The sequence below is a fragment of the Marmota monax genome, unplaced genomic scaffold (assembly GCF_021218885.2).
Source record: "Marmota monax isolate L192 unplaced genomic scaffold, Marmota_monax_Labrador192_F-V1.1 WCK01_AAM20220418_F8-fsc00122, whole genome shotgun sequence".
NCBI classification, from domain to species: Eukaryota; Metazoa; Chordata; class Mammalia; order Rodentia; family Sciuridae; genus Marmota; species Marmota monax.
The window spans coordinates 6,486,950-6,558,566 of record NW_026695223.1 but is presented as its reverse complement, the minus strand read 5'-3'; the positions used below and the strand labels follow the sequence as shown (position 1 = coordinate 6,558,566).

The 71,617-nt window shown below is 44.5% G+C and overlaps 1 protein-coding gene and 3 gene segments (V, D, J or C); all 4 read right to left on the bottom strand.

The window, feature by feature from the left end:
- Positions 1–22,922: 22,922 nt before the first annotated feature.
- On the bottom strand, positions 22,923–28,015 carry LOC124086118 (T-cell receptor beta-1 chain C region-like). The segment is given in 6 exon segments: positions 22,923–23,156; positions 23,439–23,545; positions 23,688–23,705; positions 24,117–24,494; positions 27,540–27,660; positions 27,932–28,015. Coding segments are annotated over 6 exon segments (729 nt in total).
- Positions 28,016–31,113: 3,098 nt separating this feature from the next.
- Positions 31,114–60,262, bottom strand: LOC131423805 (T cell receptor beta constant 1-like). The segment is given in 8 exon segments: positions 31,114–31,356; positions 31,633–31,739; positions 31,882–31,899; positions 32,311–32,688; positions 36,611–36,654; positions 38,008–38,023; positions 59,702–59,989; positions 60,123–60,262. Coding segments are annotated over 8 exon segments (999 nt in total).
- On the bottom strand, positions 42,397–46,055 carry LOC124086119 (trypsin-4). The gene is made up of 5 exons (XM_046434141.1): positions 45,922–46,055; positions 44,857–45,016; positions 43,372–43,625; positions 42,860–42,996; positions 42,397–42,602 (listed from the first exon to the last, which is right to left on the bottom strand). Exons 1-5 carry the CDS (start codon positions 45,959–45,961, stop codon positions 42,453–42,455), a joined length of 741 nt encoding a protein of 246 aa, XP_046290097.1. The 5' UTR covers positions 45,962–46,055; the 3' UTR covers positions 42,397–42,452.
- A 3,356-nt stretch (positions 60,263–63,618) lies between the features above and the next one.
- LOC131423811 (T cell receptor beta variable 27-like) lies at positions 63,619–64,426 on the bottom strand. The segment is given in 2 exon segments: positions 63,619–64,031; positions 64,156–64,426. Coding segments are annotated over 2 exon segments (489 nt in total).
- Between the last annotated feature and the right edge of the window lie 7,191 nt (positions 64,427–71,617).

Genomic DNA, 71,617 nt, shown 5'->3' with positions numbered 1-71,617 from the left:
ACTAAAATAAGCTTCATGGAAATGTACAGCGGACACCCAATTACTATTGATTGAATGAAAGTGTATGTGTGTGTGTGTGTGTATACGTACCTACACACACATATATACATATATGTATATATATATATATATATATATATATATATATATATATATATATATATATATGCTGTTTTGTGTATGTATTTGGGAATGTCATTTAATAGAAATCATATTGCTTTACACAAATTATTTGACAATTTGCCTTTTTCATGTGAACATATTTTGGGAATTTTTTCATGTTACCACATATGGCTCTATTCCATTCACTTTAATTGCTTCATAGTATTGTGTATATCATGGATATTTATTTTTATATTTATTTACTGATAGACATTTACATATTTCATGTCTTTTGTCATTTGTAAACAATGCTATGCCATAAATACAGGCATAATTAATTGCTCAGGTATACATGGATTTTCATGGAATTGTTTCCTTGAATCATGGAGTAGAATGTTATGTGCATTTTTGGTCAACATTACTGAGCTGCCCTCCACAAGGGCTGTTGTAGTTGACTTTCCTGCTGTGTATGAGAATATCCTCCTACGGGCTCACCAACATCAGATATTATTGATTCTTTTAATTGTGCCGACTTTGGTATCTGTTGTTTTAAATTTCACATTTTGTTGGTCTTTAGATTTCTGTGTGCTTCTTGGTTTCTTCACTGTGGGTCTATCCTTCACACTTTTTTCTTCTTTACCTATTTCAGAGGGGGAAATTCCCCTGGGAACTAAAGAATGTCCTCATGCTTCTTTTGTTTCCCAATTACCTTTTTCCATTAGCATCTTCTTTTACACTTACCAGTTTCTTTCTCTTGACTTTCAACTATAACCAGTTGGCAATTATCTTAGCATAAACGGCAGCATTCAGCTCTACCTTTGCTTCCTTGCTCTCTGCATCCCTAGCTTGTCAAGAGTGCTCCCCAACTACTGAGCCCACCTCTTCAGATCAATGAGATTGGTGATTAGACTCAGTCCAAATTTGGCTGATCTTGGCCTATCCCTTTAAAACTTGCTGCCAATTCTTTTTCCTCTTAACTTCCAGGGCAACAGCTGTTTCTCTTCTTGCCTCTAGGAGTACCTTCTTCATTTCTCAAACTTTTTCCCCATCTTTTGACTACAAGCATGGATATTCAGCAACTCCTGTTTTGGATCTTTGTTCTTTTGCCTTCACTTATTCCTTTGGAGATCTCATCCACTGCAAATATTATCTCTATGTAAATGACTACAAAATATTTGTCACTAGTCCTGAAGTTGCATTAAAAACCTATTTTTTTTTTTTTTAATAGAACCACCATTTGTACCAGTCATCCCACTCCTAGGTTTATACACAAAGGACTTAAAATCATCATACCACAGTGACACAGCCACATCAATGTTTATAGCAGCTCAATTCACAATAGCTAAACTATGGAACCAATCTAGGTTTCCTTCAACAGATGAATGGATTAAGAGAATATTGTACATATACACATGAAATAGCCTCAGCCTTAAAGAAGAATAAAATTATGGCATTTGCTGGTAAGTTGATGGATGTGGAGAATATTATGCTAAGTGGGATAAGCCAATGCCAAAAAACCAAAGGCTGAATGTTTTCTCTGATTTGCAGATGCTAATTCACAATAGGAGGTGGGGGTGCTAAGGAAGAATAGAGGTACTTTGGACTAGGCAGAGAGGAATGGAGGGAGGGGAAGGGATATGGGGGAAGGAATAATAGTAGAATGAATTGGACATTATTACCATATTTGCATATATGACTACACGACCAGTGTAATTCTACATCATGTACAACCAGATAAATGAGAAGTTGTATTCCATTTATGTCTGATGTATCAAAATGCATTCTACTGTCATGTATAACTAATTAGAACAAAAAAAGAAAAAAAATCTAGTTTTTAACTGTTTTTTCCCATTAGAAAAAACTTATAACTTCAAATTCAGAACACTGAATGACACTTACTATTCTCTTCTCTTCCAAACCAACACTATGATTTTATCAACTGTGTGTGTGTGTGTGTGTGTATGTGGAGAGAGAGAGAGAGAGAGAGAGAGAGAGAGAGAGAGAGAGAGAGAGAGAGAGAGAGAAACAGATTGTGTTGCCTAAGTCATAATTTTTTTCCCCTGGATAGAGACTAACTTTGTCTACTAAATTCTTGGAGGATTCACTTATGGTAAATGGGGATGGGGGAGAGGTCACATCAGTAAGGATGAAACTTGCATTAAAAGAAAAAAAAAGCTGGTCATGCAGCTGTTTCCCATGTGTGACTGATACACTATCAACTCTTGTTGGATATACATTTAAGAGCTGAAATTTGAGTGAGTATAATGAGAATGGGAACATTCAAGGAAAAAGAGAGGAAGAAAAAGGTATATGGCATCCAGAGTGGAAATTTGCAAAAGATAGGCGTGTTTCGGAGGGAATCTATGAAGCCCCTCCAAGCGATATGTGCTACAAATGCTCTTACTTGACATTCTAGAAAATGAAGACTTTTTCTTGCTAATTGATTGTGATTGACTGTGATTAATTAATTAAATGCTTTATTAATTATGGCACTCTCCTGCCAAATGTTCCCAGTGATTTTCTATTGTTCAGACCCTGAATTAAAAACCATTATTTCCATTATGGCTTTATTAAAGGTGTGTTTGACAAACAGCAAACATATTTAAAATGTAAAATTGGATAAGTTTTGACCATTAAATATCTGGGAAGTCATCAACAAAATTAAGAGAATTAACTTATATATCACTTCCAAAGTCTCCTGTGTTCCTTGATAATGTCATCCACTCCTCTGCACTGTCCTCAAGCAAAACTGATATGTTGTTTTCTGTTGCTATAGATTCCTGTGTACTTGCTAGGATTTTATGTAATGAAATCATAAAATATGAACTCTTTTTTGTCTATTTTTATTAATCATAATTGTTTTTATCTATTTTTATTAATCATAATTGTTTTTATCTATTTTTATTAATCATGATTGTTTGGGGATGCATTCATGTTGTTACAAATATTAATGATCCATTCTTTTTTGTTGAATAACATTCTGAAATATGGATATACTGAAATTATTTCATCCATTTATCCATCCATAGATGATTCAGTTGTTTCCAATTTTTGGCTATTACAAATACAATTTTTATAATTATTTGTGACTTTGTGGGGGAACGGTACTTTTGTTTATTTGGTTTATATGCATAAGAGTGGAGTTGTGTGGTTATATGTGTGTATACATTAAATAAATATTCTTTTAATAAAAACAAGCTGTTTTATAAAAGGGTTATACAGTTTACATGTCCACAAATAGTGTATAAAAAAAAAAAGAAAGAAAAACTCATAACACAAGGTGGTTAGTGTTTTGTACCTCATTGTGACTTTAATCTGAATATCCCCAGTGACTTCTGACATATTTCACAGGCTTATTTGCTGTCTATAAATCTTCCAGGTGAAGTATTTGTTCCAATTTCTCTTGTGTGTGATTTTTTCATTAAGTTATTTGTCTCCCTATTGTTGAATTTAAGAATATTGTTTATGTTCTGGATACAAGTATTTTTATTGGATATATTGCTTACAAATATATATATATTTTTAGTCTGTTGCCTGTTGTTTTCATTCCCTTAATGGTGCCTTTCAACAAAATTCAAATACTGATGAAATTTACTTTAGTAATTTTTGTCTTCTTCTTCATGCTTTTGAGTTCTGTTCAAGAGTCATAAAGACCGTGGTCACTCTGATTTTCTCTCATGTTTTCTTCTAGGAGACTTTTAGTTTTAGTACATCCATTTGGACGTGTGATCTATTTTGAGTGAATCTGTGTAGGTGGTAGGAGAAGAGGTTGAGATGTATTATTGTCATTATTTTGCATACGGCTAAGCATTTGCTCCAAAATCACTTAATGAAAAAAATTATCCTTCCTCCAGTGAACTGTCTTTCCAGCATTATTGAAAACTGGTTGTCCAAATATGTGGGGGTCTATTTTCGGATTTACTATCTATTTCAATTGACTATAAACTTGTTCATAATATTCCTTCAACACCCTTTTGGTACACCTGTAGAATTTATAGAAATTCTATAAATTGTTTCTCATTCTTTTTTTTTTTTTGTAGTTGTTGTTGTTGTTTAATTATTTGGTGGTGCTGGGGATCGAACCCAGGGCCTTGTGTATGCAAGGCAATCCCTCTACCAACTGAGCTATATCTACAGCCCTTGTCTCTCATTCTTGGTATGGATAATCTGTGCTTTCTTGTATTTTACCTTAGTAAACTGCCATATCAATTTCACATAGCTTTTTGGTTTCTTCATTTTTTTTTCTGATTTCTATCTTTCTGATTTCTGTTGTGTATTTGTTTTTTTTTATTTCTTCCTATTAATTTATGTTTAGTTTGCTCTTTTTTCTTGATTTGTAAGGTAACATCTAAATTCATTGAACTCAAAACGACTCTCTAGTTGCAAGTTCAGGATGTTCCGAGGACCAATCTCAAGCACAGTGATTCACTAGAAAGACTCACAGGTGTCTTTAAAAATTATTATACCCATAATCACAGTTTATGACAATGAAATAATTCACAGTAAGTAATCAAAGGGAAGAGGCACATAGACTCAGGTACTGGAGAGAGCAGGCATGCAGCTTCCAGTGGCTCTCTCCCAGGACACCTTTGCAGACATCCTATATTTTCCCAACAAGGATGTGTGGTGGTATGCATGACATCTTGGCACCCAGAAAAGCTCACCTGAGCCTGGGGTCCAGAGTTTTTACTGACATACTGTATGATCCAAGGCCCTTACCATAATGGGTGTTAACATAGACTATCTGGCACAGTATAGTTCTTCCAGCTGAACAAAATTATTCTCATGAGGCAGGACAGTCTAAGTGCTTAGAAGTTACTTCCCAGAAGCCTGGGAGACACAGATGACCAAAACATTGTTTGGGAAAGGTTACATACTTAGTGAACACTAATAAGCAGATTTTAGTGCTATAAATTTCGCTCTAGGCCTGAATTATCTGCGTCTGACAATTTTTTTTGTTCCTTAATTCTCATTTACATCAAAATACTTTGTACTTTATAGGTGGTTTATAAGTGTGTATATAGTTTCCAAATATTTGAAGCTTTTGCAGATTTTTAAACTATTATTTATAATCAAATTCTATTATGTAATAGAATATAACTTGTACTACTTGAATCTTTTAAAATAAATTCAGAAATGAAAGGGAATGTATACTAACTGGTACCATAGAAAAACAAAGAATTGTTAAGAGACTACTATGAACAATTATATTCCAACAAATTGGATACACTTGAGGACATAGATAAATTTTTAGAATCATACAATCTATCAAGATTGAATCATGAGGTAATTGAACAGACTAAGAAAGGAGATTGAATTAATAATAAAAAATATTCCTTTGAAGAAAAGATAATGCCCTCTCTATTGAATTGTATCAAATGCTTAAAGATTTAATACTAGTCCTTCTTAAATTCTTCCAAGGAACTGAAGAAGAAGGAGTACTTCCAAACTTCTTTTATGAAGACTGCATTACCCTAATACCAAAACCAGACAAAATACTACAAGAAACTGAAATTAGTAGTCATTATTCCTATTGCACATAGATGTGCAATCCTCAAAAAAATAACTAGCAAACTGAATTTAACAGCATATTAAAAGGATCATTGACCATGACCAAGTGGAATTTATTCCTGAGATGCAAGATCAATAAATGATATATCTCATTAGCAAAGCAAAGGACAGAAACATGATCATCTCTGTGTTAGATGCAGAAAGCATTTAACAAATTCAATATCCTTTCATGATAAAAACTCTCTAAGATTTCAGAATAGAAGAAATGTACCTCAACACAAAAAAAGGGCATATGAAATAAGTGCACAGTCAACCTTCTACCTACAGTGAAAACCTGAGAGATCTTCCTCTATGTTTAGGACCATGACAAGGACGGTCACTCTTGCTACTACCATTCCACAACAATATCAGAAGTCCAAGCCAGAGCAATTAGGCAAGAAAAAGAAATAAGAGGCATTCTGGTCAGAAAGGAAGAAGTTACACTGTCTCTGTTTGCAAATGACCTAATCTTAGATGCAGAAAACCATGAAGACTCCATTAAAAAACTAAAACCAATAAACAAATTCAGAAAAGTTGCAGGACACAAAAATCAATATGTAAAAACCAATTCCACTTTTAAACACTAATAATGAGCTATCAAAAAAAGAATTCAATAAAACAATCCCCTTTACAATAGTTACAAAATATAAAATGCCTAGATTAAATTTAATCAAGGAAGTGAATATGAACTAAATATTTCCTGTACATCAAAAGTAACATCAACAAAATAAATAAAGGACCCACAGAATAGGAGAATATATTTGAAAACCATATATCCAATTAGGGGTTAATATCAAAAGTTTATAAGTAATTCATCCAACTTCATAGCAAAAACAAAAACAAAAATAAATAACCCAATTAAAAAATGGTAAAAGATCTTTTCCCAAAAAATAGACAGTTTACCATTTTTTTCCTAAGAAAATGACCAACAGATACATGAAAGAGTTTTCAACATTCCTAACCATCTTTTTTGATGATCAGCAATTTTTCCAAAGACAAATGATTAAAACTGTATGAAAAAAAATGTTCAACATCACTAATCATCAGGGGAATGCAAATCATGATGCTAATAAGATGTCACCCCAAACATGCCAGAATGGCTGTTAGAACAAATAGTATTTTTCTTTCCGTACCTTAAAGATGATACTAGACTTGTTCTCATTGGCCTTGTTTTCACCAATAAATCTGCCTTCCTTGTCTTGTTGCGCTATATATAAAACAACAACAACAACAACAACAAACTTCATTATCTGGCCACTTTTAATATTTTCTTTTTAACATAAGTTTTGAGAGATTTTTGATATTTTTGTGTGTGCTTGCTTGGTTTTCTTGGTTCGACATGTTTAGAGGTTTTTTTTTTTTTTTTTTCCATTTTGAAACTTTTAGTCATGATTTGTTCTAATCTTTCTTTCTTGCCATCTCTTTCCTTGTGTCTGGGGACTGCCATTACAAGTATACTAAACCACACAGTTTTCCTATAACATACTGATTATCTGTTTGCTCTAAAAAACATTTTCTCCCTGCATTCCATTTTGGTTTGTTATGGATATTTGTCATTGGTATTTTCTTCTACTTTTCTAATCTATTAATTTTATCCAATAAATTTTTCATCTCTGACATTTTAGTTCCTATCTTCAGAAGTTTGGTTTTTTAAATGCTCCTATGTCTATAATCCAGGCATTCAATCCTTCTTTGTCCTCCTGGGACATATGGTATGCGGTTACAATAACTGTCATAATGTCTTTGTCTTCTAATTCTAACATCTGTGTCAGTTCTGGGTCAGTTTGATTAATTCGTTTTTCTCCTCATTATTAATTTTGTTTTCCTACTTCCTGGCATGCCTGATAATATTTTATTTCATGCAACACTTTGACTTTTTCTTTTGTGTTGAAATATTTATTTTTCTGTACATATTTTTTTCCTATAAATATTCTGAAGTTCTGTTTCACAACACAGTTAACTTTCTTGGTAACAATCTGATTCTTTTGTGTCTGGCTTTAAAGATTTGTTAGGTGGGGGCAGAGCAGCATTTAGGCTAGGGGTAATTATTCTCTTCATTTAAAATACTTCCACGTTCTCTAGCCAAAGCCCATAATTTAATGTTTTCCAGTTTGGCTGGTAAACATATTCACTATTCCTAGCCAGACATGAAATCCCATTCCTGTTCTTTTCAATCCTTTCATGTGGCTCTTTCCCCAGTCCCAGGCATTTTCTCATATCTGTGCCTTGACCAATGTCTGAAAATTGTTGGTTTGTATATTTTGTCCCTTACTTCACTTTGGCTGAAAGTAGAAGACCAGTTATTTTTTTTCAGAGATTTAAAAATTAATATCAAATGTTGTTTTTACATATTACATATTTGTGATTTATTATTTGTTTTACCAGTAATACTCTGTAATTAGTTTGTACTAGTTCATGAGACCCAATTGTTAAGGGATATTGTGAGCTACTTTTTAAATTGTTGAGAGCATGAATTTGGCTGTAATTTCAGTATTTATACTCATGAAATTTGCCAAAGTTATGAATCTAGGCATTCCCCCCACCTTCCTGAGCTGGTTTACCAACTCCATCTGGATTTTTTTCTTTTTTTTTGTCTGAAAGATCTTTTTACATTTCTTATAGGATAGGTTTCCTGTATAATTTTTGTATGTCTGAGAAAGTTTGCTGTTTCAATGTTTTCAAAAGACATTTTCATTGGCTATAGAATTCTAGGTTGGTAGTTTTATTTTTTTCCTTCTTACCTTAAAGTTGTTGCTCCACTGTCTTTTGCCTGAGTTATTTCTGATGACTGCTGTCACACTTTCTTCATTTGTACATGGTGTGTCTTTTATTCTCTGGCTGCTTTAAATATTTTTTAAATTTACCATTTGTTTTAAGCAAACTGATATAATGTATCTTATGAAAGTGTTTTTCATTTATTTGTCACTGGTGTTCATTGAGGGTCTTAGATCTGTGGCTTTTTATTTTCATCAAATTTGGAATTCCTGCTAGGCGTGGTGGTGCAAGTTTGTAATCCCAGAGGCTTGGGAGGCTGAGGCAGGAAGATTGTGAGTTCAAAGCCAGCTTCAGCAACTTAGTGAAGTGATAAGCAACTCAATGAGACCCTGTATCTAAGTAAAATACAAAATATGGCTGGGGATGTAGCTCAATGTTGAGTGCCCCTGAGTTCAATCCAGGGTACCTAAAAAATAAAAAATGGAACTGCTTCAGTATTTGCTCATCCCCCTTCCCCACTTATTTTTTTTCCCGTTCTAGTTTTGGGGACTCTCAATATCAGGCTGCCTCAGGATGTCTGACAATTCACCGGTGTCCTTTTTGCTGTTTCTTTTTTTAAAACTATTTTTCTTTCTGGTTCATTCTGGATGATATTAACTACTTTGTCTTTAGATTCAGTCTAAGAAGTCTAATCTGCTGTTAATCTCATTCAGTGTATTTTAAAACACTGTATTTTTCATCTGTAGACATTTTATTTCAGGCTTTTCTTAACATACGTATACTTTCTTCTACCCCATTGAACATATGGAAAAATATATAGCGGATCTTTTAGTGCCCTGGTTTACTAATTCTGTCAGGTATCCTTTCTAGTTGGCTTTTTCTGGTGAGTGATCCCCTGCCCACCTCGTTTCTAGAAAATGTTTTCCAGTTTCTTTGCATATTTTATCAAGGTGTTGGCAGGGCTGCACTCCTTTCTGGGGGCTGAAGGAGAGAATCCCCTTCCCTGCCTTTTCTAGATTCTAGAGCCACCTGCATTCCTTGGCGCATGTCCTGCTTCCATCTTCAGAGCCAGCAGCACAGCATTTCTCCCGCCCGCTTCCACGGCCACATCTCTTTCTCTGGCTCTCTTTTGCTCCCCTCTCCCTCACTTAAGGACCCTTGTGATTATATAGGGCATACCTAGATAATTCTCTCAATTTTAAGGTCATCCAATTAGAGACCTCAGTTCCATCTTCAACTTTAATCCCCCTTTTCCTCGTCCCCTAGCATATGCACAGGCTCTGGTGATTAGGCTGAGGACACCTGGTGAGTGGGCACATTATTCTGTTCACTACCTGACATCTCTGCTTACCAAGCGGTGACCAGTGTATCACGCAGAGACCTAGAAACGTGTTCACCTCAAGCTGGAAATAAGCACAATTCTCCTCCGCCCTCAGAACTTCACTTAGGTGTCTGCCTTCTCCACCTCTCATGGCTTGCCCTGGCTGGGATGTAGGTGAGCAGAAGGGAGGGTGCTGTCGGAGTCCCCGCTCTGCCGCTGTGACAGAACACCACAGACTGGGTAATCTGTAATGAACAGAAATTGATTGGCTCTGGAGGTTGGAAAGTCTAAGACAGAGAGGCTGGCATCTGGCAAGGGCCTCCTTGATGCATTATCCAGGGCAGAAGGATGAAGAGAGGGAAGACAGGAAAGGGGACCCAGCTTGTCTTTTAATAAGGAACTCACTCCCATGAAAATAGCATTAATCCATAGTTAAGGGCAGAGTCCTCAGGACCTAATCCCCTCTGAAGGTCCCACCTTTTAACTGTTAACAAGAGCAATTAGGTTTCCAACACACACATTCAAACCACAGCAGGCTCAGGAGATTCAGGAACTTCTCTGCCTGACTCGCCCCACATCCCGTGTCAGCTCTGGTACCTCAAAATTCTTCTGTAGAGAAACAAAGAGATGTTCCAAGTATCTTCCAAATCTATGATATAGGGCCAGATTTTAGTTTTAAAATCAGAGTTAACTCACATTGCTGTTCTTATAGAAAGCTTTATCCTGTCGGTGGTGAGTCTACAGCATTGTTGGAGAAAAAAGTAAGGGAAAGACTTGAATACAGGCTTGCTGGAGAGGTGGGTTCCCACCTTCAAACGCCCAGGACAAATGTAGAAGGGTGCAGGGCACAGGTCACAGCCAAGCCAGGCCTCTAGCTGGCTGGTCTGATTGACACCTCTGCATCTGTCCTGTTTCCTGCACAGACCCCCCCATCCTGGAGATCTGTAGGCACAGAGAGGTCACATCCCTACCCACATTTCAACACATGAATGACTGAAATGACTGAATGAATAAGCAGTACTGCAGATGGGGATGGAGAACGGGGAGGGAGAGTGAGGGGATTTTTTTTTTTTTTTTGAGGCATCAGCCATATGGAAGGATCTCCAAGCTAGAGTTGTGATAATGATCAAGGAGTCAGGAGCCAGCTGGTTACTGTCATCTGACTGATAGGTCTCTTCACCTTCCAATCTGCTGTGCCATCCCAAAGGAGGAAGAGAGTCTTGCTCTCTACACTTGCTAGTCACACTGAGCCAATGCAGCTGATGAGTGTCATCTGGTCTTAGGGACTATGCTGTTGTGAAAACCTGCCAGCCAATTGAAAGCCTGACGTGGTCCAGAAAGACCGAGTCTGTCCTTCCTACATCTGCTGTCACCCTCTGTCCATCCTCTCTGTACTCTTCACCCCCACTCAGGGATGATAATAATAATAATAATAATAATAATAATAATAATAATAATAATAAATTCCAGGAACAAAGAAAAATAAGACAGAAATGAGGGGAAAAGGAGAAATATGTTGTGTGTGTGTGTGTGTGTGTGAGTGTGTGAGAGAGACTTTATCTTGGGCTCACTCTCTGCAATCCTGCCATGCATAAATATGGTATCAAGTTCTCTTAATAGATTCATATAAACTGAGATTGAACAACTATAAAACACAACTGGCATCTTTAATTGCCTATAGCTATTTTTCATCATATAGTCTAAATGTTCATTGAATGCACACTACATTTGCCACTTGATTTCTCATTTAAATAAATGTTGTAAGAAGATTAATTACATTTAGAAAAGATTAAAACCAACACACACCCTTCACAAATACATTGTACTCAAATGCAAACAAGGGAAACCTGCTACAGCTGAGACTGTCAGAAGGAAGAACTCCAACACAAACTTGGCTTTGAGTTCTTGCAGCATCAGCAACAATAACAAACAGATGACTTCCCTCCACCCTGATGAAGGGGAAAAGCGTTAAAATGCCCAACTGGCTGTTCATTTCCCTTTGAAGGTCTTCACTAGAGCACTCCACCACATCCAACCTGGACGACTGTTTTCAAAATGAATGATTCAGAAATCAGTGTCAGAGACAAAGGGAAGCAAGGTCCCAAGGGACAAGTTGACAGACCTACAGGCCTCTTTGGGTTCCGTTCTGGGTCTCATTTTGGTAAAATGAAGTTGTACCAGCCTTGCAGACCCTCCCCCTTAGCCTGGCAGTGCTTCCTGGGTCTCTGCTGGCCCCTCACCTCCCACCCACCCACCACCCTGCCCATTGTATATTTTCCAGTTCTTGTTGCAATGTTTCAGGCTCAGACTTTTCTTGGAGTCCCAAAACAAATAAATTACAATTATGATGGAAAACAGATCATTCGACCATTGTAAGCATTTTAATTCTTCTTTTCATTTTATAAATGAAAAAATAAAAATACAAAGAGGGGCTCAGAGTTTCCAGAGGGTTCTCAAGCCAGCAAGGAGCAGAGCTTTGATGTGAACTCAGACCCATTGATTCCCCCAGGATGTTTCTTCTGCCTCATGTTACATCCAGAGGAAAAATTAGATCTAGTCATGTCACTGGGGACACATGGAGATAGAGGCCAAGTTTCGTCAAGCCACTAGTTAATTCCACCAGTCCAGGTCTGAAATCCTATCTGCTAGGGAGGAAGAGATAACAGACGACACCTTGGTTGGCTGTCATAGAAGCTTCATTTCCTCAGAACTAAACTTTTTTTGCTTTGAAACTCTGAAGACCTAAATCTCTTGAGCCCTAATCTGCTTTTATCTCCTTTCCAGCCTCCCAGGTGACATGTCCTAGTACCGGTTTCCAACTTCAGATAGACTAACATCCCTTTTCATCAGTGTCAGTTTCTCTGATGGTCTCTGGGACTTTTGATGTCTCCCGGGGGAGCTAGAGAATTGTCTCTTGTTTACAGGTAACTGGTGAGTCACATGTATTTACACAGCAGTATATCAGCAGGATTTTAATGTTAGTGACAATGCAGGGCACAGCTGGTTCCCAGGTAGAGGGTGATTCACCACACCCTCAAGAAAGACCAGGCTGTTTCCTCCCCTGCTCAAGGGGAAGTGATCCCTCTCCTCTGGCACCGGATCTCCTAGGGGGAGGGGCCAGATGACATCTCTGGCCCAGAAGAAGAGGTCTCAACAGGACAAGCTGAACCCAAACTGGTCTTGAGCCATGTTCTGCTCTCTCCTTGCTCTTCTCCTCAGCACACTCTTAGGTGGGTGCTCTTCTTTTTGAAAGGCATCTCTTCAAATCCTCACCCTCACCCGGGACCCAGAGTCTCAGCTGTTTTGTTTCTCTCGAGGATAATCTTCCAATTGCCTGGACTGGATCTCGGCTTTTGTCCTAGTGGGCTAGTGTGCTGAGTCTCTGCTACCTCTATCCCCAGGGGAGGAGGTTGATCTTTTGGTCTCCCCTGCCTTGGTGACATTTGGAGCCCTTGGTTCTGCCCATACATCCCCCATGATTGAGTCTGTGTGCTTGAGCCTTGGAAAGGCTTGAGCTGTGCTCTGCTGGGGTGGAAGACTGGCTGGGCTGGGCGCTTCCTCACTAAGGGGCGCTTTACCCTTCTCACAGGTGCCAGAGCTCAGACTATCCATCAATGGCCAACTAGCAAGGTACAGCTTGTGGGCAGTCCCCTCTCTCTGGAGTGCACTGTGAAAGGGGCATCAACTCCCAACTTATACTGGTACCGACAGGCCGCAGGAGGGGCCCTCCATCAGCTTTTCTACTCTGTGAGTGTTGGCCAGGTAGACCCCGAGATGTTCCAGAACTTCTCAGCCTCCAGGCCTCAGAGTGGCCAGTTCTTTCTGAGCTCCAAGAAACTGCTCCTCGAGGACTCTGGCTTCTACTTCTGTGCCTGGAGTCTCACACTGCGCCGGGTGGGGCAGACATCTGTGCAAAAACTCCACCTCTCCCCAGTCCTCCCCACCCTCCCCAGAAGCCCTCACTTAGGAGGGTGGAGGAGGTTTGCGACTGGGTTTCTGGCTGCTAGCCACGGCGACATCCAGAAGTCAATGTGAATCAAGCTAGAATTCTCCAAGGAACTGTACTAGGCTCTGTATAAAAAGACTTATTCAAGCAAAACCTGTGAATTGTCTACCCATCCTCAAGTGTCCAGCGTGTAGAGGTTTGGTCATAGGCCAGCCCTCAAAACATGTGGTACTTCGTCTAACACCCTACATTGTCCCAAATTCCAGTTTGTCTACACTGGATGTTCATGTGGCACATGTGGCTAAGGTAAGTCAGATACGCCCGTAGCCGTGAGGTGGACAGGTGAAGGTAGGACAATGCCAACTGAGATGACTTAATTGGTTGATTCCATCACTGGGATACTCCCCTGTCATTGATCTTTCTGCTGACACTAGGAATTTTGTGGAGGCTTAACCCTGAGCTTTCGAGCCAGGGAAGGGTGAGATGTTCAGTAAGGTAGAAGTTAATGTAAGAGACATGCACTTAGGAATTTTGATTACAGTTTTTGGTTTTAGTTTTTTTTTTTTTAATTCCAGTTCTACTGTCCCTCATCCCTTCCCTTGCAGCAAAAGAGGGAACAAACACAGATGGTGATCGGAGATACAAGAGACTGAGGATAATGAGGAGGACTATTGTATAATGGAAAAGTCCTAAAAAGGAGAAATGACTTGAAGAGGAAAAGGCTGGGAAGAGATGTCACGGTTACCTTGACAACCACCCATCTTTCATCTTTCATCCTTCTCTAGTCCTGATTCTTGAAAAGGTTTTCTTTCTGAATGTCCCTTCACCTCCACAAGGGGGCACAAGAATTCTTAAAATACTCTTTCTGGCCTTGGCCTACAACAGTTGAGGAGTGTGTTTATTTTCAGTGTCATTTAATCTGAGACAGGGACAGAATGGTCCAAGGGTCACTACTGAACTTGAAGGATCCACTATATATTAAGTAGCAATTATGTGCTGGACACAGTGAGCCATCCCAGGGACTAGAAAGAAAATGAAGGATACTCAGGATAGTGGTGAGCAAAGTCACAGCCTGATCAAAGCACTTGAGCTTTTTGCCTAAATTTTAGTTGCTATGATCTTGAATTACTTATTTATTCTCTGTAAAATTTGCCTTAATTGATTGTTACGTGTATTAAATGAGATGATCTTTATAAACCCCAATTATAAGGCCTACTTTTCAGCAGATAACTGTTTTCCTTTTTTTAAGCTTAGAAGATATTTTAACTACAACTTTCCCCAAAGAAGGATTTATTTTTAAACATTTAAATTTAATATTATGTAATAAATTTTTAAAATGCTCAGCATACTTGAATGACAAATCCATGAAACTTTTATCCTACATTGTACCTCCTTGGTTTTTCCTGTTGGGGCTTTGTGCAGCCTCAGAATCCTTAACAGAGAAACATCCCAGGCAATCACCATTAGTCAGATGGAGTAGGTAAGAGATTTGAAAGAGATTATTTATCCCTGTAAAATATTCAGAAAAGTTCTGGACAACTTCACAATGGAGATAAAATTTTAACTAGGTTTATCAAAATGTCATTCCAAGAAGGAGAGTTGGCATGGGTGGAAATTATTATGTTGTGTGCATGTATAAATACATAACAACGAATCCCACCATTGTGTGTAATTATGATGCTCCAATAAACAATATGTTGGGGGGAGAAATGTGGAGATCTCGGTGGATGCTGTACATTCTGGGAAGACAGTGAGGAGAAAGTCTCAATGGTGGCACAGGTAGGTATGCTTCAACAGGTAAAGTGAAGTTACTTAAGGTGAGGCTTAAAAGCCATCTAAGTTTATCAGGATGGGTAAAAATCCTCCATGCCTCTCTCTTGCACAAGGATGCTATTCCCATAACTGTTTCTACCACATCTGGGACTTTAGAAATCCCCAGTCAGCACAACTGCAGAGGAAAAAGGAAACCAGCTCAGAGTGGCAGACGCTGATCTGCCATTTCTCACCAGGAATTCATCAAACTCACTTTCCCTATTGGTCACAATAAACTGTTTCTTTTCTAGGAAAGCATCCAGGCAGAACCCGGATCTTGGCTTTGACTTTGTAGGTGTGCCGGGATAATCATGCACAAGCATCCCATTCCCTGGTCTTTGGCACATGGAAGATCCAGGGCCACCTGTTGGTAGCCAGAGAAATGCCCCTCAAGTCACCTCATGTGGATCTCAGCCACCATGGAGTTGAGGGGAAACGTCCTAGGGCCAAGAGACAGTTTAGGGAAGACGCAGAAGGGCCAGTGTGGGAAGCTGCTGACACTCAAAGAGGGCTACTTCACATTTTTGTCCAGGATCATATGCCTTGAGTGGAGTATGAGAGGACCTTTTAATGGCTACAGAGAGCCGTTGGCCTGTCATGTGCCCTGTGATATCTATCCCCATCTCAGGGGGGTGGTTTCTGCCTCTATGGTTTTCCATTCTCTTCTCTATTATGTTCTTCCTCCTCCTCTTATCCAGATGGAACAGAAAATCAAACACATGGACTTTGCAGGTTTTAGTCACCAGAGGATGGAGCTTAGAAAAACCCGGTCAGTGCTGCACACAGACAGCAGCTCGAATGTCCAGGGACTGTCCATTTTGCAGTCTGTTGATTATCTAGGCTCCCCTCCCTGTGACTCACTGTCATCTCTTCTGACATGAGTGGAAGGAAGTGGGGGCAGGGTGCATGTGGAGGGAGGTGGCAGGGAGCTTGGGGAAAGGGGGGAGGAGGAAGTGCCTGAGTGATGTGGGACCCCAGGAACCCCAATGAGGTCAGAGCAGTTACTGCAGTTGCTCTCATTCTCCACTGTCTCCATGGTGCCCCTTGCAGCCTCTGACTTGGTGTGTGACCTCCAGCAGGTGTGAAAGACAGGTCGGTGGGCTGGAGCTGCAGGTGGAGCTGAGACACCCGATTCCCCCAGAGACCCCTTTCTCTGCTCTCTGAAGTTCTAGTTCACTGCCAGGGTACTAGTCAGAGACTCTGGCAGAAAAGTTGGTATGGGAAGGACTTGGGGGCAGGATGTGGAGAGTGTGGTTTTCATGGTGCTCGGAAGGTGGGTGGGGGAGGGACTTTCACAGACACCCCAGATGTGGGACCTGGCTAATGTCAAACCACATCCTGTTGTGACTCCCCGAGATGGAGCTTGGGCAGGTGGCTGTTGTTACTTGGTGCTGATGTTACTCAGAGATAAACAGTCCAGCAGCTCTGGCTGGGCTGAGCCACTCCTATCCCTTCCCCAATTGTCTGCACCAACCTAAAAAGCCCCGACCTGTATCTCTCCACTTCCTGACCTTTGAAGCAAGGCCAGTCTGCTTTTTCATATTGTTTTCTTCTCTCATTCATGGCTCTAGACCTCTTTCCTGGAATAGGGCCAGGGAACTGGTGCCAGGGCTCCAGGTGCCTCTCATTAACTGTGGGGCTCTGGTATTAGCACTGTCCCTTTGAGACTAATGTCACAGATGTACATGACTTGGGGCTGGGAAGAGCTTTGGTTCTTTGAGACACTACCCTCTTTCTAGCTTGAAGACCGTAGCTTTGAATCAACAAATCTAAAATAGAGCTTGAAGACACTACAGATCACCTTACTCCATTTTCTTATTTCACAAAAAAGGACTAGGAAGTCTAGAGACTATGAATGGGTGGCTTAGGGCCATCCATGTATCTGGGGACAGAGGGGGACCAGAAGCTAATTCTCTGTTTTGGCAACTCCTGGACTTCAGACAAAGCTTATCCCTAACACGGGTTTTCTATTGAGCTATGCTCTTGCTACCAATTTTAGGAATCAGTTTTAAGGAAGAAATGAAGCAAAATGAACATCTGAGATGCTGTGAGGATGGAGGGGTAAATATCACGGCTATAGAGTCAGAGCCTGCAGAAGCCAGGCAAGCTGGAGAGAAGGGCTGAAGAAATGTGATGAAAGTAAGCAAGTAGCCTCTGCACCTTCCCCCACCAAAGAAAGAAACCAACAGCATGCACCCAGGAAGGAGAATATGTGCCTTGCAGGCAGCACATGTGAACAAAACCCAGAATTCTGAGTCAAAAGTGAGTCAATGGGGCCAGGAAGGTATGAAAAATTAAAAAGTTGCCCAAATGAAAACCAATATGTTGGATCTTGAGAATGAGAAGAGAAAGCTCCCTTTTGCCCTGTGGGTCAGAACCCACCTGGTGCTCAGTACTTTTTTGAACACTTCCCTTCCAGAAAGATAGAAAGATAAAAGAAAAGTTAAATGTTTTCAGAAGACAGTGTCAGGGCTATAGAGAGTATGAAGAGCTCAGAACTGTATATGAGAACAAAAGGGAGGAAACTAGAACTGTCTAGGTTGAAAAACACCTTCAGGAAAATGGTAATTATAACAACAGCTAATATTGTTGATGCTCTGCTAAGAGCTTTGCATGTCATGTGCATTAAATAAGATAAAACCATCATGTGAAGTTAAGGTTGGAATTGAGCTCATTTTACACAAAGGAAAGCTGAGTCTTGGGTGGTCACTTACCCAAGGTCACAAAGTTGGGAAGAGATGGAGCTAAGGCTTGAACCCAGGTCTCTTTGGCTTCAATGTCCATATTCTTCATAGTCAAACTTTTTAAAGTTCTGACAATTTTGTCCCTCATATATTTCTGGAGTTTTGACTAAAGGTGGGCACCCAAACTATCTTATGAAGGGCTTTCATAGGGGTATAATTATGACCAGTGAGAAGGACAAGGTGAGATTTATGGATACTTAAAGAGGAAGAAATTCTTCCTACAGCTGTGCCACTCAGACAAGAGTTCTCTGTCTGTGGATAGTTTGAGCCTAACTGGGAGGAGGAGGAGAGTCAGGATTCCATTATTATGTTTCTTTACTACCCAGAGTGTCTGCGATTCCAAGATCCAGGAAAATGCAGTCCCATCAGGGAGTGCCGGGGGCAGAGGATCAAGTTGTAACTGCCACTATGGCCCAGAGCCCCGCGGGGACAGCCAGGGGTCGCTAGTGCAAAAACCACTTACTTCCATTAGACTTGGGTCTCGTGAGGGTGTCGTGGGGACTAGGTCCACAAGGAGCTCTGGCCCAGTTTCCCCTCCAAGACCACTCCTCAGGCTCCCATAGACCTCTGCCAAGAGCAGTTGCAAAACAAACTGATGGGACTTGGAAGAGTCACAGTTGTGGGCCCATTTCAGCTTGTTTTTGCTAATTTACAGATGCCACTTGCTGTTCTTTGGGACCCCGTCTCCCCGGAGCCTTCTTAGCAGCCCAGGTGCAACAGAAGTAAAGATCATGGATGGAGACGGTAAAGAAATGCATGTCGCTGGGACTTAGGGGAAGGGTGGGGTGCGCCAAATGTACCTTGCTTGTGTCAGGACAGGACCAAGAATTGTCAAAATAAATCTTACGAAGAGACAGAAAGGTGGGGTGTGTTGAGGACGTCGGGGGCTTCAGATCCATCAATAAACAGAGCAAAGCAAGAAAGGCTCTCAGATGTGAGCAGAGGTGGGAGACATAGATAGGGACAGGAACAGGGAATGTTTTGCATTTGGGTCCCAGATGAAATACGTAAAGTCTCAGATTATGGGATACCAAGGATTAGCAATCACCTTTCTGGAAAGCACAGCAGTCTGCCATAGCAATGAGTGAACTTGAACCCAAACTGCTGTTCAGGCTGTGCCGCATTCTGCAGTGTGGGTCTTCCTACAGGCCGCTTTTTCCAGATGCATGGTAACAGTGACCCTGTGATTAAAGTTTGAGGACTAATCCGCAGGTCAGTGGCAAACTAAGAATTGGCTTGTGGGTTTTAGCCAATCCCCATCGGCCTTCCTGACACTCTAATGTGTCGAGGGATACACACATTTCATTTTTATTTTCACACATGGTTTCAAGAAGACTCTAAGTGTAATCCTGCACTGCAGCTTCTGTCCCTAACCAGAGTGCCCTCAAGAAGCTCCTCCTACCTGACATTTGGGGCTGTGCATCACACAGATTATTAGGGGCTCAGGTCCCACTGGCTTCTCCTTTCTGGGTCATTATGAAAGAGAGACATGGGGGGCTTAGGCAAAAGATGGAGGTGCTGGTATCCAGGGCCTGTTGTCCTTAGCTCAACTTCTCTTATTCTAAAATCCTCTTCCTTTCTGCTTTCCCTCTTTTTCCCCAATCACTTCCTTAAAAGAAAACAAAGTCTTTGTCCCTTGGATGTCCCCAAGACACCAAGAACGTCCCTAACTCCACCATGAACAGTGTAGTAGGAAGATCTCTATGGCTACTGTCCTGATAGGAAGATTCTTGAGAGGACAACATCTCATGCAGCCCAACCACAAGACTTCCCTTCCAGCTCCAGGAAGTTCCTATGATTATGTGACCATTTGGATTATTTCATCCCATTCTTAGATGACCCTTTCCTTTCCTCACTGCCACTTAAATTCGTAAAGGTCACAAGTCAGTTCCTCTCTTGAAGGGCTAGCCACGGGGAGTTCAGCTGTGCCCCACGGGATAGTGGAGTGCTCCACCACCACCCCAGGGCACTTTTCTAGAGGCGCTTTGTTCTGATTCTTTCGATCAGTAAGCATGCTTTTTCCCCAACACTGGTGTCACCTGTGGAGTTTGCTGCTGCTCCTGTCCTACATTCTGCCTATACTTCCCTAATGACATGGAACTGTAATTAGCCCTGAGGTTAGAACCAGTGCACAGGCCTGGGTTGATGAATCTCTTTAGTGTCTCCACGGCAGGAATAACTCCGGACCCAAGAACTGTCTCAGAGCTTCTTGTGTCCTGGTTTTTTGAGGAAAGTCCTGATTCCCTTCTGTCTCTACATCCCATCTGGTCGGTGACATCCTCACTCTCAGTAGGATCCCAATTGGTAAAATAAATGATATGACTGTTCTACACATAACCCATTGGTGTCACGTTTACCCTGAGGGAGAATGGAGAGGAGGCCTGGAATTGTTCCAGAAGAATATACTTAAATTCTAGATAAAGAGGTGGAGGCAGAAGAGACAACTTTCCCAGGGCTGTGAGTTGAGTGCTGGGAGCCGTGATGTTTGGGAGAGACAAGGAAAGGGCAGTAAAGACTTGGGGACTTTCCTAGGTCACTTGGGGTGTTGAGCAGGGACTAGATGGGGTTTTGACTCTCCCCATCTCTGTTACCCTGGACTGAGAGGGTGAAATGCAACTGGACTTTATCCTCTGGAGAAGATTCCTTCGTTTGTTCTTCACCTTGACCTGCTGGCAAACTCTGGGTTACCCGAGCAGCAACTCTGCCACACACTCCCACCTGCTAAGGCCTCTCCTTTCAGCATCCACAAGAGAACCACCACCAAACCCTCAGACCCCATTCTCTTCTGTGAGGGGCTACCCTCCCCCACCTCCGCCCTAGTCTAGCACTACAGCTGCTCAGCCCCTCACGTCTCTGCTTGGGCAAACCCCTGTCCTTCTACACCCCAGACCCCACAACACTCCATTTTCTCCAAAGCATTTGCTCGTCCCCTCTTCTGCTTAACTTTGCATCTAATCCCTGAAAGGAATCTCCATAATATGCTTGCAGCTTCCCCATCTCCCCCGCCCCCCCCACAGGGAGGATGCAGGAGGCATCCTTTTGTGGATGCTGGTACAGGGCTAGAACCTGTTCCCTTTGCTGTTAAGCTGTTTTAGCTCCCATAGAAACAAATCAACACATAAACAGCGAAAGCAACAACCAGTTAAAAAAAGTATTACAGTTTGTGACATTAAAAGATAGTTTTGACTGATGGAAGTTACTAGAATGTAATTAGCTCCTTAGGCCAACCCTGGTGAAGGATCATCCTTTCGTGGCTTATGCAAGTTGCCTCCATGACACCTCTCACCTCCACTTCTTAGAAACTGTCACAGATGTGTAGTGTCCCTGCAGAACCATGCCCACCCAGAACCTCAGAATGTGACCTTAGTTGGAAATCTGTCTCTGCAGAAGTCATTGATTAAGCTCTCTAGATGAAGTCACTTGGGATTTAAGATGAGCTTTAAATACAATGACTCATGTCTTCATAAGAGAAAGGAGAGGGGGATTTAGAAGCAGAGATACAGGAGAGAGCCCTGTAAGACAGAGGGAGAGTGATGCTGACCGAAGCCTAGGAGAGGCCGGAGTCACCAGAAGAGAGAGAAGCAAGAAATGATCCTCCTGGGAGCTGTCAGGGAGCCCAACCCTGCTGATAACTTAATTTTGGATTTCCAGCTTCCAAATTGCAAAGAGAATAAATATATATTGTTCTAAACCAGCTTGTGACGCTCTGTTATGGTACTTTGTCATGTACTTTCTTTCTGCAGCCCTAGGAAACTAAATATTGAGGAATTAAGGCAACTCCAGTGTGTATCTGTGGGTGCTTCCCTCCCTGGAGTTTGGGGGCAGCTGCTCCAGAATCACCATGACACCAGGAACAAGTACACCACCCTGGTTGCTAATTGGGAAAAGCTTCCAGAACAGCTGTCTTCAGAAGAACATGCCACAATGTCACCCCTTACCAGTTACTTGATCTGTGAACTATAGTGTCTATACCTGTAAAATGGGGAGAGCCACACTTGCTTCCAGTACTTACATGGGGCCATTTACTATTCTATGCCTTCTCTATCTGATCACATGCATACACTCCATAGTACAGTGTTCCATCTTCATGCAAAGTTCACCCCTGTAAGGTAAGTGTCTCCACCCTATAGGTGTCCCTAACACCATGTGCTTGGGGAAGTGAGATCTCCATCCATCAAGTGCAGGAGCAGATAGAAGAGAAGGGCTACTGCACGCAAATGGCCTCAGCCTCCTTGGTCCTTGCTTCTGGGCGATTACTCATCCCAGATTTCACAGAACAGTTTTATCAACTCCGTCTTCTCTAGGATTCCAGCCTAGATCTGCAGAGCAACACAAATCTTAAGTCCAAATCCTGAAACAAGATAAACTGGAGGTGTTAAGGACATACAGACAAAACCTAAAGGGGTAACGAAGGACATTTGATCTGGTCCGCTTGATCTCTGTCTTGTGCTGGGCAGGGTTATACTTCACCATGATCTTCCCTCTCTGTCCTTGACTTGCTGGTTTTCCAGAGTCCAGCCACTGCCTTTCAGACTAATCTCACACTGGGAACTAGGAAAGTCTGATATAGTCCACAACTTTTGGGGACCCTCATCATAATGTACAGGAGGAAAGAGTCTTAGCCAGAGGAGGCAAGATAGTCACTCTGCATGCCTTTGGACATGCTGCCTTTTGCAGGTCAGAATGGAGGTCAATGAAGGGCAGAATGCCAAAGAAATCCATGAGACACAACCAGGCCCCAAGTACCATTTTTATTGGTAAAAATTTGTTTCAGATTCAGGGCTATGAGCTCAATCTTCCCAGAAGCAGAGAGAAGGATGAATATCTCAGTAGGAAGGTGATGAGAGGTGAACAGAGTAACTCTTTAGGTCCATAGGTTGGATTAGGAACAGGAGAATCAAGGTGAGGCTGGAGAACAGCACAAGACACGGGATCAGACCTGGCCTCAGCAATTCTTCTTCTTCACCTGAGGAAGAGAGGACATTGTCAGGGCCCAGGGGCCACAAAGCAGTGGGAGTGGAGCAGAGCGGGCAGAAGCTGGGCCTGACTAGAGGAGGGCTCCTTGTTTCTCCCATCCCCCAGTGGCGTATTCTTAGTGAGTCTGCCTTTCCTCCTTGGCGTGCAGTCCCCTGCAGTCTCATTGGGATGACAGTTGATCAGGGCTGGAGCTGGCTCAGAGATCCCCTTGCATCCCATGCATACTTCACCCCCTCCCTCCACCCATCTGCCCCCTCACCCCTCTCCTTACCATGGCCATCAGCACCAGGGTGCTGACCAGCACAGCATACACAGTGGCCTTCCCCAGCAGGATCTCATAGAGGATGGTGGCAGACAGCACCCCTTGCTGATAGGTCACTGTTGGGGCAAAGACAGAGCAAGTAAGTCCCTGAGAGCACATGGTCTGGCCTGCCCCACACCCCACTGTCCAAGAGTTCTCTGTGTCCTGGGTCCAGAGACAAGACCAGGGAGATGAACCGAAAGGAAGCAGCTCACTCACCTGAGGTGACACCACAGTCTGAAAGAAAAGAGGGGAGAAAGATGGGTGAGAGACCTCATCTCCTTAAGCAGGTTGGAACCAAGTCAGCCTCAAGCCTGGTCCTGGCCAGTCCTTTCTGAGCCCTGGGACCATCTTTCTTCTCCTGGGACAAGGTCACCCATCATTCTTGAGTCCTATAAAGACTGGCAGCACCAAGGGGACAGAGGGGGTACCCAGGTGCTGAGCTCCATGGAGAAAGGGGCCCCTAGCTCTTAGGCTATTGGGCAGAGGATGGGGAGGAGTTAGCCCTAGGTGCCCAGCTCCCCTTCCTGATGGCCTTTAGTCCTCTTCTCCACCCCCAGCCCTGCATCTAGACTTTCTGACTGTACCCCATCTTTGTGCTCCCCTGGTGCGGCCCCATCTCCTCACAGCCTCCCCAGGCCTGCTCACCTGCTCGGCCCCAGACCTCAGCACTGACGTTCTGGGTGATGGGTTTGGGCCCCTCCTCGGGCCACTCGTCTTCCTCTGAGAGCCCATAGAACTGCACTTGGCAGCGGAAGTGGTTGCGAGGGTTGAGCCAGAAGGTGGCAGAGACCCTCAGGCGACTGCTCAGGAAGTATTTGGAGTCATTGGCGGCACTGGAGGGCTGAGGGTCCGTGCTGACCCCATTTTGCACCTCCTTTCCATTCACCCACCAGCTCAGCTCCACGTGGTCTGGGTAGAAGTCTGTGGCCAGGCACACGAGGGTGGCCTTTTTTTTCCTGTTGATCTCTGCTTCTGATGGCTCAAACACAGTGACCTTGGGTGGGGCCACCTTCTTCAGGTCCTCTGGAAAGTGAAGGGGGGTTGGGAACAGGGCTGTTCTGAGATCACTGTGGGTCAGGTGGAGACTCTGTGTGTGCGTGTTTGACCCTCGAGATAATACAAAATTATGTTGTGGAGGTACTGTTTGCTTTGGGGGTGCAGGGGGTCAGTGTTCCACTCCCCTTTGGTGTTCTCTCTCTTCCTTGCCTTTCCTTTGAATTCACCTGAAGAACAGGCACTGTTCACTGACTGTCTCCCTTAAATGGCCTTATGAAAGGGCACTCGCTAACATTTGGGGTTGTGTCCCTTCATTGACAATTATTTATTTCTCCTCCACAAATACACGTTTACTTGCTACTTCTCATCATTTTATATAGTAGCTATTAAAATGGAATCTTGGATAGAAATCAGAAATAACCGTAGCTGAATCCTAAAACTGATTTTTCCCATCAATGCAAACTGAGGACAGTCTCTTTCATGTCCCTGTGTCATTTTTTTTTTTCCTGCAGTTTCCTCTGCCTCCAAGTGCCACCCAAGTTTCTATTACATTCTTTGCTTTTCCTTGATTCCTTTTTGTTTCTGAGCAGTTCTATTAAACTGAAGCAATATACTTCTTATGAGAACCCATAGTATTCGTATTCTGGGCTCTGGAGAAAATTTATTTTGACCCTTCCTCACAGTTCTATGGATATCACCTCCTTCCAGTGCTACCTCAGTTCTGCCTGCATACTTGCAATATAGGATTACATGCTTAGAAAGACCCAGTGCCTGATGCCACCATTTCCAAATTCTAAATATCTTTTTAATAGTAGCTCTGGCATTTTTAGTTTAAGCTGGGCCTGCAAAATTTGTAGCTGGTCCTATCTTCATATGGTCAACCTCCCTTCACCCTACCTCCTTCCTTGCTAGTTGGTTATGCTTTTAGGTCTAAACTGGCAGAGACTGGGGTAAAATGATAATATCCTCACTTCTATCTTTCACTCTGTTTCAAAGACTCTGGGGTCGCTAGTACTCACACTAAATATTGTAGGTTAAACTGCCTAGAATGGGATCCTGCCAATTTCCAAGGGCAATATGGAGTGTACTTCTCTGACCTCACTCAGTCCCTATAATAAAATTAAAGTGCCTTAAGCCATGTGAGCTATTCCCTAGGATATTTACCAATACGGCGGGCAGAACAAACATAAGCAGACCCCCACTACCCCTCGAAGGTTGTCTCTATGACTCTACTGGCCTGTGTGAATGCAACAATGTGCCCTAGTGAGCTGCTGTTTGTATTCATTTTGCTATGGACCAGCCTCAGGCCATACTGTGAGCTTCCTCTTTGCTCTTCCCAGTCTACCTCTGGCACATACACAGCCCTCCACCCTGTTTCTATATTACACAGAAATTGAAGCTCACATTTACCTTTTTCTTTTTACCTTTTTTAACCTTTCTTTTTCTTTTTACCTTTTTCTTCTCTTTTCAACTGACCCTAGTCTAAATAATTTCTAAATGACTAAAATGCCAGGGATTTGGACCCAGCTTCATCTGGCTCAAGGTTTATCTTTCTCTACCCCAGCTGGTCACAGGAATCTAGAATTTCCTCAGGGCACACTTTAGTGAAGCTGAACCAGCCCCATTGGATCCAGCTTAACGACAGTTGGTGCCTGGAGTTGTGCTTATCATACAATCTGGGTTAGTACACCAAAGACTGTGAGTTATTTCTCTGGCTTCAGGGTTCTCAACAGGTGGTATTTAAGGTCCCTTTCACCCCCAGAGCCTAAGATCTTCCAGGGAATTTTTCTCACCTCTCAGGCAAAATAACTGCATTTAAACCTGTGTTTGAGATAAATGAACAGAAAGTCTGAGCTGTTTTAACAATGATATCTAGAGTGAGTGACAGAGATTTCAGGCTAGTAGGGGTGGGATTTTCATCTAGGGAGTAAATACATCCCAGAAGCTGAGGTGCCCCCATTCCTGCCTGCACCTGTTTAATGACCAGCTATGAGCAGGCGTGGACACTGGGCCTCCACCGCTGCTTCAGGGGTCCCACACTTAGGAGGAGAGAGATGGAGGGGTTTTAATTTAATTTTAAATCTACACTGCCGAGCCTCAGCTTGTTTTCTTGTTTTGAGTCTTCTTTACTGACTCATGCTTATCTGGCTATGGTGTTGGCTTCCCTGTTCCACTCTTGTCTGGCAGCCTTTTTCTTCTCTTTTCAACTGACCCTAGTCTAAATAATTTCTGCCCCAACACCTGCCTGGAGCCCCGCTTTGGCGGGCACTACCCTCTTGGTTCATTCCTGCTATGTCTGCGCATTCAATTCTTTTTGCTTCTTAGCAGACATATCTCCCTCTACCTAGTCCCCAACCAGGCTTGCCCTTCTCTTTTTCTCTAGTCTAGCGGTTCTCGGGAGGGGAGTCCTACTAAATCGTCTCTGTCGCCCAGCCTGTCCCTAAACATCTCAGAAAAAGAGAGAAACTGGCCATGTCCTGTGTCCAGGTTCCTAGACCTTGAGCACCTCCCTACCCAACCTGTCTCACCAAGCTGCGGAGAAGCCAGGAGGTGAAGTTGCAAAGCTGACCCCGGATCACTAACTCTCTGCGGGCCCACAGCTCCCCACCACCCCGCACCCATCGGGGGACCACGGGGCTCAGATAGGAAGGTGGGGGACACGCGCGAATCTCACCTACGACCGTGAGCCTGGTGCCGGGACCGAAGTACTGTTCGTAGGAGCACGGAGGCACAGCCCCGAGCGCAAACCCCAGCAGCGCCCTGAGCCACTTCCCACCCCAGGGTCCCAGCCCGGGGCTCCCAGCTCCGGGACGGGTTGGCTGGAGCGCAGTTCCGGGAAAAAGGTGCAGAGGAGCGGGAGCAGCCCCCGGACCACGCCCTCATCCATCCCGATCGGCTCCCGAGCTGCAGGTCCCCCGACACTCACCCAGTACGGTCAGCCGGCTGCCAGCCCCGAAAGTCAGGGTACCGGCTCCAGAGCACAGCCCGGGGGCTCCCCACAAAAACTGGACCCGAGCGACCAGCTCCCGCCACCGTCCCCTCCCGCCACGGTCCCCGCCCGCCGCCGCTCACCTAGCACCAGCAGCCGCGTGCCTGGCCCGAAGTACTGGGTCCCTTGGTTCACGGCCCCCGAGCGCGGCACAAAAACCCGTGCCACAGTCCCACCCTGTGCCCGGCGGCGGCCCCGGCTCACCTAGCACCGACAGCCGGGTTCCGGCACCGAAGTACTGAGTGTTTTGGCTCACAGCACCCCAGAGCGGCACAAAAACTGGCGGCACTCCGGCGTCCCCCGAGGGCCCCCCACTCCCGCACCCCGGTTCCCCGTGTGCCCCCGCTTACCTAGCACCGTCAGCCGAGTTCCTGGGCCAAAATACTGAGTATCTGAGCTCACAGCCTCCAGGCCCAGGACAAAAACCCGCCCGGCCGCTCCTGCTGTCCCAGCCCCAGCCCAGGTCCCTACCCACCCTGAGCGCTCCAGGGGTCTTTGGGCTCAGGCGCCGAGGAGCGGCTCTCAGCGCAGCCTCACAGGGAGCCCACCAGCTACCCATCTCTCTCCATCCCAACCCACCATATCGTCCAGCTTCCTCCTTACCCAGTATGGTGAGCTTGGAGCTTTCCCCAAAGAACCACTGTGAGCGAACTGTGTTCCCACAGCCGTGGGATCCCGTCACAAACCCCCGCTTTCCCCAGGGAAGGGCACTCGATGGTCCGGAGCCCACTCCCCTAAGCTGGCCAGGGTTCAGGGGCATCCAGGCTGATCAGCCACTTCTCCTGGAAGCTGCCTGCCTTACCTAGCACGGTGAGCCGGGTCCCTGATCCAAAGAACTGCTCGGCATAGGAGCACAGTGGCAAGGAGCTGTCAAGAATTCTTGCTCCTTGCCTTCCTCACTAAGGTCAGGAGAAGGGGAAAGGCTGGCCCTCCCTCTCCTCGGTTTTCCACTTCCCACCTCTAGACTTAGTTGGACAAAGTAAAGGGTATTGCAGAGGTCACCCCCAATTTGTAGATGAGAATTCACTTGGTTTGGGGATGATACAGTGAAGGTGAAATCTGATGGGGTGTTGGTAGTGTTGGGTAACCTGGAGGGTTTCAGACTAAACCCTGCCTCTTACTGATTATATAACCTGTAACCTCTCTGACCTCAGTTTCTTCATCTGAAAGATGGGATAATATCTTTTCTACAAGGTTTTTACCAGTTTTAATTATATTTGATGCAGTCACAAGTACTTTGCCAAGGGCAAGTTTTATGAAAAATGCTGAATAGCAACCCTACTTAGTTGCCTTGCCCTTCTCGTTTAAGGAAAGCGGTGAGCAGGGAGATACACAGGTATTCACTCAGTCTTGGACCCTGCTAGACAACAGTAGGGACCAGCAGCACAGACCTCTGCCCATCTGGTAGCTGCTTTCCCCTGGCTAGAGGGTATATTTTCTGGGTCAGGGCTTTTTGTAAAAGCATCTCCTCTACTTGAATCATTGTGCTCCCCCCACTCCCCACAATGTTATATTATGATACAAAAATGTTTCTTCCCCATTGGTGCCCCTCCCCCAGCCACTGGGCAGAGGCAGAAGGTGCAGGTGGCAGAGGTTAGTCTGAGTGGGGCTAGGCAAACACAAACCCAAGGTAAATCTAAATGGGGGAGGGGCTTGTGGCTGGTTATTGTGCTAGTGGTGGTGTGGTAATGAGAGCAAAGAGCCCCTCCCTGGAACATGCGCCATTCTGAGGAGACCATCTATGTCATTGGGTCTCCCTTCTGGGGCTCACTGTGCCCACCTGCTCAAACTGGCATTTATAGTGAAGTAGATGAGAATGGGGGAGGGGAGGACAACTTTAACAGAGCAATCCATGATGCAGGTGATGGCAACTTGTGGCACAAGGACAAACAACTCAGAAACCGCAATAATTCCTATTGCTTCCTGGACAAAGTCCACACTCCTTATTTATTTTTTCCACAGGTATTTAGTGAGCATCTATTCTGCATCAGGCCGCATGCTATTTGCAACGGTAAAAGTAATTTTGATCACTCCTACCTCTGAGCCTTCCAGCTAAATTGATAGACCTAATATGTTTGGGCTTTTGTTCATACCTCTAACTTGGTATTACCACTCTCTAGTGGACGGCTGAGCCTGATGATTCTTCCTTTGAAGAGTTTACCACCTCTTCAGACTCTTCCCTGATTATCCCAGCCCAAGTTAATTGCCAGTCTCTGCATGTTAGTGGACAGCTCAATCGCTGTTTCAAAGCATGGTCTTGTATTCCAGGTCTTTGTAGTCGTGACTTAGCTCCTTTATGAACTGGGGTACTATAATTGGGATACCTTTATTTTCTTGGAGGTCAAAAGCAAATCACTGCAATGACATGTGTTCAATGAGTAGGTGTGTAAATATATTCATATGTATACATATGTGTACATATATGCACAGACACCTTTTGAAAACATGCACGTGTTGCATTAGAGAGAAACAGCTGTGTGGTGTAGGGAGATGGCTATGTCAGTAAGGACTTGTGATGATGTCCCTGAATTGGGTCACTTTGGGTTCACTGTTTATTCACTGACTTATTCAGATTCCTATCTGGGGTCTACACTGAACCAAGGCATCAGGCCATATTCCAGGGATACTATCATAAAACAAAAGAACCTCCCAGTCAAATGGGGGTATCAGACAAGAGGTCGTTTCCATTAAGTGTGTTGAGTCAGGAAGTGGGAGGCATCCTCTGCATCAGGCACTGGGATGGTGTGGTTCATCCAGTCTCAGGGGAGTAAAGGGGAAAGACAGGGCGATGAAGGGCCCGAGAGGCTTTTGGGAAGGAAAGAGATCCAAGTCAGATCCTGAAGGCCAAGTAGAAGTCATGAGAGAGAAAGAGTGCTGTCATTCCAGCCAGGATGGATACGAGTATCCTGTACACAGTGACCTGAGCAAGAGGCTTAGGGGTCCAGACATAGGAAGATGGGTGGGTAAGCACGGAATAATGAGATAGACTTTATACTCTCATCTGTATGCCACCTAAAAGACTGGGACTACATCACCACAGTGACCAGGAGACAACAGAGAGCTTCCCAGAGGTCTCTAGACCTAGAAATAGGGCTGATTTTTGGTTTTAGAGAACTTTATTTTCTATCCTTATAGGCAATCATTTTCACACCAATATAATTAACTAAAGGGAAATTCATCAACAAATTGTAACTTAAACTGTAAGATACATCTTCCACTGAAAATAAGTTTCCAAGTCAGTGCATTGTCTTATTTTCAGCTGGGAAATCTACGTGGTGAACTAATGGAGAACCAGTGTAATCTAGGAAGTGACTGGAAGGATATTGGGTGACATATCGGGAACCAAGCCTTGTCAACAAGGATTATATGACCAGTTGACAGATGGACACATTTGTGTGGGTCTGCTGTTTCTTGGAGCACATTTGTCCAGGGAAGGAGAGAAAATTGCTATACTCAGCCTCTCCATAGACTATTCTGGGTATAACTCCCATTACCACCTTTTCACATTTAATTAATCTCTCCTGTCAATCACAGGTGGGTCCCTGACTTTTCTGACTGGAGGGTTCTGCCTTTTCTTGAATGCCTGCTGTTTCTATCCTGACTAAACAGGAAGAGCCATGGGGAATTCTGAGATAGAAAAAAAGCAGAAATATCACGTTAGGCCAGAACAGGACATTTTATTTGTTTGATCATCTAAGCATTCTAGGATTCCTTTGGGTTAGGGAAATTTAAGCAAAAATGATCAAGTGAGCATGCCTATAGGGGATAGATATTGGGGTGAGGAGAGGGATAACATCCCTTCAGAAGCATTGGCAAAAGGAGAATCCATGCAGCGCCATATTGGGTTGAAAGTTCCTGGCTGCACCTCCAGAGATAGCTTCAGGAATCCTTTCTCTTGACCTGCAGCAGGGGAGGTGGGGAATAAGAAGAAGTGGAAGGGCCATTGACCAAACAAACAGTAAGTTTCCTCACAAACCCACTGGTTGTTTGGGGGACCACAGATTTTTCTTCCTATCAGGACTCTGGAGTCTCAGGTTGTCTTTTGATGTATATGAGTAAAGCTCCTTCCTTCCCTACCACCCGTAAATGATCCTGAGGGTCTCTATATCTGTGCTTCTGAGTTTGGGTTGTGAGATTTCCTGTAACACGCCTGCCCCATCCCACCCTCCTCCTTACCACGGCCATCAGCACCAGGGTGCTGACCAGCACAGCATACACAGTGGCCTTCCCCAGCAGGATCTCATAGAGGATGGTGGCAGACAGCACCCCTTGCTGATAGGTCACTGTTGGGGCAAAGACAGAGCAGGTAAGTCCCTGAGAGCACATGGTCTGGCCTGCCCCACACCCCACTGTCCAAGAGTTCTCTGTGTCCTGGGTCCAGAGACAAGACCAGGGAGATGAACCGAAAGGAAGCAGCTCACTCACCTGAGGTGACACCACAGTCTGAAAGAAAAGAGGGGAGAAAGATGGGTGAGAGACCTCATCTCCTTAAGCAGGTTGGAACCAAGTCAGCCTCAAGCCTGGTCCTGGCCAGTCCTCTCTGAGCCCTGGGACCATCTTTCTTCTCCTGGGACAAGGTCACCCATCATTCTTGAGTCCTATAATGAGTGGCAGCACCAAGGGGAGAGAGGGGGTACCGAGGTGCTGAGCTCCATGGAGAAAGGGGCCCCTAGCTCTTAGGCTATTGGGCAGAGGATGGGGAGGACTTAGCCCTAGGTGCCCAGCTTCCCTTCCTGATGGCCTTTAGTCCTCTTCTCCACCCCCAGCCCTGCATCTAGACTTTCTGACTGTACCCCATCTTTGTGCTCCCCTGGTGCGGCCCCATCTTCTCACAGCCTCCCCAGGCCTGCTCACCTGCTCGGCCCCAGACCTCAGCACTGACATTCTGGGTGATGGGTTTGGGCCCCTCCTCGGTCCACTCGTCTTCCTCTGAGAGCCCATAGAACTGCACTTGGCAGCGGAAGTGGTTGCGAGGGTTGAGCCAGAAGGTGGCAGAGACCCTCAGGCGACTGCTCAGGAAGTATTTGGAGTCATTGGCGGCACTGGAGGGCTGAGGGTCCGTGCTGACCCCATTTTGCACCTCCTTTCCATTCACCCACCAGCTCAGCTCCACGTGGTCTGGGTAGAAGTCTGTGGCCAGGCACACGAGGGTGGCCTTTTTTTTCCTGTTGATCTCTGCTTCTGATGGCTCAAACACAGTGACCTTGGGTGGGGACACCTTCTTCAGGTCCTCTGGAAAGTGAAGGGGGGTTGGGAACAGGGCTGTTCTGAGATCACTGTGGGTCAGGTGGAGACTCTGTGTGTGCGTGTTTGACCCTCGAGATAATACAAAATTATGTTGTGGAGGTACTGTTTGCTTGGGGTCACTGTCCCCGTCTCTGTCGCTCTCCTTCTATCCTTATCTCATGTATAGGTACTGCTTACTGCACACCCCCATCTCCCTAAGGACGTGATTTTTTTTTTTTTTTTTTTTTTTTTTTTTTTTTGCTTTTGTTATTTCTCTTACTCTGGGACTTTTTTGCTGATCTTTCAAAACATTTATCAGTCTGTTTTTTTCCTAGTTCAGCATCATGCTCAGAACATGGATAATGATTTTCAGACTCAGAAGCAGTCAGTGTACCATTTAGTGAGCCTGGATTTTGAGGCAGAAAATTCCCATCAGCAGCATGATAGAAGGAATCAAATTTATTTTTTTCTAATTATCATTTTTCTTTTTTTAAAGTGTGGTATTAGTTTGTTTCAACAATACCACAGATTGGAATTAGCCTTTCTTGCCCATAAGACACACTTTCCTCATTGTGTTTATTTGTCAAGCGGGTGTGGTGGCTTGCCTAGAATGGCTATAATTCTATGAAAGACCTTGTGCATTATGAAAAATAGTCAAAGCCTGATTGCTGTTATAAACAAATCACCAGGTCGGTCAGCCATTTCAGCAAAAGGCTCACACTGGAAATCTCTGGGTACTTTCACACCCTTGGCAGATGAGAGGGAAGAATTTCTGGAATCATTGGAAGGCATTACCTCGTGTGATGCCTCATGAGGAACGGAAGGGACCGTATCCACTGTGCATGCACCTGCTCTTTTGCCAGTTTGCTGCCCTGTTTGGCTCTGCTCTGACCATAGTACATAAATGTGCCATGCCAAGGTGACTCCACTCTGTCTAAATTTGAGAAATGTTTGGGAAATTTGAGGCACAGGTTTGGAAAAAGACAAACACTATGATGATGCAGGGATGAAAATTAACACAAATGCAAGTTGTCAAATCAGTTGAATCCTTTATAAAGGATTTTTACCCATTTTACATCTCTTAGAGAGCTAGAGATGATTTTAGTCATCTTTCAAATGGAATGAACCATCATCATACCCTATGCTGGGACCCATTCCATTGAACCCAGGACTTGGAATTCAGTGATTAGCACTTTCAATTAAATTTTTTGGCTTGAGCCCCTACCTGCAGGGCACTGTCTTCCCAGGGACCCATCCTGGCATGACCTGGTATCCCATTATTTCAGTACTGTCTGTTTCCAGCCCATTCCCCTCACCCACCTCCTTCTTCCAAAGCATGGCCATGGCTCTGTCAGGGTTTCAGGAAGGCCCTTTACCCCAACATCCCAGTGAAAATGTTGAGATCTGAGAAAATAGGGTCTCCAAACTAATTTTTTTTTGCCTTTATACTTAACCTGTTGCTGAGATGGGGTAAGTTTCCTGTTGTAATGGTCTATTAAGACTTCTCTCCCTGATACCCACCAAGCACAGCACACCCCAGAGACTCCCCTGCTGCTCCTGCAGTGCCATGACATGGACTATGTCCCCAGGCCTCAGGAGCAGCCCTTAAACCACGCTGGCCTCACCAGCCTGGGCCCTACTGCCTCCAGGGCAAATTCAACCACCCCAGAGAGATGAACGTGGCTCTTCTGAGACTGGCAGGGGCAGACAGGAGGAGAGTCAAGCAAGCCCACAGGTCTGTGCTGGAGGTTTATGTTGGGAAGGAGTTTAACGTAGGTGACAGAGCTAAGTAACCAAAAGGGGGTCAACAATGCAGAAATGGAGAAAGGAGAGGAAGGAAAGAATGGAGATGAGCAGATAAAAAAGAGAAAACAAAACAACACACCTAGTAGGGAGGTAGAGGTAAGGGAAGTCCCAGAGAGCAAACAGAAAGAGAGCAAACAAACAGAAAGCCCGAAGGTGAAGGAAGAGGCTCTCAGGCTGGAAGCTGCGGCAGACACGGAACAGCAAGCGGCTGGGTCCTGGGAAGGTAGGAGAGGGCACCTGGCTGCAGGTGGGAAGGGGCAGCTCTGATATTTAAGCTTATGCCCAACACCCTTCCCAGATCACTGTGGTCAAACACCAGCACCCCTAGAAATGGAGCCCCCATACCTGTCACGGTGAGCCTGGTACCAGTCCCAAAGAAGAGAGGTGAAGTATTGGAGCACAGCTACAAGTGGCTGGGTAAAATCCTATTGGGGGTTCCAGCCAGAGGCAAGCCTTTGCTCCCCAGAACAGAGGGCCGGCCACCTTTCTCTGCCTGCACTCAGGGCAGAAGTCCATTAGGAAGAATGCCTAAGCATACTATGCAGTGAGAGGAAAGGGAAGGACAGGAGGGACGGGTCGAAGAGGTTTAGGGGGAGCAGATCCACGCACGAGAAGGAAAGATGAGCAAAGAAAGTAGGGGCGGATCACAGACTGAAGACTCAGAGGACAGAAACAGAGGTGCCGACCCAGCCCCAACCACCCTGGCAAGTCAAGGAGTAAAGGAATCACCAAGTCCCCGTCTACCAGTGCTGGGAGAAGCGGAGACTGACTCTGAAGGACAGTGGCCCTACCACCCCAGACCTGCAGCTTACCTAGGACAGAGAGTCGAGTCCCCTCTCCAAAATGCTGTGCCTGGTTGTTACACAGTAAAACACAAGGGTGGAAAACCCCAGTTCGCTGCTGGAGTGGACTCCACCCTCCTACTCTCTCTCAGCCCAAACCCCGGCTGTGTCCTCAGTGCCTGTCCCCTCCAGAGTCCTCCTGGAACTCCGATGTAACAAGACACTACTCCAAAATAAACCTTTTACCTACCTAAGACAGACAGCTTGGTTCCGTTGCCGAAATAGAGTTTTTCGTTGGTTGCACAACCCGACAGCCTGGCAGAAAAACTGCCTCCTCCTCCTGCCGGCCATTCCCTCCCGCCAAGCCTACCACCTGCTCACCTCTCCCCGTCTGTGGAGAATTTTACGTCTGAAGTGGAGGGCAGGGCAGACAACCTTAAATGCCATGATTAGGGGACAAATGTGCCCTATGGGGTCCCCATCCTTCTCTCTGTGTCTGTCTCTTTTCTGTGTGAAGGAGACAAAGAGCAGGACCATGAAGATGGTAAGGGCAGAGACCCTGCCACCTATCATGGTCAGAACAGGCACCTTGAAGGAACAGGAGATGGACAAGGTGACTCCTTCCCAGCTAGTTCATCTGCCTCCCTAGTACAGTACCCACGAAATGTTGGATATGGATTCCCTCCATGTCTACATCCAGACACCAATTCAGATCTTCCCAATAAAAATACATTGTAACCCAGGCCCATGAAATAGAGGCTCCATCTGGTCCCCAGCCCTCCAACCCTGATTTACTTACCTACAACAGTGAGCAGGCTTCCCTCCCCAAAATAGACCGTATTTCCAGAACACAGCCTCCTGGGTCCACTTCAAAACCTCCCATTGTCTGCTGAGCTCAGCTGGGATTCAGGGAGAGGCTGGGTGTTCATGGTCCCTTTCCTCACACAGAACACCCTGCTTCACACACTCCCATGCCCTTCCAGAGCCTGCCCAGGACCCTCGCAGGTGAGGAAGAGAGACACAGCATGGCCTGCTCAAGTCTAGTGCCAGGAAAAACAGAAGCCCCTCCAGACCCACTCGCCAATGAGGGAGATGGACTAGTGTGGCAGCTCCTTCATTACTGCCGGGTTCTCAGTTCCCCTACCTTTTTCTTTGCCTGTTGCCTTCCATCCCAGACTTAGCTCTGACTCCACCAAAAATCTACAGACCACCTGGATGGATTTGCCCTCACGGGGAGCCTCCTCTGAACTCAGTCCCTGACACGAGAGGGCCTCTCCTTCATATTTTGACATTTCCCAGAACAGAGTCTACCCTCATCGAACAAGCCCAGAGAGCCTTACCTATGACCGTGAGCCTAGTTCCCGAGCCGAAGGTATAGTCATAGTTGGCACATCCAAATATAGCCACTCAAAAATGGACACTTGAGACCCACTTTTCCCACTAAGGGAGCTGAAAATTTATCCGAGAGATACCTTACCTACAACCGTGAGCCTCGTGCCTTCTCCAAAGAAGACTTCTGTGTTTGCACGGTGACGTGGGGCAAGGAGGAAAATACAGTCCAGGTGCAGAGAGAGGAAGCCCTGGGTAGGATCTGAAGGCCCTGGATGAGGAATGCCCTCTTCTGCTTTGTAGATTTTGTGTAGAAAGACATTTTCAATGCTTTACTCTTGGAACCACGGAACATGACAGGGAACTTCTGTCCCTTTCTGGAAGGATACCCATACAAAAGCTCCCTCTCTGAGGACCCATTAAAGGGACTCAGGTGTGCAAAGCAGGCCAGGGGCCCAGAACCTATGACAACTGTGTCTGTCAAGGGCTGGGTATCCCTGGTGTCCTCTTGAATCCTCTATAGAACCTCTGATGCACCTTTCCATGACCTGGGCTTGGCAAGAAGGGATCTCCCTGCATCCTTCACCTGTGGCGCCACTGAGGAATTCTTGTCTCTGGGTTCTTTCTGCACGGGAAGCTCCAGTTCTGATCTGGGCCTGACTTTGTCCATGACCTTGGCCTGGCATGTGGCCAGGTGTAAGGCAGAAGCATTCTGAACCCAACCACACCTGGGCCTGGGACCCAGGAGATGAACAGAAGGGCTGTGGATGTCGGGACAGGCGGAAAGGTTTTTGTAAAGGCTTCCCATAGAATTGAATCACTGTGGCCCCCCCTGTCCCCACAATGTTACAGCTTTATACAAAAACGGCTCCTCCCATGACCCCACCCCTTAGAGGCTGAAGAAACCACCAGAGCAGCTGCTTCTTTGAGGGGGTAGAGACAGGAGGGGCAGGGGACATCACCCCCCATTGTGGGGAGATGGTGGGGCACAGACCAGGCTGGGGGCTCCCTTCTTACCCCACTTGGGGGCTGTGTGACTTATAGAAATGTTTGCTGAGGGGGCTGGTTTCCCTGGTATCCACCCCTTACCAAGCTGTCGTCACAGCAGGGAGCTACCCTGTCATGAAGTCCCAGAACCACCCCTCACCTCAGCCCCGCCCCAAGAACAGACCCCTCTGGACTCAGACTGTCTCTTTAGCAGATCCTGAGCCTTGCAGGTGGTCAGCTGGGTCCCGGAGTTCTGTGGAAAATTGACCACAAGCTACAGAGAGCAAGGACTGTTCTAGATACAGAAAACAATAGCTGTATTTCCAGGGACCAGTTTGGAATGAGAGGAGATCACAGGCAGCGTCAGCCATCCTGACCTTCACTGTTGGCCTCAGAAGCTCAGTTAGGTAAAGGGAGCAGGGGAAATCCTGTGGAGGCTGGATGGAGAGCACCTACAAGGCCACTCCACGGTCACAGCCTTTGTGCTCTCTTCTCTGAAGGACAGAGACATTTTAAGTTCAGGCTGGTATCTTTTCCCCTCAGGTACAAGATGACTTTGAAATTTAACCTGCATTTGGGTGGCCTAGATACCTCTCCCCAGATGATACTTCCTTTTTTGCTATGACTTAAAATCCAGATGAAGGAAAAAGGCAAACATGACTAAATAATAATGACACATTTGCACAGAAAAATAGAAGAAAAATCAAATAACGTGGGGGAGAGATTTGCAATTCACACCCTCTGTGCTATTTCCCCCAACATGTGATAAACTCCTAAAAATCAAGAAAATAATCCAACAGCCCTATAAAAAAGGGCAAACAGCAGATGGTTCAGAGGAAAAGAAATTGAAGTGGTACTTAACTACAGGGAAAAACTATCACAGCAATAATGTAAAGTAAAAATCCATTGAAATAATACTTTTCACCAATTAGACTGACAAAAAGAAATCCTGAAGGCCGTCCTTCCCAGGTAGCATTTGGTGAAATAAACACATTAACATGTTGTTGCTGGTAGGAATGCAAATGACACACCTCAAGTGAAGCAATTTGGAAGCAAAATCATTTGCCTTTTCATCCAAAAGTCCCACTAGGGGAATTTATATTGTAAACACTGCTGCATACAATTGAAGGCGGGAGAGATATTTGCACCATTTAGAAAAGTAAAATATTGGGAAAAACTCAGAACAGGATGGGATCAATACACTGTGTGATGTTCCCACAATGGAATAGTATTAAATGCTAAAAAATTAATAAGATGCTTGGAAAGATCTTGAAGATAAATCATTAACTGGAAAAGAGCAAACTGCAGAACTGCATAGATGTATTCTACCATTTTGTCCAACAAAGGGGGGGGGGAAATTATACATTTGTTCAGTTGATTTTTTACAAAGAAACATGGGAAGGATACAAAAGAAACTGGTAAGAGTGAATACCTATGAAGGATGAATGGCGAGGGCAGGGACAGTGAAAATACAGGTTACATCTCTCGGTATTAACTTCATTGTGTTATTTCCATTTTGAGACTAGATAACTATACTATTTAAAATTAAACTTAAATTAATAAAATTTAAACAAGAAAGAGAAACAAAATATTACTTTGAATAGTATATGAAAATATCCTACTTAAAAAAGAAATGCTTACTTAGTTTACAAGGCCATTGTTTTTTTCCAAAGAGGATCATTTTATATAAGGAGCAAATTCATGGTCATGAATTCAGGGATCAGTGGAATTCCTAGTCCTGTAGGAAGCTTGTGAGAAATGCAGACTTCTAATGACTCCTTATGAGCTTGAGTTAAAATCTCTATGATTAGGTTTACCAACATATTTAAATTAAAAAAAAGGGAGAAAATTCTCCTGGGTATTTCTGTCACAGTGCCACGCATGGGACCCATAGTTGGTTCCCTGATGGAAACTGGACAGGTGTACGCCCTGGAGAATATCAGAGTGCTAGCCAGGGGTGCCCTAAACTGGGTGCAGGGCCTGGGTCTTAGAATTTGGTAAGGAAAGTGGGAGACATCTGGTTATTTGCCTCATTAATAGTGGCAGATCTCACACCACCAACAGCCTGAATAAAAGGTCGATTGCTTCCATTGATTGCAAAGTAGTTAAGTTCCCTTATTTATTTTCTTTCTTCATTGAGGCATAGACTTTACTTTGATCTATTTTCAAGTAGATCTGTTTTCCTGTCTTATTCACCCCTTTTGCCTATCAATAATTTACCCACTAAGTTAGTTTCCCTTTAATCATCTGAGGACCTTAATCCCAACTAGTCTTATGATATCATAGTATCTGATGGAGCTTTTCTTAGTTTTGCTTCTTTGGACATTGGGCCCTAATGCACACACAGCTCGCTCTTTCTTTCTTCCTTCCTTCCTTCCTTCCTTCCTTCCTTCCTTCCTTCCTTCCTTCCTTCCTTCCTTCCTTCCTTCTTTCTTTCTTTCTTTCTTTCTCTTTCTTTCTTTTGTTTTTTGGCCAGGTAAAAGCAGCATACACTGGTCGATTTGAGGCCATGCATCTATTTGGGCAGCAGGAGGCAATCTTTCCTTATTTTTTAGAGCTCAGTACATGCAATCTGGGCTTGGCCACTTGAGGGGGTCAGAAGAATGTGCAGAATGCTGTTGGGGACAGGAGAGGGACGCAGGATCTTTCTGAAGTTGTATATTGTGGGGCAAGGGGGAGAAACTGGGACACATACAAATAACATTTTTCTCATCTGTAATTCTTGAGAATGTTCAAACATGTTCATAGGTTTGTTTCAAACTCTTTCCCCCGACCCACTGAATTTTTTGAGTTGAAGAGCTGAAAACTAAAGAGGCTAAAATGAGCTGCCCAGTGATGAGAAAGAGATGACACCCCTACTCCAGACTTGAGTTCCCTGCTTGAGTTCCCTGCCCTCAGGGAAGCCTACCCCCTGCATCCCAATCTGACTGAGCTCCCACTGGCCCCACTTAAGACTAGGAGAACTTGGACAAGTTACCATACTGCTATAAACTCCAGTCTCCTTATTAAAATGAGAATAACAACAACAACAACAAAATAATAACCACCTCATGGGACTGCTGTGAGCACTAAATGATATAATACATCTGAAGATTTATCCTGGTGCCTGAATATAGTCAGTAAAACCACGAGCTACTATTATTCTTTTCATAGAGAGAACTGGCTTAGGGATTTCTCTACCACGCTGGATCTCAAACTTTCATGTGATCAGAATGACCCAGAAGATGTGTTAAAATGCAAGTTCTTGGGCTCCATTCTAGAACTTCTGACTCAGTGGGTCTGGCGAGGGGCCCAGCATTTGCATTTCTCCCAAGGTTCCTAGTGATTCTGGTGCTAGGTACCAGGGACCGCTCTTTGAGAACCATTCTTCTGAAAGTTTCGTTCTTTCCTCAGGACCTGCTTTTCCCTTCACTCTTTCTTCATCAATCACTAGGTGCTTATTCTATCCTGGGATTTGTCTGATCACAGGAGATATCTGCATGAGTAGGGCCTGATCTCTTGTCAAAGTCCATGCCAGGATCAGCTCAGCCACTGTCTGGGCACCATGGGCAGAGGCATGGCAGAAGTGGGCAGAGAAGGAGGATGCCTGACTCATTGGAACCAGCATCAGGATGGAAAGAGAAGGAGGCATCAGGGAAGAGTTTTCTGAAGAGTCTGGAGAGAATGAGGCAGGACATCCATGCTGGTGGAGTCATGGTGTCCAGAGATAGAGGCCAGAGGTGCATGGCTTGTTGCAAGAGCCACCAGGACTTCTGAGTGTTGGAGGAGAGCTGCAGAGAGGCAGGGCAGAACAAGGACCCTGCAGTTCCATTACAAGGAGATTCATTCTGAATGATGTGGGAAGCCAAGTGCGGTGTGAACCAGGTACAATGAACAGGAGCATCTGAGCTGCATGGAAGGGAGCAACAGGGGGAGCCCCTCAGGAGGTTCAGGGAGTCAGGAAATGGGCTGGAGAGACTGGTCTCATCACTTCAGACGGACGTTGCAGCAGGAGAGAATGGGAGGCAGGACAGTGTGCACATAGGCAGATGTGGTGTTCCCCGGGTCGACCATCTGCTGGGTGTTGGGCATGGGCAAGCTAATAACCTTCTCTTAGCCTCTGCTTTCCATCTGTACCACTGGAATAAAAGCCACTCTGGAAGGGAGAGAACTAAGTGTGCAAACACCTCTAAAGCCCTCAGGACAGTGTGTACACAATGGTGTATACATATTACGTGGGTGAACCAAAGGCAGACCTCTCAGGCTGTGACTGATGGAGACCTAGCGAGCTCTGCTCTCCTTCCAGACCCTGGGCAGGTGGTTGGGAAATGGCTGATGGGCTCTTCTTTAAGTTGGACATCTGCAGGTAGGAGGGAGTGCAGCACTTTGTCCACAAGAATATGGGTGAGGGGATTGGAAGCTGAGGTGACCAGGGCTGAGGTTTGCCTAGCTGTGTTTGCTCTGGGTACAAGGAGGTTCCTGCTGAGTAGAGAAGACAGGATCTTACCTACCAACCAACTGCACATGCATCAGCACAATCAAGACCCACCCGAGCACCAAGGTCAAGGAAGCTCTTTTCACACACCTCTGGGAAATGCATTTTTCTTGAGAAAATAGATCATCCTGCCTGTTGCGTCTTCTTCTTTTTTTTATTATTATTATTAATTGAATTTCATGTCATCATATGCTGTTAATCTAGTATTCCCTGGAGATTATTTTGAGAACTGGGGCCTCTGCTCATCATCTCTCAGGAGAGAGCTCTGTCTGACCTCAGACTGGAGGATGCTTTTGAGACCAAAGGTTCTGGAGGAGCAGGCACAGACACAGGCAGTGAGGATAGAGCAATTTTATTGGCAAGGTGACTTCAGAGGGACAGGCATAGGGACTTTAATTGGCAGCGATGGTCTGCTGGATCCAGGCCACATAGTTGCACACCCTGGTATAGACTCCAGGATTGTCCTTCAGGGCACAGCCATAGCCCCAGGAGACAATTCCCTGAAGCTGACCATTGCAGACCACAGGGCCACCGGAGTCACCCTGGAGAGGAGGGATGAGTAAATAGGACGTGAAGAGGAATATAGCTACACTTACTCTGAACCTCAAAGACCCACCCAGCTGTGTGGCTCCATATCTTTCTCACAGGGACCCATTCTCTGACCTTTCTAAGGAGCCGGCATGCAGCAGCCCAAATGAGCCTTCCCACCCAGCCTCACCACACTTGGGTATTCAGATTCTACTCCCAGGTGGGACCTGGGTGCTGGCAAAGCTCTTGACATGTGGAGGGGCCAAATCACCTGGCAAGAATCCTTTCCTCCCTCCAGGAAGCCTGCGCACACCATGTTGTTGGTGATCTGTCTAGGGTAGGCAGCTTCACACTGAGCCTGGCTCAGCAGCGGGGCCCGCAGGCATTGCAGCAGGTCTGGGTAGTTGACTATAAGGGGCGGAAAATGAAGGAAAGATAAAACATGAGCCAGGCCAGGTTGGAGAAGAACAATCCAGTGGGCCACTCCTGGAGAGAAGCTCAAGAATGCGAGACCCAGAAAGGAACAATGGCTTTTGGTTCCCATCACTGCGGATCCCCTTCTTAGAAGTAATAATGGCACGTTCTCTACTTGTGTTCTTTTGGTTCTAGGATCAACTCTTTGGGACTTCGCATCTCTTGGTACCCACTACAGAGCCTTGGGTGTAGTGGGCACTTATAGGGGATTTGTAGGCTGGAAGCAAAGGGGCTCACACTCAGGAACATGATTGGAAAGTGTGGAAATGTGGGGATGGAGGGAAGTAGGAGGTGAAGGGTCCCACTCACCACCAGAGCTCAGGGTGTTGCCCCAGCCAGAGATGAGGCACTGGGTGCCCGCAGGTGCACAGGAGGTGGGCAGAGACACAGTGGCCACCCGGGTGTTGATGGTCGCAGGAGAGGCGAGCTTGATCAGCATGATGTCATTGTCCAGGGTCCGGCTGCTGTAGTTAGGGTGGCGGATGACCTTGGCCGAGTTGATGAACTGCTCATTCCCCTCGATAACTTCAATGTTGTGCTCTCCCAGTCTCACCTGGATGCGACTATTGGGAAGAGGCCTGGTGAGGGTTTCTCCACAGAGCCCAGGACACCCCAGGGGGCTCAAGCTCCCTGTTCATGGGCAAATCTGGAGGCGTGGCCTGGAGTATGTGACAATGTCAGAGGAGCAGTGGGGCAGGAGTGGGCGAGTCCTGCTGTGAGACCTGGGCCCTTTCTGCTTCCGAGGTGGTGGTGTGGAGGGGGATGAGGTGAAGGACTGTGGTTGGTGACTCCTCCTCAAACTACTGTCCCATAGCCCCTTCACTCAACCAGAGTTGTAGACCCAAAAGAGGGACCTGAAGTTCCCTTTGTGAACTACCCACAGGGACCAAGGCTCTCCCTCTCCCTCTGGCAAGCACTGTCATTCTGCAGGAGCTCATCAGTGTGTGGCCCTGGGACCCGCAGCAGCAGTGTCACCTGAGAACCTGTCAGAAATACTCAGCGCCCACCCTAGACCACTGAACCAGAACCTCAGGGATGGTCCTGGTGATGTGGGTTTTCACCAGCCCTCTAGGAGATTCCAATCCCACTCAGGTTGGAGAAAACCTGGTGGAGACATTAGTTCTCAGTTCTGGGTACAGAAAGAACTGTTAAAAACTCACCAGTAGTTACCACCCTCTTCTTGAAAAGGCTGAGTTGGCTGCTCTGCTATAGAACCCAGGCATTCAAGTTTTATTTATTTATTTTTTAACTGTTTCTTAGGTGGTTTTAATGTGCAGCCAACTGGCAGGAAAGTGCTTGTGCAAGGTCCCTGCCTGCCCTCCTCACAGGTTCTTTTTTGTTGTTTGTTTGGAGGTACTGGGGATTAAACTCTGGGGCACTCAACCACGGAGCCACATCCCCAGCCCGTTTTGTATTTTATTTAGAGACAGGGTCTCACTGAGTTGCTTAACGCCTGGCTTTTTGCTTTGAACTCACAATCCTCCTGTCTTTGCCTCCCAAGCCGCCGAGGTTACAGGCGTGTGCCACCGTGCCTGACCTCACTGGTTCTCACCACCACAAAATATCCCTCCCTGCTGTTACAACATCTAGCCTCTCAGTTTTAGGAATGTCGTTGGGGTAGAAGGCTCTCTACCTTGGGCTGCTCTTCATCTCACCTCCAGAAGTCAGTGGCTCCCAGTGACTTCTCCCTCACCTTCCCCACCCACATTACGACCTCAGCACTTCCCTGGACTGGCCCAGGCCCTCCAAGGAGGCCGGGGCTGTGGAGCCTGCCACCAAGAGCCCATCACTTACGACTTGTAGCAGTGAGCGGCAGACACCACCCACTGTTGGTTGATGAGGGAGCCTCCACAGAAGTGGTAGCCTGAGTTCAGAGACACCTGGTAGGGGACGGAATTCTCCGGACAGGTGTAGCCCCCGACAATCTTGTCATCGTCATCAATGGGGAGAGCAACTTGAGTGGAGACAGGAAGGGAGAAATCAATTTAGCAGGTTGTGGAGGGCAGAGCTCACAGCCTTGGCCGCCTCCTGCTAATTAAGATTCCTTAATGAGCACAGCAACTACAGCCAAGCAGGGAGCTGCCACCCCTGTAGGCATCACAGGTTACAGTGTCCTGAGTGCCTGCATCTGCAAGACACAGAGCAGATACCCCACAGGGGCTCAGAGTTCTTTGGGGGGAACTGAGGTGAGGACACAAGAAATGTACTTAGTGGGATACACGTCAGAATTGCATTGTCTCACCCACAGAGGGCTTCTCTGTCATCGTCCTAACTTGTCCACCTCCCATGGCTGTGTGAGCCCGGGGTTCTCAGGATGGTTTGGCCTGGCTGGCTAAGTAGCCCTGGTTATACCCAGCTCATATCTGTACACTGAGGAGAGATTAGAAAGCAGCCTTTGGTCTCACATAGGCAGGAGGCACTGTTATTGACCAATTGGACAATGATTCTTAACTTTGGCTGCATACCTGGGAATCTTAAAGCACCTGGGAAATTAAAAAATCCAACATAGAGGCCCAAATTGAGACACAGAATTTCTAGGAGAGACGCACTCAAGCAGCTATGCCAGAACTGCTGGAGCCACACCTAGGGCTGCTGGTTCATTTCATGGACCGCCTGCACCTGGCCTCCCTCACCAGCCTCCCTGACACAGATGGAGGAGGATGGTGGGAGTGGAATCAGGGAGAACATGAGAGAGGTAAGGCTTACAGAGAGCCCAAGAAATGGGTAAGGAGTCTTGCAGGTCAGGGGAGAGAACATCAAAGTGAATGTGAAATAGGAGAGTCCGCCAGGATGGCAGGGCAGGTGTCTTCCAGGAAAGAGGTGGGCAGGGCCCGAGGCAAAGCAAGACATGGAACTCACCAGCGGCTCCCACAAAGGCCAGGATCAGGAGTGCATTCATGGTGGCAGAAGTGTGTGTGAGCAGGTGGTGGAGAGGCGCCTTTATACCTCCCCAGTGAGGGAGAAGAGGGTGTTCGAGATGAAAGGTCACCGACGTCCCTGCACAAACACACCTGCAGCTTTCCCATTCCCAGTCTTGCATCAGCCCGGCTATTTTTTGGCCACTCTGTGGATAGGTGACCTGCAAGTGATAAGAAACTTACCTTCGAGGGAAAAGAGGGAGAGCAGCTGCTTCCTGGAGGGGTACTGGGATGGGGAAGCTGGGGAAGCCAAGCCTCATCTTCACAGCTGGACTTTCTGAGGCTGAGGAGCTAAGGGTTAGGAGGAGGCAAGATGGCCTAGGTACTGGATCCTCTGACCTCATGGGGATTTATTTAACTTACTTGGAGAAAGGCCTGACCTCCGTAGCAGGCTTGGCTGTTCAGGATCCTGGAGTCCCCATGAGAGGAAAGGCTTAAGTATGAAGATGCATCTCTAAAATTGAATCCACTTGGTAGGAAGGCCTAGCGTGAGGCCTTTGGGAACCAGAATTACACCATCAAGAGGTGATGACAGAGCTCTTTAGGCATGGGGCTTTCAGCTGGCTCTTCTTTCCAGCAAGTCTTATGGGTGGGGAGTGTTTCAAAGGAGACGGGGCAAAGGTTAAGTAGGAGATTCCCCAATCCATTAGAGGGATTGAAGACCAATTCCACATCCTTCCTCTCCCTCAGTTCCAGGACCTTTGTCTCACTGCTTATACTGTCATGGGTTCTCTTTAAGCAGCCTCAAATTTGCCCTGCCAATCTGCACTAAGATGAGTAAAAGTGCCCACAGTCTCGGAGAAGACTGTGGGAGCTCGAGTTGTATGCCCAGATTAGAAAGGGTTTGGGGAGAGGTGGATCTGGGTTCTGATCAGAGAATCAGCAGTAGGTAGAGACAGGTTAGCTCATTGTAAAGAGGTAAGGCACTGGATTCAATAACAAAGACATGGGGCGGGGGACAGATTCTGGAATTCTCCATCTTACATGCAGTGAGACTGTTATGCTAGGTTCAGTACAGAGTGCACCTTCCTAGATAAGACCCAAATTTGAGACCCACCATGACCATCAGGACCCGGCATTTCAATTCATGAAGGCATAGCTTGGCATGAGTGTAGGAGATGGTGTGCATGCTTGTGTCTAATATGTGAGCCAGTTGCAGGTACAGTCTTCCAGGATGCTTTTGTCTCTCAGGTCCTCTCATCTCAGGGTTGGAGAGGGGGCCAGGAGCGAGCAGAGTTTATGTTTGACTTCTCTAAAAAGTAGAAAAAGTATGAATGTTTTGAAAATGCTGAACAAAGCAAGGAAAGCTCAGCTCCACATCTGGTGCTTGAATTAGAGATGGTACGAAGGATGGAACATGGAGGAAATGGAAACTGAATTGGAGGAAATGCAGTGTGGGGCTCATGGGGTACCTTCAGGTCCCATCCCTGCATGGGAGGCCTGAAGCTTAGCGCTCTCTCCTCCACTCTGCACCCCTTCAAATGCCTCATGGACTCATACCTGAGAACACTGACTTATTTGTACAATGCCTGACGGCTTTTCAAGAACTTTTGCACCAACAACAGTGGCACATTACTTTTTCTTTGTATTGAACTTCACATTTAACTTCTTACAAAAGTTTTAATCATGAGGTATGCAGAATGAAATTATTTCTATTTACAGAGGTGGTGGCAGAGACTCAGAAGGATCCTGTCTTGCCCAGGAATACATCTAGAAGGGGCAGAGTTGGCCTCTAGGTTACAAAAAGAATGGAAAAGGATGTGAAGTGTGGGATTTGCTGCAGGTGGCATCTTAATGTTTTATTGGGGATCAAGCCAGAGGTCCCCAGAGGAGAAATTATACACCAGGTTCCCTTCTAGCACTTTTCTTCTGGCACAAATAGACCATTGAATTAATATTTCACCAGCCACCTTGTCTCAGAGCCTTACCTTGATATGACCTCCAACCCATTTCCAGTGCATGGACACAGGTTTCTGTGCTCAGAAGCAGCTTGAGTCTGAGGAAGCCAGACTGTGCAGCCAGGATCATAGGTGATGTTTTTTATGGTGTCACCTAGCATGCTGCCGTCTTGCCTGCTTGCCATAGGGGGTCCATAGGAGTACTACTTTAGAGGATAAGATAGACTTTTCTTCTAGTATCTGTAGGTATCAGGGTGACCTGGATGTGTGGCCCAAAGGGAAGTGATCCTTGGCAGAAGACAGGAAATTGATTTGGGGAGTTTTGGAGTGGTTCTGCAGTCCTGATTCTGTCTAAAGTGGAACTTCCAAGGGCAAGAAGATTTTTATTTAAAAGCTTAAGATTAGCCTTCTGATATTTTGTACTCCTACTTATGTAGCCTGAGATCAGTTTTCCTCGAAGTAGTGGGAATTGCCTCAGAGGCAGAGAAGGGAGTCACAGACAAAGACTATGTTGTCTCATACTCTAAGTTCAGACGAATAGACTGGGTTCAGAATTCAGCAGCTTAAACTCAATTTGGATGTCTACACAGTTCTTTGTATTGGGTATTGTACCTCTGGATTCCTTTGACTACACCAGGACATTCCCCTGGCTTGCGTTTGGTGCTGAATTTTTCACTTCTCTGGTTGTGCATAAAGTAGTGACTCCATTTGTGCAATCATACATGTATCTAGGGTAGTGATGTCTGTCTCATTCCACCATCTTTTCTACCCATTTTCCCTCTCTCCTCAATCCTTTTTGCCCTATCCAAATTTCCTCCACTTATCCCAGGCCCCCCAACACCCATATGGATTAGCTCCCATTTACCAGAGAAAACATTCGGCCCCTGGTTTTTTGAGATTGGCTTATTTCACTTAGCATGGTATTCTCTAACTGCAAATGCCATAATTTTATTGCCTCTTAATGTGGAGTAATATTCCATTGTGTATATGTACCACTGTTTCTTTATCCATTCATCTATTGAAGACCATCTAGGTTGTTTCCACAATTTAGTAATTGTGAATTGTGCCGCTATAAACACTGAAGTGGCTATGTCACTGTATTATGCTGTTTTTAAGTCTTTCGGGTATAGACCGAGGAGTGGGATGGCTGAGTCAAATAGTGGTTCCATTCCGTGTTTTCTAAGGAATCTCTATACTGCTTTCCAGATTGGTTTACACCAATTTGCAGTGCCACCAGCAATGTATAAGTGTGCCTTTCCCCCCACATCCTCACCAACATTTATTGTTGCTTGTATAAAGACTGTTTTCTTTTTATAACACTTTTTTATCCACATCTTTATATAATACCTTTTTATCAAATCCCCCCACATTAGGTTTTTCTCCTCCTGTCCACTACTGCTTGGTCCCAATATCCTGTATCACTCTAGAACCAGATGATTAAATTCCAGACTGTCTTCCCCCTAACCTTTAATTTCTTTTACTCACATCCATTACTTTTCCCCCAAGCTATCTACCTCTTCCACAGCACTATTTCTCTTTATTCAATAAGAAATTGTTCTTTTAAATATCTCTTCTGTGAATAACTGAATCTGGATAGTGAAGGGGGTGCTCTGTGTGATCCAGAAAATCTGAAGAGACAGACGCATTAGAAGCACAGACTGGTCATGGCTAATCAGCATATTAATAGCCCCCTTCTCCTCTTGCCCTGTCTCCTGCTCCCCACCTTAGAGCCATGAAAACATGCAAAATTAATGCTCAAGGAACTTCCATTTGCATATCTTATTTATTCTTCAAGCCTTATTTACTGTGGAGAGGTAAGTGAGGAAGTCTCTCACAATGGAAGTTTTAAGGTTGTGTAAGGTCAATTTCTGTAGTGTAATAGTGAGTGTTTCTGTTCATACTGCAACCATTCCTTGTCCACTCTCTTGGGCCTCTTGGAGATGCTCAAGTGATCCCAGTTTATCAGAGAATAAGCAGCGGAGAGGCCGTGCGGGGTCTTGGAGGAATAATCATGCAGGCTGTTGTTACTGTAAAACCTATGACATGTGTGATGACAGACTTTAATGCAGGACGTGTGTATCTAGTTTTGTCAATCATATTAGATCCAAATTGAACTCCATAAACTAAGTTTGGTGGGAAATCCAATTGGTCAGCCAGACTATGTCTGCTCATTCGGTTCATAAAAAGTCCAGATTGTTTCAACCACTTGGAAAGCAGCCAACTGGTGAACCCATCTCCTTTAGGTCAACTTGGCCAGAAGGTTTTTCGAAAGGCTTCCAAGGTTAAGAACTGAGTGCTATGTCTACACGGGCACCAGCACCTTTCCAGTCTGAGGCCCTTGCACCTCAGGACCACTGTGCTGGAGCAGATTCTGGGCTGGGCCTCCACAGAACCTGTGACATCTGTTGCAGTTCCCAGGCTTGGGGAAGGCAGCATAGGGGGCTTGGCACACACAGTTATGTGCCTTTCTCTTCAAATAGAAATCTTTGCTCAAATATAAAGTTGGAGGTTTCTGTTTCCTCCTTTTTAGATTAGATTGTCTAAGCCCCCAAGACTTTGTAGACTTTTCCTCCAAGGGAGGTACACCATTGCTTAACAAGGTTTCCTTTTTTTTTTTTTTGAGTCATGCTTATATATTCAATAAATATTTGCTGAATTTCTGTGACATTCCAGAAGTTATGGACTCTAAGATGATAGCAATTAAGAACATGGAAACGTTCTTCACTTTTGTTGTATGTAGGTGTGAATCCATACAAGTGAAAAGGTTGAAATGGAAGGCAGAAAATAAATAACTAGATATGCATACACACACATTTTATTTCATGAAATAGTGATTTGATATTAAACAGAGTAAAGTGGTAATGTGATATGCAGTGCAGTTCAGGTGGTCAGGAAAGTTCTCTTTGGGGAGATGATACTGGAGCTAACACCTGAATAAGAAAGAGTCATACAAAGATGAGAACAGGGGGGCTTCCCTGGTTCCCTTGTGAGTCTATAACAAGAATCAACACGCACAACCTATTCCTTTGTAAAGTTAGAAAACCCTATCATTTTCCATATGGCTTTTGACCTTGTTGTTGGTTTTGATTGAGTAAAAACTGATAACATGAAGGGTGGTCATCAATACATTGACATACTTTTATAAAAGTTTATATCAATATGCATATTTTGATATTAAATATATTCATAGAATTTTATCATGTTAAGAATAAATTCTGAAACAGTATGCATCATATGATGTATGCCTAATGTCAAGAAAGCAATTCCCATCAGTAAAATGTCAAGTATGGTAATGAACAACACATTTAGGTACTAAGACATTATTTGCTGTCTCTAGCAAGCTCGAGGTTATGTGCTTTCTGTGGACAATTTCTTATAGTAAACCCTTATTTTAAAAAATATTATTATCTTCATTTTATTTATGAAAAACTAATGTGTAGAGAAATGGTGCACTTGTTCAGGGTTACTCCTATAACATGATGAAGTAGAAGCAAGTTTTAAACTGAGGTGTGTCAGTTGACAGAGTTTAAGTTCCTAACTGCACTGCTGCTTTATGCCTTCTAAGGAGGTGACTCTGCTATAACACAGGATGCTGCTCCACAATGCAGGCCTTACCTGCAGGGCACTGTTACTTCTTGGGGGCATGGGGTATGAGGAATTTAAGATGCCACTAGACCTAGTAGATAACCTGGATGTAGCATGGCTCCCTGTGATCTAGAGGTTCAGCATGTGTAGAAGCTGAAGACTCCCTGGAGCAGGTCTAGGGAAGACCAGCACAGGACCAGCAGCTAGGACACAGGAAGGCTATGACATAGGAAAAGCTACACATTCAGCAAAGGACAAATTAGAAAAACAACTCAGAAGTAATGTATATTAATAAGCAAAATTATTATTGTTCTTGGCTTTGGGTAAAAGATTAAAAAAATTTTCTTCTGACTAATTCTTGTTACTGAGTAGTTAGTCCATGGGGGTTTCTGAACAGATGTTGTTCTATGGTGAAGATACAAATTATAAAATTATAAAATAACAAAGCACTAGGTTTTATAGCACCCTAATTGCTTGACAAAGGCAAATATAAATACTTCCTGGAAAACCCACTGTTAGTCCAGGCTTTAAGGAATTCCCAAAGAAGAATTTACAACATCAAAACACATATTATAGTTGGAAATAAGTCACTCTGAGTGAGATTTAGAGGATATTCCAAATAGGAAAACCAGATTCAAAAAGGCATTGGATGTTAGCATTATCAGATCAAAGGTCCAAATAGATGTTTGATATTCTTAAAGAAATAAAATAGTCTAGAAATGCACAAGATGCAAATGATTTTTCAAACAATCATTCATATGCATAAGAGACTCAAGGAGATTTCCTAGAAATTAAAATTAATTTAAATAAAGTCAGTTTAAAGTGTAAGTGGCTTATTGGTGCAGAGGTATGAATTAAGAAAGTGAACAGTGGTGCTAAAGAAATTACCCAGAATGCAGCAGGAAGAAGCCCAAGGAGAAAAAGTAGGACTGAAATGGTAAAGATACTGGGGGATAATGAGAAAGAAGGTTGAACACAGGAGAGAGCTACACTGCACGGCATCTCCTCTTCTATAAAACGTGAAAGGCCAGGTTTATGGGCTGGTGTTTTGGCCCTGAGGATTTTACTTTCACCACTAACTTCTGAATCCTACGTGTGTGAGACTGTAATGTTCATTCGAGAATGACGTTCAAACCTATCCAGAAAACAGGCCCATGATTTTCACTTGGAAATGGGTAATTTCCACATTCATAGAATGGGGTGTGGATTGAGGGTAAGTGGGGAGAAACTAGGAGTGAGTACTATGAAACTCTGCAACATGCTCTTGAAATTGAATTTCTCCTTCTGGCATTTTCTATTTAATAATAGGGTGATTTATGCATGTCTAACTTCATAGTTAGTTTTGCAGATGAAATGACTCCTGGATTTGAATGCTATGTTGAGGCATTCAGTAAAGATCCAGGATCAGCTTTTAAGGAAGGGCAGATGTTGGCAGGTAGAAGAGGGTATGACTTTACACCAGAATTCTACATCTCCTTCAAAAACAGTTCTTCAGTTGGCCTTGGACCAACCCAGCCCCCACTTCCTGCCTTGTCTCTTGTAGTTCTCAAGAAGAACTGTAGAATGTAGTGAGAACCCTGCCTCCTAAGATAAGGAGGAACTGGCTAAAGCAGCCTGAGCTCCACTGGACTCCTCCTGGAAACAGGATGGGCCTCAGCTTTAGCCCAACATGTCATATCAACCCTGGGGTATAAAATCCAGACCAGGCTTCTTTCGGGGATTCCTCAGCTGTGGTGCAGAAGAGATCCCATCTACCCTGGGCAGCATTCCTGAGCCATTTCTGTAATAAACCCTCTCTATGTCACTTATGTATGTGAGTGTTCTGTCTCACGTGATGCTCATAAGTAGTAAAACTTCAGCCCAAGATGCAGAGTTTTTGTGGTAACCAGGGCACAGTGAACTTGCTTCACACAGCTGGGTGAGTCTCTTATTGAGAATAAAAGATAGGGACCTTCATAGAGCATCCCTATCAGACACAGGGCTCTTCAAGAACTACTGGGTCAACTTGGTCAATGCTGAAGCACCAGAAAACTTTCATCACAGTCTGTTCTGCTATTGAATCTCTTTTGTCCTGGCCTCATATTTACAGACCAGAGGAGCACAATCAAATATATTATGTCCCAAGGCTGGTTTAATATCCCAAAAGACCAAGCATCATCCATGGCAGATGATATGAATTTCAGCAGTGTATTTCTGACTTTAAAGAAGATATTCCAACAAGCCCCTGACCTCTGGAGTATGGTGGTAGGTCTCAACTTTTGCAGATTGTACATTGATCTGGCACACATATGTCATACTGAGGCCCCTACAGTGTTTCCAGGTTGTATTCACTGTGAACAGTCAGCATGTCATCAGTGCTATAGACCACCAATGATATCAAGATGATTAAGGTCCTTCCCAAACCTCTGTTGATAGAGAACAGGACATCTTAGAGTCTTGAGATAAAATGATAGAAAATAAGCTAAATATTTCCTTGAGACAGAACAGTTAAAACGTATATCTGATCCTGTCACTTTGAGAAAACTGTTATCTGTTTGTCTTTACTGAGTATTTATAAGCACCCTCTGGATGAAGTTTTGCCCCTGGCCACCCAAGAGCTTCTCTTCCTGTCTGTGATGGAATCCTCTGGCTAGTCCGACAGTCTCTGTCCACCCCCAGTCTACTATTCATGTCCATGTCCGCTCACAAACACACAGGCAGCAGTCCCTACCCAGGGGCGGTGGTTTCCCCCATTCTATCTTTGCAGGGTCCTCAGGATCATTTGTGGGCAGCTGGGTAGGAGGAAGCTGAGGTTCTTGCTCAGATCTTTGATCTGTGTCCAGCACTGTGTCTCCAGCACTGCAGAGATATAAGCTGCTGTCTTCGGGGCTCACGTTGTTCACAGTCAGAGTTGAGAATGTTAGGTTTGGGCGGCTGATGGGAAACTTATCTTTGAAAAATCCACTCTCATATGTGGCCTCAGAGTCTTGGTTTGCAATGGCAATCAGCATCAAACCCTGTCCCGGGGGCTGACGGTACCAGAACATCAGGGAAACTTGGCTATCCACCTGACACTGGATCGTCACAGAGGCCCCATGTTGGCAGATGCTCCTGCTTGGCTCTTGATAGAGGAGAACACTGGACACAAAGCCTAATTACAGAGAGACAGAGACCTGTGAAGGCTAACTCGCTTAGGATCAGACCTTCCCCAGACAGGAAGGTCTCTGCTTCATTTACTCCAATATCACTTCAGCTCCCAAAAGACCCCCAGCACTGCCTCCTTTTTGTCTTTCCAATCGTCATCCTGTCAGGATCCTCTAATCTAACATCTCCCCCATCCCAACTGGTGGCTTTGGACCCTCTGGAGGGAAAATATTTCAAACCTCTTCTCAGCACTAACACGAACCCCAGACAAAGATCCTACCTCGTCCCAAGAGAAGTAGCAGGAGAGCCCACATCTTTAGTCAATGACCTCTCCCCTGAGAAAAGGCACTAAAATCAGATGGAAATAATCTTTCCTTCTGACCCTGCAGTTGCTTCCCCACCTGCTCTGTTCCAGAATATGGAGAAATGGGTCTTCCCCCTAGTGGAAGTGTGTGGCTCTTCATTTAGAATGGGTGTTTAACAAGGCATCCCAGCTGGCACCTGGCACAGCCCACCATCTATCCGTGTTCTCATCCATCATTGTTCAACAACTGCTTAATCCCTGGGTACTTTTAATAAAGATTACTTGTACTCAAATTCAGTTCAGTATGGGTTAAGCAAAAGTCCTGTAAAATGATCATGATCCCATGTTCCTTTGCATTATTCAGCCAGTTTCCTGTATTATGTAACCACCTGAAATTGTTTATTTTTGCATAATAGAAGTATTAGTATTTTTGAGCACTTACTCTGATTTGCATGTATCATTTCAGTCTATTTACATGCTATGTTATTTAGACTACTATTGTCATTCTTTTTATGAATTAGGAAATCTTACCGGTAAGACCTAGAGAACTTAACCCGCCCAAGTTCACATAATCCAAAAATTAGTAACAAAGTGAAGATTCCAGTCCACTCCTATTGATCCCATAGCTCAGACATTAACATCAGTACTACAGAGGATTGCCTTGGCTTTGCAGTTTTCTGTGCCTTATTGACTGGTACATAACTAAGAATGATAGGCCTAGTAATTTTCATGTTGTTACCTTGAATGTTGTCAAAGGTACCTCTGGGATTCTGTTTCATCCCTCTGGGGATACTTGGCTTTTTTGTTTTAATAAAAATTTGACTTGTTTGAATTCAGACTTCAAATTCCGTTCCTCTAGAGCAGGCAATAGCTGAAACTGCTATTTAATTCTCCCAGCCTCAGCATGGCTGGCTGGACTGTTATTTTTCATGTGCATGATTCAGGCCTCAACCAGATATTTGGACAGGGTTTGTGAGAGAACATCGGTTTGCACTTTTGTGGCCTTCCCCTTTCTTGAACATCCTCCCTGACTCCACAACTAAGTTCTTCATGGTTTTCTATGTGACTAGAAATGTTTCCCAGCAGAAAAAGATATTAAAACAGAAAACTGTCTTTTCACCCAAGTGTGGTCTTCCCTGTAGCTTCTGCCTGCTTCTGGTTGCTTTGCTGTGCCTTCAACTAGGCCTTCAAAATTTGTGTCTAGAATTTATGGTTGTTATTTCCTGGAAGGTGTGTCTTCAGGAGTCGCCAGGCCATTATCACAATTGCCTCATCCTTTTTAATGCTGCTTAATGATCAGAAGATTCTAGTTTTCTCATTCCTCTGTGTATATGAAGCTTCTGAAAATTCTAGGCTCATTTTAATGGGATCACCTTCTCCATTATGGATCTGGGTCTTGGATAAGCCATGCAAACTGACAGTAGAATCCATGGATGGTTTCCTGAAACAGTATGGACAGACAGATCCACAGTCCGTATTTTGGCCATATTTGAAATGTAATTCTAGAGCCCCCTGTTTGGACTGATTGCGAGTTAGTTCTACTGTCTAGCTGTTCTGTTATTCTGAATAAGATTTCCATGAGTTCTTTTTATTTTGTTTTTCTTTCATAATTTCCTTTGGGCACACGTTTTGTAATTTCCCCAAAAAGGGTAAAATAGAAGTAAAAGTCTTGGATTCTAATATAAATGAAATTGTCTTTTTGTTTGTATTTTTTTGATATCTTGAGTTTGTGGAGAAATATATGTTGAAAATCATTTTCTATCAGAATTTTATAGATATTTCTTGCATCACTGTTTTCTAGAATTCAGTGTTGCTGAGAAATCTAATGTCATTCGGCTTTCTAATTCTCTTATAGCTTTTTATATATAGCTTTAAGCTATAAGTTTTCTTTGTCCTGGGTAGTATAGTATAAGGATCATTGAATCTGCCGTGTGTTGAAATTTCATAAAGCAATGCCTTAGTTTTAGTTGTAAATTCATCAAAAACGCTGTTGCCTTTTCAGTGTGGAGGCTCATGTTTTCCATTTCTGGGGAATAAATTTTGTGTGATTATTTCTTTGAGAGAAGCTGCTCTTTCCTTTTTCTGGAATTCCTCCCGGGCAACTGTTGGATCTCCTGTGTTGACCCCTTAAGCCACCAATGTTCCCTTTCATGTTTTCTGTCATCTCTTTTGCTCTATTTCTTTTGACTCTTATTTTAAACAATTTATTTTGCCTTTCTTAAAGTTTATAGGTGTCCTCCCTGAAATATATTTCTTTTGTACCATTTTAAGAATGGAATATTTCTTTTACCTTAGGATGGAAACAAGCATTTGCATGACTGCTATTTGAAAATTCCCTTTCTTTCCTTTCCTAGGTCTGCTTGCCTCAGTTTTCTTTGTTCCCATTATTTCTTTTTCTTTTCTCTTTCTTTTGTCTCCCTCTCTATCTCTTGCTTTGGGGAGGAGAGGATGTGGGGATTGAACTCAGAGGCACTTGACGACTAAGCCACATTCCCAGTACTATTTTTGTATTTTATTTAGAAACAGGGTCTCACTGAGTTGCTTAATGCCTTGCTTTTGCTGAGGCTGACTTTGAACTTATGATCCTCCTGCTCCGCCTCCTGAGCTGCTGGGATTACAGGCATGTGTCACTGTACCAAGTTGCTTTCTTTCTTAAATGTTAGAAATACCACTGGGCATGGTGGCACAAGCCTATAATTTCAGTGACTCAGGAAGCTGCAGCAGGAAGATTGTGGGTTCAAAGCCAGCTGCAGCAATTCAGTGACACACTGTCTCAAAAAATAAAAAGGGATAGGGATGTATATCAGTGGTAGAATGCCCGAGTTCAATTCACACACACACACACACACACACACACACACACACACACTGATGATCTTTGATTGCTTATTCATGTTAAAGTAGGGCATGAAATCCCCAGTGTCTGGTAACATGGTGCACTTGCTTACTAGAGTTCACTTGAAGAGACCAGGCTGGAAACCAACCATTTTGTAAGGGTCACTCAGATGCTGGTGTGGGTCTCTTTCCCAGGAATGTGTAGTTTCTTTAAATACGAGTATTTCACTAGGCTTCTGTGGAGTGCTGCATTGTTGAGTGCTGCATTGTTGTGCTCTGCCAGGGCAGTGGAGAGGTGTTGGGAGACACCACTTCATGGGTCTCTGCAATTTCTCCACCCCCCACCCCCCAACAGCTTTCCTTCTGGACTATCTCATCAAGGAAATTTGCACAGCAATCAGCCCTGAAAGGTGAGACCATGTCTCCCTTTGGGTTAGAGAAAAGATTTGTTTCTTGTCCCGAATAATAAGGATCAGTCTCCCTCTGGGGAAAAGGTTGATCAGGTGTGGTAGAAGCCTCTTCTGAGGACTGAATTCTCTGAGCTTTTGGGTCATCAGTTGTGACTCAACCCTACCACATGTGCAACACCCCGCAGCTCCTCCATATCACTGTGGGGGTGAGGGTGAGGGTGAGGGTGAGAGTGGGGGTGTGTGGAGAAGCAGCTGGCCACAGGACAGGGGAGGACCTGTCGGGTCTGGGGCAATGCTCTTTCCTCCAGGGACCCATGGGAGGCAATGACAATGATGGATGATCCCAGAGGGCACTGGGAACAGACACACAGTGCTTATAGCTGGCCTCCTCTTTTGTGACACATTGTCTTATGATTGATCATCTGAGTTCGTGCTGTGCTTGCTGTGGGAAATAGGGAATTTGTGGGAAATGTCAGGTTCTCGGGTACAACCGAAGATGCTTGCATATAAATTTTGAAGACCTGTGCTCTGTTGCTTAATGATACATTGTGATGATGTATTTCCTCTGTTCGGGATGTTGACTTCAGAAGGAATCCTGTGATTCTAGCCTTATGTCAGGGAATCTTTCCCTTCATTCCAATGGGATTGCTCACAGAACCTGGCAGGTATTTCTTCTTTTTGATAGTTCTTTGTTTGAAATTCTCCAAAATCAGATCTTGTCTGATCTCTCATATAAACTCAATCCTGGGCATTACAATACATATTGATTTACTTTTTTCTCTTATTTCTTTTACATAAAAATGTAACACTAAATCCAAATGTGTTTTCCTATGTCTATTTTGTCTCATTTATAGCTTTCCAAAGTTCTTATAATTTGGGTTTCTAATACCCTTAACATTTCTTCTGTATTTCAAAAGTAGGCAAGTCTCAATTAAGATTTTCTGACAGGGTAGTCTGGTCATTCTCTAAAACAAACACACATCTTCTCTGGTTCTTATCACTCTTTGCATCAGAGTTTATTCCCTCCCCGACTAGATTTCTCCCAACGTAAGAGGATTATCAGAGAAACTGGAGAATTCACTTTTTCAAAAATTAGAGTGTTTCTCTTTATTGAATGAACAGAATCCCAATTCTGTAAACTTCTTCTTGATCAGCACATGACCATTAACATTTATTCAAAAGGTTTAAAGTGTATTAGTGGCCTCTAGTGACACTACTAACAGCAGAGATGCTGAACAAGAAGAGGACTTGGATATAAATGGGAAGGAAACCTAGTAGAAAATGATAGAACGGGGCTCAGTGTGAGTTTAAGAGGACTTCTTGTTGGCTCGAGTCTCACAGATTCAGGTTGGGGACAACATACGTGTTTGGCAGGTTAACCTTAGAGTGTACCCCGACTTGGCAGGGGTGAAATCATCTCCTGATAATTGATATTGTTGAGTTTTCTTGTTCATGGTCACTTTTTTCTAATGTCACCAGCCTGCCCCAGGAGCCAGCATCAGGCCGAGCAAAGTTACTTTCTTTTTTGTGCAGGGAGGCTGTGGCTGTGCAGTACTGTGGCTTTACTGCAGGCACAGAGGTACAGAGCCGTCTGTGTGAAGCTGGCAGACTCCAGGATCAGGGAGAATCTCTCCCTCTTCTTCCGAGAGACACTGTACCCCTCAGGGATATCTCCTTTGTCATTATTGTCAGCATCATACGAAAAATAGATCAGCCGTAGCCCCAGGCCCGGGTCTTGTCGATACCAGAACATTCTTTCATAGTCCATATCCTGTAAACACTCCAGCACAGCTTTCTCCCCCATCCTTTTGACAAGGAATCTCGGGGTCTGGGTTACTCCTGTGTCCACAAGGCCTGCGAGAGGATAGAGGAGGTGAAAAGAGAGGCCAATAGGAAGTATGATAAGGGAAAAATCCTGGATCCAAGTCCTGCAAAGAACAGGACAGGGCTTTCCACCCCACCTCAGCCACCAACTCCCAGGACTCACCCACTGCCAGGAAACAAAGGGCCACCCCCCAGAGCAGCCTCACTCCCATGGCAGTTTTGAGGAAAGAATGGGTCTTCTCCCAGCTGCAGGCTGACTGTGATGTCATCTTCCTGCCCATGCTCACCATCCCTCCTCCATCACAAGACTGGAGTCTGGAGGAGAGAGAGAGAGAGAGAGAGAGAGAGAGAGAGAGAGAGAGAGAGAGAGAATGTGTATGTATGTATGTGTGTGGGAGGTATATGTCTTTAAGTATGGATTTGGTATATCAAAATATTTATTTTTAGGTACTTCTGTTCCAATTGCTGCTGTTTTGTTTCCATAGAAGTGGGTACGTATGCATGATTTTTCTAGTGGGTATGGGGCAAATTCCTTTTACTGGGAACCTTTCTTTCCATGCTGCTGCATTGGTAATGGTGATTGCAGTGGTGCAAATGCCCACACATGCAGGTTCACCAGGCGGGGTGCCGGGGACAGAGGAATACCAATAGTGGATGCAAGCAACAGTGAGTGTGTTATTGGTGGAGAAGTTAAGAATAATAACAAAACCCAATTGATTGTCTGCATTTATCATCACTATGTGGTTAAAGACTTCTTCCAATGCAACATTTTCTTTCCATGGCTGGTTTATTTTCATTAGTAAAAATGTCAACCAGTAGAAGCAGAGTGTTGAATGCTGCTTTCCAGGGGAAGAGGATGGGAGAATGGGGAGCAGTTATTTAACTGTAGAAAGGCCATGACGGAAGAGAAGGCTATACCACCTGTAGCTCAATTTACAGGACTGCATTGGACATGTAAAATTTTGTTAAATTAATTTGCTTACTGGGCCTCATGCTAAATGTCCTTACCACAACAAAAAGAAAAACCATCTCACCAGGTGATTTTGGTGCACATGAAAAACCAGTGATCAAAACAAAAGGGTCAGACACAGATATCACAGTGATGCTTATATTTTCCAATAACGTTTTTCTTGTAGTTATTACACTTACATCATCCATTTAGATTTCTTCATGGTATATCAGTTTTTGAAAATGCAGCTATGTACACAAAATCAGTCACAGGCATGGGACAGTTTCTATTCTGTTTGGAATAATATGAAGTCATCATGACCCATATTCTTAGTTTTGACCTTACCATAAACACTGATCCCTCACCCAACAGATGGACCCTTACCATGGATCAACTTGCTGACATGGCTCAACATGAAATTTCACTGGACCATTTGCTTATACAAAAAGTTTTAAATCAATAAATCATGGTTATAAGAAATAATAACAGAAAAAAGTCATTCTTTACTAAAATGGGTTTTAAAAGAAATAATAACAGAAAAAAGTCATCCTTTACTAAAATGCACAAGACATGTAAATTCTGAAAATGGCCATTTTGGGCAAAATCTATAAATGTACAAGGTAGTCTGACATGCTTAAATGAAAGGCTTTAGACTAAGGTAAAGTTTGTTCCCTGGCACACAGAGGTAAATAAAAGGAAGGGCCTGTGCACTCCTGCAGGAGGGAGTCCGAGGGCCAGATCTCCAAGAGGTGGCATGAGAAGCTGGGTTGACTCAGGCCATTTCTGTGAAAGGGACTAGTATGGAAAGCCCTAGACCCCCTAGAGCCTCAATATCTCCAGAATGGGGAGACAGGATGGGCTTCTGAGTGCTTCTCGCTGGGCCTTCTTTGGTGAGGGCAGGGCTCAGGAAGGCCAGCTCTCCCCTTTCTGTGCAGAGAGGAAGTGACTGCATAGAGTTGTGGGCTAACTGCTGGCAGAGTGTGTGAGGGGGCTGCGTGTCTGAAGGTTGGGAGAAATGTTCAGTCTAGTCTCAAGACAGCACATTTCTCAGAGCTGTCCCATTTTGGGGTACCCCAGGCACCAATAGATTAATTGTATCCTTCCTCCTGGCTCTTGCCCTGACTCACACATATAGATCATGGTACATATTGTGGTTCACCTTTTCTGACCTTCTTTTCTGACCCTGAAACCTAATAGGGATCTCAGTGACACCATGATTCATGAACATTGTGGATAAAAAGAGGGAGAATTTAGGAAGGATACTGAAGTATAACCAAAGAAAAACGCTTACTATATGGTCTGGCACACCAAGTTCAAGGGTATCATACCTGGGAATCTGACCTGCCTCTTCTAAGGGGACAAAGGTCTTCACAGCCAAGAATCATGGTCTCCATGGCAGGTGAGTTTGTGGTGGAGTCTGAGTGTTAGGATTAGCTCTGTTCAGCATGCTATAAGAGAACACAAGAGGAACTGATCCATCAGGGATTTAAGGTCATCTTGGTTGAAATTGATACTACTGGTTACCGGTGAAGAGTTCTGCTCCATTCCATGTTGGAGTATAACATTGGAGAAGCAGGGTTTGTTTTAAAAAGGGCAACATAGACTTATTGGGGCAGATGGAGAAGCTCAGGACAACTTTATAACTTCCTATTAGGGGGGCTATTCCTGCTGAAGTTTCCCTTGGCAACAGGTTGGAGCAGGGGCAGGTTCTTGATAAGAGTGGAGGAAGGGCTCTGAAGGAATTAACATTTCAATCCCTCCATTTTCTGGATCTGACCCTTGCCTATCTGCTTGTCTAATTCTGGCTTCAAAATGACTTTTAAAGTGGTTAGTTAGGTATCCAGAGGTACATCCAGGGAGAGGAACAGGGATGAAGGTAGAGTGACCATAATAGAGGAAGGCCTAGAAGTGAGTCAGCAAAAGTCACATCTGTGAGCCTGAGAGACGTGGAACATCTCTGGATAGAACGTCAGCTGAAGGCAAGGGAAAGTCCACCTTGGGAAGGGGGACAGGTGCATAGCCACAGAATCATGGGGATGCGGAGAGACTTGCAAACTCACAGAAACTTGACCCTGAAATTTAATGGGAAGGCCCTGGAGGGTGTAGGAGCAGGTAGCATGCTGGCAGGCGGACTGCCATTTGAGTGTGGTTAAAGGAATCCAGGTGAGAGACAATATTTGCAGGTCCACAGTGTATCCGTGAGGTCAGGAAAGTCAGTAAAAATGTGGAGAACCTGGGAACATGCAGGACAGGGCAGGGGATCTGCTATAGAGGAGAATGGGTGGGGGAGACAGGGAAGGTCACTCCTGCATCTCTGGCTTGTTTGATTTTGGTGGTGGCAGAATCTGTCTGCTGAAATGGGGAAGCTGGGGGGCACTGGATTTAGTCAACAACTCAGAACATCTTCAGAACATGGTGTTCTCTCCAATCATGGAGACATCAGGAAGGGGACCTGGAGTAAGGGACCAAATTTTGTGGCAAGTAGATTGGAAATGAAATGGTTCGTTTGGGCAACAGCTCAATTGTATTTAAAGATTAAAGCTCCACATGGAAGAGGATTGTAGACTGTAACCCCAGACCCCAGACAGTGACTTCTCCTTCTTGGACTCTGAAAAGCTCCTTGGTATGGTGGGGGAAAGGAGAACAATCCCCCAGGTGTTAACCATTATAGAGAGCCCCGAAAGCTGGGGTGTGGGGAGGGTTTCTATGGTCAATGGTGGTGGGAGCAATTTTCCTTTTGTTTTGGGTGGGACCTTCCTGGGGAGGAGTCACCTATTTTTGTGGCTGCCCCTTTTTGTGCAGAGAGCAGCTGTCTGTGCTGTGCTGTGGATAAACTACTGGCACAGAAGTACAGGGAGGTCTGGTTGATGCTGGTTGACATCAATGTCAGAGGAAATTCCTTCTTCTCTTTTCGAGAGACAATGTATCCATCGGAGATATCTCCCTTATCAAACATTTCAACATTAATTGAAAGGTAGATCAGCTTGAGACCCAATCCTGGGTCTTGTCGATACCAGTACATACAGTCATGGTTCATATTCTGAGAACAAGTCACCGTCAACGTCTTTCCAGTCTTGGTGATGAGGTACCTGGGGTTCTGGGTCACCTGGGCTTCCAGGGGGCCTGTTAGGGAAGGAGACAGAGCTAGAGACAGCTGGGGTCCGTTGGATGCTGTAACCCCAGGAAAGGACTAGAGCAGAGGCCTGAAAGCTAAGGCCAAGGGCTGTCCACATGTTCTGGGACTCACCTGCTCCCAGGAGACAAAGGACCACAGAGCCCAGGAGCCAGGGGCCCATGGTAGCCTCATAACGTAACACCTGCATCAAGAAGATGTCTGCCTGGGGACTCTAGTTGTGTTTTTTTGCAGTATTTCTACTTATTTAGCTACTTGGGCCTGAGAGACATTTCCCAGAGAGAAGCCACTCCCCTTTCCTCTGGTCACAGGGCCAATTCAGGCTGGGGACGCCTGTGATCAGTGTCATTTTCCTCAATCTCCTTGAGGCTGCTGGTCTTCATGGATGCATCATGTTTTCTTATTAATACATTCTGGTAAGATTGCCAAATATTTATGTGTTTTGGATCTTGATGCTACAAACTGGCAAAACATGTTTGTCATCACTCAGAAATGTGAGAACATGAAGCTTACACTGTTATCAAAACTGCCTTCTGCTATTTTTAGAATGCCATTTCAACTCTGCAGAAAGCATTCCAAGTATCTTACCGACTGTCTATTCACTGGTATATTTTTTAGTTGCTACCTTTTAAAAGCAGCTAAGGTGGAAAAACAGTCAAACCCACATCCTGGATTTTACCACTCTGATTCCAGCTCAGAATCCTGGACACGTGGCCCTGTTGTTCTTCGGCAGATGAGACTCGGCGATGGGTGCTGCAGCCAGCAGCTGCTCCCTTCAAGACGACAGGAGGAGTTTCTTTTTTCCTTTTCCTCTTCTCTCTCTCTTCAGTACCTTGGATCATCCTTAAAGTTTCTTTTAACAACTTAAGATGAATAAAATTGTATACATCTGCCACGTACCACGTGCTACACACACACACACACACACACACACACACAATATCAGCTTTTCTTGTGCTCTTTTTCTTGGGGCAATGGTATTCCTGGGAGGGAAGGGGACTGCCCTAGACCCCTCCTAATTCCTCCCACCACAGCTGGAGCTTCCCTGAGCTCTTCAGTACTTTGTCAAATAGTTTTCATCCCCAGGGAAGAAGCAAGTTTCATCCCAGTTTCAAAGCCACCCTCCAAAGTCAGAGATGACTTTGCTGCCAGCCCTCTTCGGGGTGGGAGGTGCAGCTCCAACAGTTTCCATTCCAGGTGAGCAAGGGGAGGACTCTCATGGAGGACTCTTGTCCAAGGACACGTGCTCTGTGTGTGTGTGTGGTGTGTGTGTGTGTTCCAGCACCATACCTTTCTGGAAAAGAGTGTGGGGAGCGAGCTTGACTCTACTTCACCCATAGGGGTCTGTGTTGTCCTGGGAAATCCGCCACATCCTACCTGTGGGTCTTGAGGGAAGGAAAACCGTTTTCATTCTCAAAATCCCACTGAAGTGAATAATTTAACATCAGTCAACTCCCTCACCCCAAATATCGCCTTCAGAAACCTTTCAGTTTACCCACATCCACCAAGCTAAGCCCTCTGTCTAACTGGGCTTTGGGTTTTCTCTCTTAGACCTTCCAACATTGTAGAAGTGAAGAATTACACTTCAAGGTATTATTGTTTTTCGCACGCACTTTTCATACTAGTTTAAATCAAGATTTAGGAGGTTGCTGACTTCACCTTCCTGTCCCCCTTCCAGCTAATTCAGTCTCCTCAGACACATGGCTCCTTCACAACCCTTCCCTTTGACTACAAAGAGGCTTCTCTGGTCTCTTCTTCCTTCTCTGCATCAACCAAGGCACTGAAATGCTGCTGCTAACCTGCGTGCCCACATCAGGAGCCAGGTGTTTGCCTTCCACTCTTCCTTCTTACCACCTTCCCTTTGCTTTCTTCTACCCAAGGCCACTGCATGCAAGAGTTTTGAGAACTTACTCCATTTCTCCTATGCAAGGCAGGCTCCTATGTCCCTAACAACAGGACTGGGAAGAAAACAGAGTCTCTAGATGGTGGGGAGCTCAGAGACATCTCCATCAATCTTTTGCAATTTTGTGTAATACATTTCATTCTAGCTGTCCTGTCCCAACTCCTATTCCCGTACTCCCAGGTGTCTGCTCTCTTCGTCCCCCTCCTGGCACCATTGGGTAAATTTACTGCATCTTTCATGCACACATCCTGGGCAATGGTATCTTGACCAAAAGTAATCATGCCCTCATCTGCCAGACTGAGGAGTAATTTCTTAAAACCCGTGTGACAGAACACGTGCTCTACCCTTTAAATACACAGCTATTCCCCACCCCCTGCCATGTCATTCTGATTGCTGGTGGAGACTGTGGAAATCTTGTCACATTCTAACTCTTATTTTGCTTTATGCTCAGGCGCTTTCGGTACTGAAGAATTCACTTTGCCCTTTATTTTCCTGTGCTCTTTAACAAAACCTTTGCAAAACTCCAATAAGGAATATTGGTATGTTCCTTTTAATTGATGATATTTAATTAGGTCAAACTCCTATTTCCTGAATTTTGTGATTATATTAAGAAATGTGTTAGTGCCCCCTAGTGGAATATTCCTGTAATGGATGTACTACATTCTGATCCAAGAGTTTGGTGAATATATTTACTTGGATGGTAAATGAGACTTAAGGATGCAGATGGAATTAAAACTGCTAATCATCTGATCTTGATTAGATTAGATTGGGCCCTATAGGGAGAATGTCCTGTTTATCTCAGTGGGCCAAATCTAATCACACAGGTCCTTAAAAGTACAGAACCTTTCCTAGCCGTGTTCAGAGAGACACATGACCAGGGTGACTGAACAAGCAGGCTCAGAGGGAAGAGAGATGGACCTCTGCAGGTTTGAAGATAGCAGAAGGGAGTGGGAGGGCAAAGCAATGGGTTCTCTCCCAGATCCTTCAGAAAGGAACACACCCTGCGGACCTTGATTTTACTCAGGTGAGACCTGCGTTAGACTTCTGACCTACAGAACCATAAGATGACAAGTTTGCATTGTTCAGAGTCCAGAGTGCTAACCATCGCACTGTGGAACAAGTTTGCATTGTTCTAAGTCACAAGATGTGTGGTAATTTGTATGGTAGCATCAAACAACGAGTGCAGTAAAAAAAGACCCCAAACATGGCAAGGTGCGGTAAGAGAGTGACGAGGACGGGAAAGCCAAGGAAAGGGAGTAACCAGGACAGGGAGGGACCTGTGTGTTTCCCTCCACTGGGGTGGGCTCAAAGGCCAGGGTCAATGCATGCCTTGGGTTTGCCATAGTTTGTGCAGAGAGGCTTTCTATGTATTGACAAAGTGCTGGTGAAGGGGGATTTAAATATTTGGTTAGTGCTGGATGATTCAAATGGTCTGGGAACATAATCCCATAAGTCTCTTTCTCTTTTCTTTCTTTTTTTTTTATGGTTGTGGTTGTGAGGATTGAATCCAGTTCCTCATACAAGCTAGGCAAATGCTTTACCAGTAAACTACACCACTATCCTACCCTGTTTCTTTGTTAGAGAGATCATGTTTACCCAGGGTATCTTTCTCAAAACTGCCAACTTCAGGAGAATAATGGATAAACTCTATCCTTAGCCTTGGATCTTACGGATTCCAGAACATTCTTCAGGTTGATACTCTGAAAACATTTCAATACAACTTTCTTCCCTGCTTCTCCCAGCAGGTGTCTCAGGGGCTGTGCTTCTTTGACATTCACAAGGCTTGTGGGAGAAGGATGCAGAAACTGACCAGAGTCCACCAGAAAATCAGTGGGGAAGCTGTGCAGAGCGGTGTGTCCACAGAGTCTGCAACACCAGGACCTTGGCTTCCCGTGTGCTGTGTGCTCTCTGAGCACACCTGCCTCTTCTTGGCCACACGATGAATGTCCCTAAGGCTTCCCTCCAGACCAGCTCTTTTCCTCAAAAAGCTTCAGCAAGTTAAGTATTTTATAGACCAACTCAGATCTGGAGAAAAGCCTTTTTTTTTTTTTTAATACCCATCCCTTCCTATTTCTACATCATTTCTAACACAGTTTAGTCTATCAAACCACATGTTCTTTAAAATAAGTACCATCCTTATGATGGTTAGGAAGACAGGTTCTAGAGAAAGTTTGAACTTGAAACCCATTGTGGAAATGATCACTTCTGTGGGCTCAAAGCAATTTACTCAGCCAATATGTGGTTCAATGTCTTTATAAGTAAGTGGGTGTGTTAGCTTCCTAGGGCTGCCACAACAAAGTGCCAACGACTGGCTGGAGCAGCAGAATTCTATTTCCTTAGAGTCCTGGAGGCTAAGATTCTGAGATCAAGGTGCAGCAGGACAGGTTTCTTCCAGGGTCTCTCTCTTTGGCTTGTGGGTAGTGCCTTCCTGCATTTCCAAAAGGTCTTTTCTCTCTCTCTCTCTCTCTCTCTCTCTCTCTCTCTCTCTGTGTGTGTGTGTGTGTGTGACTGTGTCCTAAGCTCCTCTTCTAAGCACTAGGGCCTCGCCCAAATGCCCTCATTTTAACTTAATTATCTCTTTGAAGATTCCATCCCAGGTACAGTCACATCTGGGGTACTGAAGCTTGAGATGTCAATGTATTACTTTGGGGGTGGGGTAGGAATCGGCCTGTGACAATGGAATCTGAAATGTACTTACCTGACAGGTTTGTCATAACACTCAATTAAGTAACTGCATAAAGAGATTAAGACATTGCCAGACCCAGGGCAAAGTGCTCTGTTTCCTGCTGCCTCAGTCACAGCCTTGGTTCGTTCTCTGCCTGTAGGAATTCTTCTCCAATCTTCTCCAATGTTCTCACCCCAAACAGGCTTACTACACCCCCTTTCCTGCACTGCTTTGTGCCCTCCTTCTTTCTCATGTGTCCTGTGCCAACTTTGGCCTGGTTCCCTCTTAATCCTGGTGGCCCTGCCAAGCAGGACAACTCTGCTGACCAGGCTAAAGGTGTGACTGCAATATCAACAGCAGGAGTGGTACAGGAAGTGTCTGCTATCTTTCCACGTGCTATCCTTTGTCTTGCTTCTACATGATTATAGCAATTTTTGTCAAACTGAGCATATATTTTTATACAGGTTGGCATCTTAAATTGAAATAAATTTAATACACAGTTTCCATGTTTCATTTTTTAAGCATTCACCCTATTTTATATGTTTTGGGTGCACCCACACACTCGATTCTCTCTTGCCATGTGAGGTGACACAGTTACAGGTTTTGAGGATTGGTCATGGGCATCTTTGTGAGTCATTATTGTACCAATCAGAAGCCCTTGGACAGAAAAGAAGGTGAGGCTGAGAAGGGGTTACACCTAAGAAATACAGTTTGGAGGGAGGAGGGGAGAAGATGTGAGCCCAGCGTCTGCTGATTTTTTTGTTTATTCTGTTAACAGATATTTAATGAACGTGTGTTGTGAACTGGGTGCTCTCTTAGACCTTGTGATCAGAAACATAGACACAAAAGTCAACTTTCTTGTCCCCATACTGATTATGATTGACTATTCACTAAGCACATGTTATACATGGAGAAAGATAATAGAAAGGCATGTCTTCTGACCTTGAAGATTTTATTGGCCATCAGGAAGAATGTTGTACCAATGAACATCACCATTTCGCATTTGCGTGAAGAGAGGATTATAGAAGGAATAAGGGAACCCAGAGGCAGGAGCCTACAAACTTCCTAGGAGAATGGAGCATGTTTCACATAGTGTTGTTTTAAAAATAATATTTGAAAGTGCGGAGTGTGCAGATGAGCCATGCAATAGATATAGGTGCACAGCATGTTTTGGAGACAGAGTGCAATGTTGTATGTGAGTGGTAGAGGTGTGAATGGATGTTGTACTAAGGCCATGATAAAAGAGGAGACCTCAAGATCAATTTAGAAAGGAACCATAAAAATAGAAATCCCACAGTGGTCAGAAGGTAGAGGGAGTAAACCTTTTCTGAGGTTTTCATTGGAATTAATGGATGAGGCTGAGTAAGCAGGCCCATCAAGTCTGGAATTTCAGTGGCCTTGAGGGTGTAGGGGTTGTCTTAGTGGGTCTAGTACCTGTCCCTTGGGTGATCAGGACAGCAGAATAGGGACACAGAGTGTGAGAGCCTGGTGAGAGCCCAAGAAGGCTGGTTTGGAGTATGGGTTGGTATGCTCCAAAAATAGGTGCTTGCTCTCTCTAGAAATTGGTTGACTCTGGAAGGGGCAGGCCCTCCAAGATCAGCAAGGCCCCTGATAACAAAGCATCAGAAAATATAGGCAATAAAGAGGCATGATTAATACATATAATGAGTATGTCCTCTTTAGGGTTCAACTCTTAATTCGGAAAGTTAGCAAAGTGACTCAAGAGGAGAGGCACAGACTCTATGACAACATTCTAAACTCTAATGAGGACATAACCTCAGAATACAAAGGACATTTTCAAATTATTAAAGGTATAGCCGCAGAATCTCCTGTGCTAATAAATTTGATCTGATGTATTATAAACAGGGAAAGCCATGGAAGGAAGAAGTAGCATCATCCCTTCTCAGTGTGGAAGATTCAGTTTGGGTCCAGTTATAACATTGGATTAGATAGAATGATGGATAATAAGGAATCAGAGAGCTTAATAAGAGAAATATTTTATTTATCTAGGAAACTGGTAAAAACAACTAACCATGGCAGTAGTTAACAGTCATTGACATAATAGATGAAGAACAAAGTTATTTAGGAGTTAGAAATGCAAGCACTTAACATATGGAATGGATGTCCAGGGCAAAGGAGGAAGAGAAACTCATCATAAAATGTAGGCAATAGAAAGGAATTATTTTCCTTTTTCATCTTGTTATATGTCTTTCTCTGCTTATGAGATTGAATGGCAATTCATTTCTGTGCAACTCACCAGTATTTTGGAGGATGGTACTGGGGATTGAACCCAAAGGTACTTTTGCCACTGAGCCTTTTCAGTTTTCATTTTGAGATAAGATCTTACTAAACTACTGAGGGTCTTGAAAAGTTGCTGAGGCTGGCCTTGAACTTCCTCCAGCCTCAGCCTCCTGAGTTGTTGAGATTTCAAGCATGTGACACCATAGTCAGAAATTCTTCAGTACTTGAATTATACTCAGTTACCTCTGTGGTCTAATCATGGGAGCGTGGGTAAATTCACAAGAATTGCCCAGCTGAGTTTCTGCTGCTCGACAATCCCTATAGACAAAACACACTTCCTGGATTTTTTCCTCCATCTGGGAGACGCTGGGCCCACACATACTCTGCAACATTTTTCTGCCCTCTTTGTCCTCTTCTTCTGTTACTCAGCCATTGCACATCCAAGAAAGTCCTGCTGCAGCTCTTCCCATTTTCCTGCATACCATGATTGATCATGGAGAGACTCCCTTAAAGTCTCTGAACAATCTTTGCCTATCTGAGGGAACTTTTTTCCTTTACTTGATTGAACAGAGTTCAGTTCAATCAAAACTCAAAATTTCCCTACATTTGTATCTGATAAGTGAAGTTTGTTTTAGGAAGTATTCAAATCATGTTAATACCCTCTAGCTTTGTGGGATATTGAGGAGGGGCAAAGACTGATTTCAGTAGGAAAGGGGTCCCGGAAGGACAAGAATGGGAAAAGGGGAACTGGGAATGTCAAGTGTGGG

Coding starts and splice junctions, on each gene's coding strand:
- LOC124086119 (XM_046434141.1), bottom strand. CDS start 45,961: ATGAATGCACTCCTGATCCTGGCCTTTGTGGGAGCCGCTG. Junction 43,626..44,856: donor GCCGCTCACTGCTACAAGTC/GTAAGTGATGGG, acceptor TCTTCCCAATAG/TCGCATCCAGGTGAGACTGG. Junction 42,603..42,859: donor GAGGAAAGGATTCTTGCCAG/GTGATTTGGCCC, acceptor CCTCCTCTCCAG/GGTGACTCCGGTGGCCCTGT.